This window comes from Marmota flaviventris, chromosome 12 (genome assembly GCF_047511675.1).
Source record: "Marmota flaviventris isolate mMarFla1 chromosome 12, mMarFla1.hap1, whole genome shotgun sequence".
Classification (NCBI taxonomy): Eukaryota; Metazoa; Chordata; class Mammalia; order Rodentia; family Sciuridae; genus Marmota; species Marmota flaviventris.
In genome coordinates this window covers 19,947,628-20,019,716 of record NC_092509.1, presented here as the reverse complement: position 1 = coordinate 20,019,716, position 72,089 = coordinate 19,947,628, and the positions used below count along the sequence as shown (strand labels likewise).

Sequence of the window (72,089 nt, the reverse complement as noted above, 5' to 3'; positions counted from 1 at the left end):
ACTTCGGAGATCCTGAAATTGTGTGTGTGGCTCTGCTCTCTGTGAGCTGGAAGCTGATAGGAACTTTCCAGAGAGTTGCCTAATAGAAATGCCAAGAAACCAGTATAGAACACAATTTGACTAATAAAGATCACTGAAACCACTTATAGATGTTAAAAAGATATCACCAGTGATAAAATGTCATTGTTTAACAAAGAAGATATGTTACACAAAAATTCTTCAACTGATAAGATTTCAATTTAATTTTAAAGTGTTCTGTGTCATTTTGACATAGTGAGATAGTGAGTTATATCATCATCATCATCATCATCATCATTTGAGAGACAAATAACAATACAAATACATCAATTACAGTTGATTAATGCCAGGCACTGTTATAATAGTTCTATATTTATGACTTATTTAATTATTTTGAGAAATTTAAGAGGTGGGCACCATACCTTGGGTAAATAAACTGAGGTACAGAGAGATTGAGAAGACTGATGATACAGGACTCTGAACCAATAAACTGGGAACCCTCTCCTTTCATCTCCATGGGAGGGCCATTCTCTACAAATATTAGAAGTAGGTCAGGAAGCTTATTGATTCACTCAGCCCACATGGCTGGCACAAAGCTGATAATTTTTCAAGAGAAAGTTCTATTCCATGTTAGGTTGTGCATGTGTGTGTTTGTGTTGTGCATTATTATTATTGTTTTCTTGGGGGAGGAAAAGAATACCAAGACATTTTAGTTCATTGAAAATATAAACAATATTAACAAATAACTGAATGCAACCTTTTTTCAATGTTAGAATTGAATGAAACACACTGCTGATTTGGGGAAAAAACCTTTAGCATTGTTTGCCCACCTGATTTTGCTCCAGAGATAAATATGCGGTGAAGATGCCTGGGCGAGAACTATGTAGAGAGCACTCAAATGGAAGCTTTATTCCAATGGGAATATAAATATTATGGAAGCCATACATCACCCAGGCCTTATTTGATCTGGGTGAGACTGGGGAATCTTCCGAGAGTGGGGATTTCCCTGGGTAATTATAAACTTATTATTCTAAGCCCTAAGAGTGAGGAACGACTTGAAAAGCTGAGGAACTCTGGTTTTTCAATTTAGAATAATGGTACCCAATCCAGAGAAAAGAGAAATGCTATTTCCTGTGGAGTTAAGAAGAAAGACATGCCTACACATACATTTACAACACAATGAAAAATAGCAGATAATTCTGAATTTACTCTTGCTCTAGATATGATACTTTACAAGAGAGGATTGATATCGATATGTTTATTTAAATATAAATGTCTTAAAAATAAGCATGATGTTTCTAGAAGGTATTTATTTGGGTGTAGTGAAAATATGAGAAAGAATTGATGCCACACTATAATCTGTATAAATTAATAAGAAAAAATTTACACCACATTATGATCTACCTAAATTAGTGAGATAGTGGCTGGCAGGTTGGGATTCTGTGATATGAATATAAAAGTCTGAGTCATGTGACATTTAAAGATCTAGTGAGGAGCTCCCCATCTTCTAAGCCATGAGGAGGCTTTGGCAGAGCCTCAGGTGTGAATCTTGCCAGTCATCTTTCCCAGGGGCTGCAGGCCCTACTCAGTCTGAATTAAGAGTGTGGATGCCTCCAGGTGTGCACAGGTACAAAGCAGTAATTCAGAAAAACCAAACCAGACTGAGTGACTTCCACAAGGGAAGTGCTGCAGAAACAGCCGAGTTGAGCCTTGATGTTTTTTCCTGTTAGAACAACTTCGCCATTGGGCTCAGTCCATCATCTGTAAACTTGCTTTTGCTAATTGTTCTTTTCTAAAGAGTAGTTTCCTGCTGGGAATGGTTCATGTAATTTCCACACAGTTTTGACAAGCAACTAACAAAATAAGTGACTAGTTTCATTTTAATGAAGAATTATGACTTGATAACTGCACAATCTCAAAAAATAACCTGAAAATTCAGAAAACAGTTCTGTTAAAAGAAAAACAACTTTACATACTTTATGTTGTGGAAGAAGGAAAAAATTCTTCACTTCAATTTGTTTGTACACAGAATTTAAACAGTCATAGTTGACATAATGCAACTTTCCAATCCTTCATAAAGGAAAAATTTGGCAAATGGTTTAATATTATTCAATGGGTTGTGATTTTTAGTTAGCTATTAACATTTAGTAATAAAGTTAATACATTTTTAATAAATACAATTCATAATTAGAAATATTTAATTATGAATTTGAAAGATTTTAAAAATTCACTTTTATGGATGTATAACTTGTGTTAGAATAGTTAACAAAAATTCATATATATATATATATATATATATATATATATATATATATATACCTATATCTATCTATCTATCTATATATATATATATATATATATATATATATATATATATACCATTTCACACAAAAATTTTGTTAGGTATACAAAATGTTTCTAAGAGCAGAATATGTAAGAAATGTTATGATCATATTACAAGCAATTTTCATCTAAATTCACAAACATTAAGATGACCGTAGCTCAAAGTTAGTCATTAAATAGAGGGAAAAAAAGAGTGAATGTTTGAACATTAAACAACATGATAAATCAGCTCAGTATATATTGCTGAAACTGTTGACTAGATATACCATTGTTTTGTAGTTCTGTGTATTCTCAGGGAAGTCCTCTTAAGTTTGATCTTCATTCTTTTCAAAGATTATCCACTGTGATTTTAGTTAATTTTTAATTTTTAAATTTCATTTGATCTTTTTAATTTTAAATTTAATCTCATAACAAGAAAATTTTCTGAGGATTCATACGGAAAACAAATGTGATATATATATTTAATGAAACAAAAGTTTATGAGCCCACCGGTTTTCCTACAAGAAATCATAATCTAGTCTAGGGAAATTGGCAACTCTACTATAAAATCCATTTGATGATAATTTGATGGTAGGAATTTTTGTTTTACTGATGTTTACCTTTCATTTTGAACATTTGAACCTAGTCATGGAATGATAACACCTGGCTTTAGAAGCTGTCTTCACACCGGTCAATCCTGTTGCTTAGGGCCTTTGGCTGAGATAGGGCTGTTTTCTGTAAGCAGACAACACAGTGAACAAGCCTGGTCCTACCATGTGGGTTTGGAGAGTACTGGAAATGAAAAATGAGGGACAGGACCAATGTTGCAACCTTAGACTTCCTCCTCTGGTCCAAACCAATAACAATAGCCAGACTTTCTTCTCAGGAATCTAATCTGTGTATCTCAGCCTGAAGGGATCAGGTGCTGTAGAGGAGGGTATGTGGAAATGAAAATGAATTCATTCCATCCTTCTCATAGCCACCCTTCACTCTGTGAGGTCCCACATCATGATGGCTTGCTGCCAACCTTAACCATTCCTGGTTCACCTTAAGAGCTGCTCTGTAAACCATCTTCTGCTCTAGAACCGTTAATGCTCCATCCATCTCCACTCTCCTTTCTCCGCCACCCTTGGGCGGCAGAAACAGGCCCTTGGATTAGACACTTCATTTTCTGTGAGGAAAGGATGACATAATTCTTACCTCATTCAATTATACTGATGATTCACTAACACAACATCAACACCAGAAGCTGCTGTCATGAACTCTTATTAATCCCAGGTGTATCACTGTGCATTTCACATGGGTTTTCTCCTTTTGTCCTCATGATACTCCATGAGGTAGCTAGTATTATCATTCTCATTTTAATTTGGCAGCTATAGACCAGATGGACTAAATAATGTGCCCTGCGTAGCACAACTGGTGAGTGATGGAACAGTCTCTGTCTGGGCAGCCTGATTTCAGATCTTGGGATATCGTTATTACTCTCCTGCAGACCCTCCTGGCAAAGCCCTGGCCAAGTTCTTGTAGCATAGAAGCTACTCAAAAAAATCCTTCTCATCCCATTTGCTTCAAACTAAAGATCACTGGCATTATTCAGGATGAGCAAGAGGCCTCTTCACCTGGTGTTGGGTCTGAGTGGAGGTTGGCTTGGGAGCACTTTTGGTATGTTTTAGAATATTCAAGACAAGAGTATCCATTTCCATTCCACCTTAGCCCACCATTTGTGGCAGACTGTGCTCACTCCAAAGAAAGGCATCAATCTGCTCTGATGTGGATATGAGAAGATGTGGATTTACTTCCACCTGCAAGCTTTGGGATCCTCTGGCCTCCAGAATATTCTCTCTTGCTGCCAGAGTGGTGCTTGACTATCTTCTGTTTCACTCATTTGTGTTCTTATCTTCTGTTTCACTCATTTGTGTTCTTGTTGTCTACAACCTTTGTTTTATGTCTCTGTAAAGATTTTGCTTCTCCCAAAGGGATTCCCAGGAAACTGTATTCCATCTTTCTCAGGATTAGCCAGACACTATCTTTAGGAAATTCTATTTGTTTGTTTTTTTTTAAATTGATGTCTGAATATTTTAGTTTGATAAGCAGTTTCAGAATGGAAAGAAAGAAAGAGAGAGAGAAAGAAAGATAAACTAGACTCTAGGCTCAGTATTTGCCAGTGCTTAGAGAATAAAGCTACTGATAGTTTTTCATTTCATTGATAGCCTATTAATTTTCTTAAGCATCATCCTGATGTACTCAATAACCGATAATGTAATTCTTAACCTCTTTCATTTTGTGAAATATTAATACTTAGTAGAGTTAAAAACATAAAACAAAAATACACATTTGGACTTTGGTATTCATCCTGAAGATACTGTCCAACCCAGGGCACTTTAAGATTTGAATCTCTGTCTCATCATTCATAAAATGAACATTCTCACAAGGGTAATTGTATGGGAAATGATTAGTTCCTATAAAAGTTATGAAAATGAAAACACTGTCACCAAACTGTTATACATTAGGTCCTTTCTTACTTTAGTTTTTAAAGAAAGTGGCTGTCTGGCCATTTCATTGTCATTGCAAATCTGTTCCTATATTTCTTCTGCTTCACATCTATGCTAAGCAGATGCTCAGCAAGTCCATGATGAACGGAACTAAGTGTTTTGCTTCAGTGGCATGTATTGACTGTTCAGCTGCACATGAGAAACCCAAGACTGCTCCAACTACAATGTCTCCTGAGGTATATGGTTAATTCAGTGTACACTGGATAGAAGAACAAGACTTATACAAGACTTCATTTTTATTATCCATAATTCTTTACAGCATTACATAAATTCATGGTGGCATCATGAATAAGACATGTGCAAGCTACATGTTCTGAAATGGAAGAGTGCAGGTCCCACTCATAATGATGATACAAAAACTCAGAGTTATTTTGGAATGTAATGCTTTAACACCATTCAGACAACATTGATGCAGATGTTGTTAGAATAGAAAAGGGGAAATTATCTTCCTTTCATTGTCAAGGCTGATGCTGAATTCCCAGGCTTTATTCCCATGTGTTTCTGTTTCAGCTAAATCATGTCAGTCACTATGAATATAACAGAAGGAAGACTGGACTTCCTGAAAGGAAGCTTATCTCAACTAAAGTGATCACATTGGCAATATAGAGCTGATCTTTCCAAATAAAGGGGGAAAATAAAGTTGTACATTTTTTAATGTTGTTTTTCCCCCTTTTATCTTCTATCACAAAAACCCAGAGTGGCATTAAAATCAGTCAGAGTTCCATGTACAGGGCACTATAAATAACCAGTCCTCAAACCCATATTTAGGATGCAAATAAAATCTCTACAGATACTATTTTAAATAGGAATGGCTTATAAAATTTGGTTGCATGCTGCAGAAAAAGCTTTCCTTTTGTGGGAAGGGGTTATTTCTGTTGTAGAAGTTCAAACACTTTCCCTATCATTTTCAAAACAGATTAAAATCCAATCTCCCTAATGGAAAGAAGTGATGTCCTGATTTGCAAATTCTGTCATCTCTGTATCTGGCTCCCAAAGTGCTATCATTCTCTTTTTTAAAATTCTGTTGTTGGACTCTTGTAAGCTCAGTGCAAAGTATGGAATTTCAAATGAACATGGTATTGGGGCCTGTTTACTGGGAGCATTTGTAAATTGTCTCAGTTGCTTATTTAAGTCAATAAGAGAAAAATCAAATAATTGGCATATTAGTGGTTTTTGAACAGTTGATATTAGACTCCTAATCTTAGGATGGAGACTCAGAGATGCCATATGCACAGCCAGTTGGAATGCCTTAATATAATTGGTTAAAGAAGATTCACCTCTTTTATCATATGAGATGTAGCATTTTTCATCATCTCTATTCCCTGTTGGCATGTATTTTATTAGATGGTTACTCTACTCTAGGCATTGTACTAGAATTTTCCATGACTTGTTTCTAACTCAATTTTATCCATTTTTTTTTACTTAAAGGAAATAGACTTAGAGATGTTACATGACAAAGTCAAGAGTGTGTGAGGACCCTCAGACTCAAGACTCAAGCGAAGACTGTCTTGGTCCCTTTTATAACAAAATACCTGAGACAGGATACCATGTAAAGAAAAAGAAGCTTATTTAGCTCGTGGTTCTGGAAGTCCGAGAGCATGGCATCCACCCCAGCTTCTGCTGAGGGCCTCAAGGTGGAAGATGTCACACAGTAGGAGTGTATATGGGGGGGAAAGGGAGAGAGGGAGGGATGGGAGAGAGAGAGAGAGATCAAATGTGAAAGGAAATAAGAGAGAGGAGAGACCAGGTTAGCTCTTTAACATCTGGCTGTAGTGAAACCTCTGAGAAATACACCAATTCCTTCCATGGGTGACACCCCCATTCCTTCCATGGTGACCCCATCATCTCTTAAAGGTCCCATCACCTCAATGCTGTTACATTAGGGACAAAGCGTCAAGCACATTAACCTTAGGGGGATATACTCTACCATAGCAAGGTCTAAATTTGAAGTCCTCTTATGTGACTTATATGATTCATGAAATTGTTTTTTTATGTTTTCTATTGCAGTGAGAGCTAATTCCCAGGGATGTTACAAAAAAAAAAAAAAAAAAAAAAAAAAGTAGGTATCCATGATCCAAATCTGAGTAACAACAATTAAAAAAAAAATTATTACCAGAACTTTTTTACAATAGAATTTCTTATAGCCCTAAAATATGCTAAAATTGTGAATTACCAAAGAGAGCCAGAATATAGATTGGTATTTCCCAAACTTGTTTTTCTCCCCTAGAGAGAACTCACTAAGAAAAATAACCTCAGAAGGACTCTCCCCCTAGAAGTTCTCCCCCTAGAATTTGGCAGTGCCCCTAAGAAGTACTGCAACACAGTCCAGTAAGTCACCCAATACCCAGCAGTAAACACCTGTAGCTTGTCTAACCAACAGCCATTAACTGATGCATCCATCCACTTTATTTTAAAACATTAACTAGAGGGACCCTTGTGTCAGGTCCTGTTTTAGACACTCAGGACCTGGAGATAAGCAACAAGGTCCTCAGTCTGAAGTGGCTCATTTCCTTTCTTGTCAGTTTGCAAGTCAGTGCTAAGGATAAGCACATGGCCAGAGCACCCCCACACATACCTGGAAGGATGGAGGCAAAGGAACCCCATCCCCATAGTCTGGCTGGGAAGAAATTCTGCACTGCAACCACAGTAGCACCTCTCCTTGGAGACTGAGGCAACTATTGCACGTTCAGCCATGCGCTCATTCCTGAGGGCACTGCCCAGGAACTGCTGAGAGCCATGAGCATGACAGAACAGACCTTCCAGAAACTTCCACACACACACATTCTCCCCTCAAGGTCAGGTACTGAAACACAGCCATAGCTCCCTTGTTTGTTCTGGTTCGTCTTTTTTTTTTTTTTTTGGTGGGGGGGGTGCTGCAGTTTAGAGTGGAAGCATCTTTCCTATTGAAATCCTCATTCAAATGAAGGGAAGTAAACTGCTTTCTACATGTGGCAGTTAGGGGCCAGCAACATTTAAATGTATGTGTGTACTTGGCACATGAGTCACTCTGGAATTCCTTCAAACTCTCTTCATTGCTGTAGGACTCTCCAAAACATGAAATGTTATGCCACCTCTCTTCTGAAAACCTATATAAACTGACTATTTGAGTATTACATCAAATAGAAGAAAAAATAAGTTTTGATGCCCTTTAGTTGAAGGGCTTAACAGACTAATATTGATGCCCTTTAGTTATTCCTCATTTCAGTTTCAATTCTGATTATACCTTAAAGGGAAAGCAAAACCAATATATAAAAAGTACATGTGATTAAATGAGATACCAAAGACTTAGTGGTGATTTTATAACAGGAGCTGATGTGTGGAAAATTCTTCCACACTGACTTTCTTAAGGCTTGTCTATGATTTAACTTTCAGTCACAGAATAAACAGTATCCTTTACATCTCTGCCCATTGACTGTTTTCTAAGTTATCTTAAAATAGACTATGGTGTATGTTCATGAATTCATTCATTAGTCAGTGTTGTTTATTTAAAATAAGGAAAGCTCTCTATCCAGAATTCCTTAATAGGGAGTAATGTGCTTATCTACCAAAATGTACAGCAGAAGGATTCCAAGAAGTCAGAGACCCATGTGCACCAAAAACAGGATTTGCTTGTTTATTGGGAAAACACTGGTGACCACCTCATATGCTGCCAGCCCAGCTTCCTGCTTCCACTCCTCTACATGTGCACATACACACACACACACACACAAGCACAGAGTCACACACATCGTCACACACATTCACTTCCACATTTATTTTGCATCACTTCCATGCAAACACTCACATGTAGACATGCATATACATACATGCAAGCACATGCACAGTCATATACGTACATATATATACAAACACTTTGGAGACATAAATCACACATATACAGATACATACGCATTTAGACTCAGACACACACTCTTACAGACACACATATGCAAATGAAAAACCATGCATGCAAATAGTCACAAATGCACATACATACATACAAAATGCACACATACATGCAAACACACTTTCACATTGACACACATGTATACACAGACTGCACACAGATACACAATATACCCACAAACACACACTTACATATACATACACATATACACCATTATACACACATAGGTCCTGATATACACACAAAGGCAAGCACACACACAGACATGAAGAGACACATGTACATAGACCCAGAGCCAGAAGTACACATGTACACAGACACACACACACATACACATGCATACATATTCAGAGAGAGAAAATACATGCACATACACATACACAAACACAATGGATAAACACATGCATACACAGAGACACACATAAACATGGAAGCACAGGTGGAACACACACAGCCTGACTTCTTTTGAGGGATGGGGAAGGGGAGAAAGCGACTTTTCCTCTATTTCCCATCCTGACTCTCCAATCCGTGCTTCCTGAAGTCTGTCCTAAGTAGGAATCAGCACCAGATGTGAACTCCAGTTCCTCTAAAGCAAGGTCTCCCATCTGTCATTTTCCAGCAGGAGAAAGATAAGCCTGCTGGGGAATGCGGAGCGAGGGGCTGGGGAACCAGGTAGCGGGCACTGGCTGGCCGCCCTGACCTCCACGTCCTCCTCACTCCAGCTCATGGTTTCTGATGCACAAAAACCTGCCTTAAGTTTGTTGTAAGTAAATAAAGGCAAAGGTGTGCTGGTAAGGCAAGCCCGTCACCTGTGACCCTGAAGCATGACCGCCGGAGGACTGTCAATCAGACCCGGCTCTGATTTCCATCTGCAGTTGCTCTATGTCCTTTACCTCCTGGAGCCTGAGTTTGTTTCCTCTCTCCCAGGACACTGATGGTGGTACCTGGTCCCAAGTCCCCATCATTTAATAGTTCAACACCCTTCCCCTGCCTGCAGGATCCAGCAGCGCTTCCTGTAAGCCTGAACACTACTGGCCCTCAAGCCCGCTTACTGGTAGAACTTCCAAGCCCTGCTTCCTGTTTCTTCTGTGACGCCATTTTGTCCCTTTTACTGAAACTATAGGTGTGTGTTTGTGTGTGTGTGTGTGTGTGTATTGGATCAGGAGGAGCTGCTTACCATATAAAAACCCGAAAGCACGTCATGTCTTCTAAAGTAAAGGACACTGACAGCAATTTTTTTTAAGAGTGGCAAAGAGTGCACATCTTTTCTGGCAGCCAACTCAAACCACAGTGACTTTTACTATATTCTTAAAATATCCTATTATTACATACAACTGTTGATGAACTTTCCTTTCTCCTCATCCCATTATTGTGTTCAGAAAGGAGCAGCTAGTTTAATGTGTTCTTAAACTGTATGTTAGGGTCCTAAGGGAATCTACCAAAATGTACAGCAGAGGTATCATTGTGGAGCCCTGGGGGTTTTCATCTGATTTTTAACAGGTTTTGAGACACCTCCAGAAAAGCACTATCTAAAGCCAAAGCTAGCCAGGACCAGGGCCAAGACATGCTGTCTCCAACAACCCTGGAGTCAATCCTCAGAAAACCTTTGAGAATGAATCCATCATAGGTGCCTGGGCCTCCACCCCTGCACAGAGTCATCAGGGCACAGAAAGTTGTGTTTCCCAAGAACTCTTTCAAATTCTACTGATCTTTATAGAAATGTCCAAACTGGAGGCAACTGAGAAATATTGCAATGGCCACTTCTGACCACCACACTGCTGGAATATCACCTTAAATATTCTATATTGTTCCCCACCCAGATCAACAGCCTATTCTCTAATTTTAAGTCAGAAGAAGTTGAACTTAATTATGCAGCCCAGGGGGAACCAGTAGAAAAATGGAAGCCATTTCACAGCCAGTGCATAACGTGAGCCAAAGCCTTGAACCAGCCACGCTGATCAACCCCAGCAAGAACTGTGACCACCAAGTAATGGAGGAGCAGGAGTGAAGAGAAGAGACCCAGCAGAGGAATTAAACCAAGCGTGTGTCCCTGTGGGTTCTCTACAGACTTCAGAAAGCCAGACACAGTATCCCCTGTGTGAACGACATGTTTTTTAAAAGTCATGACAACTCAAGACACGTGTATTTCTGTGTATGTAGCACGTTGTAGACAGCATATTAGAACATCTGTGGACTTCAGCTTGATCACCAGCAAACATCAGGCCAACATTGGGAGGGTTTGTGAGGTTAGCCTTCCTTGAAGCTCCCTATTAATTTACAAGACTATTTTTATAAATCTACACAGTTCAGATGTATTTGAATTGGCATAATTTTCCAATCATTAAATTATCTCTTTTAGGTTTTAAGATTTTGAATAGTTCCTCCTTGCCTGACTTCGGAGTTTCTGCATTCTGATCCAGAGGCTTCTCTGGTTTGGACCTTTTCTGATAGCCACTCTGCATTCTTTAAATTCTTTATCTAAGGTAAATTGAACTTTTCTAAGGCAGCTGTAGGTGAAATGTCATTTATGTCAAATTGCTCAGTCTAAATTCCATAACTCTTGTGCCATACGCTCTGCAATCTCTTCTTTCCCCCAAGCAACAGATGCTCATCCTCCTCCAACGCCTTCCTCTTTACCTCATGGCCAGGGTATTTACTCCAGGGCTTTGGACAAACCAGTCCAGACAGGGCCCAGGAGGACTGGTCTCAATTACAGGGAGCAGAGTTTGCACAGCAAGCCTAAGAAAAGGAATACTCACGAATCAGATTCCCTTTCTCAAGTTATTTTCTATTGGTTGGAGACAGAACACCATCATAGCAATAAAATCTAGCTATAAACACATAAAATAATACATTATATTCAAGTTATTTTATAGCTTACCAATAGCTATATAGCTTGTATAGGACATTTCACCCAACATTTCTATAACTGAAACTTTTAACTGAAGATAAATTCAGGATTGTTTCGACTAGATTACCTGTCTTAAAGATAAAATATTCAACTTGCACCTACACAGAAGTAATAAAATAAATTGCTTGACTTTGAGCCAAAATGTCTTCCAAGAGATTAGAGAAACCTAGTGAAAATATCCTTGGTGTAAAGGGGACTGACTAAGCTTTGTCAACCTGTATTTCAGACTCACTCTTGAAGTATTTTATCCCCAGGTGAGAACTGTAAAAATCTACATACAAAAAACTACAACTATCCAAATACAAAAAATATCTAAAAGTAAAAAAGGAAAAAGAAAAGACTATTTTGGATTGTTTTTATATGGAATATTGGATTAATGCAAAATTATGATCTGGATCCTAGAATGGCTAGAGAGATTTATAAAGTCATTGAAGACCACTGTGTGAGACATAATAAGCATATGCTTTTCAAAGTTTCTTCCTTAATCTACAACAACAGCAGCAAAATCACCTTTTCTTCTTGCCATGCATGTCGAGAATATTTTTTTTAATTATTTGTAGTAGGCACCACTTAGAGAAGAGATAATTAACATATGAAAGAGGCCCAACTCCACATTCTGTACCTTGCCAGTACAGTGGCCTAAAGGAGGTCACTAAACTTATCTGAGCTGCTATATCTTCTGTCTGCATAAATATCCCTGCTGTTCCTGGGAGCATCCATGAGATAAAGAGATTGAAAACATGAAGGGAAAATAAGGATAATAGAATGTTACACTTTATTCCTAAAAATCTCCATGTCCTATTTAGAGAAATGAAATCAATATTGGAAGAATGAACAGAAGTCTTTCCTTTGAGCTATTTAGTGCCATAGAATCTTTTCTTAGTTAGAACTGATGAGAACTCCCATGGATTACAGACAGGAGATAATTCTTAGTATTGGCTAAGAGCTCCATTGTGACCTGATTTCTCCTCCCATGACAATGGCAGGGTTTACCACCAGGACTCCTTCCTTTTCATCTAGACCTCTTTCTTCCAAGGATCATGGGCTGTGGCTTTTGCTTGAGCTTGCACGTTTGACCAGCTATCTAATCAGGGTAGCTCTCAGTATGACATCATCCCTTGATGAAGAGAAGAGAAGAGAAGAATATCCCAGAAACCAAATCAGATTAAACAAACACTGGGTAACATCCCTCCTCCTTAAACAAAAGCCACACAAAAGAAATGGTGTTGTTACCAAGACAAGTAACACCAGGCCCATTTGTCAGAAGAAAAAGTCAGATGCTACATGTGATTCCCACAACATGATTATTCTCCATTGAAATGTTATTTTTTTCTCTTTAAGTCTTAATGGCACAATTAAGGGTCTTATAATTTTTAACTTAAACAAAACAGTGTGTTTATTTTAATGGACCACAAATACATCAAGAAGCAAAGCTGCTTCTCAAAAAATAAAGATGCACAATGAATTTAAAAATAACATACCAGGAGCATGAGGATGCATGGGAGGAATTCACATAACTCCATATCAGAGGCAGAGATAATCTGATATATGCAGAGGAAAACAATGCTTCCCTTCCCCTTTTTAGGCAAACAAAATCTTCATACATATTTATTTAATTTTGTCAATTTACATTTTTCCTTATCAGACTCAAGTCCAAAGATCAGAGAGGGCAGTCTCCAAAACTGACAGCTAGGTGACCTGCAAGGATTCTTCAGGAAGGGAAGTCATCCTTAGATCCTTTAAATGGAATTCATAAAATACATGCAAATTTTTATAAAGTACCAAAGTTGCTGAAGACATCACAAAATTGCACAGCTGGTCATCTTCCCAAATATCATAAGCTAATATCATGCTTAGAATAAGATTCTGTAGCAATTTATCTGCATGTGTCAACTCATTCGTCATACTACTAAATATACCGCTGACTTATGTGCTTCCTTACTCTGCGTGCCTGTGTGTTCCATTGTGATCATTCAGAAAGGAAGCTGATTTACAAAGACATATTAGCATTCATATGTTACAGGATTCCAATGCATTGTTGGGGAAGGCTCCCAAAATTATCCATGAGGAAAATAAATTATATTTTTTTCATATATGTTGTAAAACTTTTATTTAACAAATCCCCCACAGTAGCATTTAAAATGATACATTTCAAAGGGAATCATTGCAGCATTTCATTGAAAATGAACTCTCGTGTTGACCCAGGATCTGCAGACAGCACGATCTCTACCAGGTCTATGGTTGAGTCAAATCAAAACATTGTTCTTTAGACAGGAATCCAGTGTCTTATGGTTATCTAGTTATATGATCTTTATCCTAAAATTGAAAGAAAAATAAATTTTTTGGCCCACGTAAGTTTATAGGAATAACTTGAGGATTTATGGTTATTTTAAGTGGGACTACTAAGTGCCAACATTTATGAAAAGTATAATGGTTTATAATGAAAATCTCCTGTCTTTTCAAAGATATAATTTATTAGACTCCATATGCTTAGTACTCAAAAAATTTTTTTTTAAAGTAATGTCATTTTGCTGAGAGAGAAACTAGGAAGGTTTAAAAAAAGTGTTGTTTCCGCTCAATCTGTCATGGGTTAATGAAGCAGGCACATACACAATACCAGCCACTCACCTGCACGTGGAGAACACAGACAGCCCCAGGAGCCCTGGAAGCTCTGAGCTGGAAGTTCCTATCCTCCTTGCCCAGAATTTGCAGTGACATCCCCACTCCCTACAATGCTTCAAACTGGTCTTACAGATTTGCATTTTCAAAAATTTGAAGGACCTGAACCTCAGCAGCAAAAATGGGGTTGCATTATGTAAGGCAGGGACTTGCAACCCTGGTACACAAGGACAGGGAATTTCTCATCACAGAAGCCTCACTGTGTAGAAGGCGTCCCAGCTGCCAGCAGCTTCCATGATAAGGTCTCAGATCCTTCGTGCAGGTCAAAATCAAAACTTTTTCTAACTTACACCAAATTGAATTTTCTTAAAGGTTGTTGTGTGTGAACAAGGAAAGACAGCAATAATCATGAGAATATCTGATGAATCTTATTATGTCCCTGGCACTGTCTGGAACGAACACACACGCACACTCACATGCACACGCGCGCCCCTTTATGGAATAAAGCAGGGCTCTTGTTGAAGTTGGAAATTTAAAGAGGAGAGGAGAATTCTAGTCAGTAAAAGCTGAGTTCCTGAACTTTGCGTGTTGTGAAAACTGTGGCTTCACCCACAGAAGAAAGAGAGACCCCGTGGACGCTGAAGAAGGCAGGTGCCTGTACTAGATAGATCCTTAGTCCCAGACCCCAGTCCTCAGGTGCTGACACTGCTTCCTGTCCTAAGGTTTGGTATCTTCCAATACAAACTCCTTAGCGCCGGTTTGTTTAACATCGTTTGAATGATTTCTTGCCTTTGCTACTGAAACCCCAGGCTAAACCCATAGGACAAAATGATTTCCCCACCTGAAAAGCTATGGCCAGGCATTACCAGAGCTATTCAGGATGTTCTCCTTTGAGAGTGGAACTCTGTGTAGAAGCTGTGGCTCTCACTCATTGTAATACTTTCTCCATCTTCCAGGGAGTTGCTGATGCTGGGAGTTCAAAATGCTGATTGGAGCTGCAACTTCTGAGGCTTACTTGTTCTGAGCAAGGCTTACTGGAGAATTCAGGGAGAACACCAGCATTGCAGAAAATTCTGTGTTAAACTAATAGCAGCCTCTGCCCTCCAAAGATAAAGAAGTTCTTATGCATACTTACATCATAATTGACTCCTATCAACCCTAAAAGTGCAAAATCACTGTTTTCCATCTGCTTATTCCTCCCACTGAGCGGTGCCCTGCTTGCTATCCTGTTGTTGCTCTTACAGTTTATACCATGATGGAGTCAAGTTTCCAAGATAACAGTCATTTTGATTGAACTTGGGGTCTCCTCAGTGCAAAGATTTTCCTTGAACTCACATAATGACATATCTAGATAATATAAATATAGGTAGATACAATTAATAATTCTTCTTAGTACATTGTCAACAAAGCTTCAAGTTCAATAATCTTATTATGTTCAGAAAATTGGAAGTAATAGAGACAGATCCAGTTAACTTTCTGTTAGGGCAGCCTTTTTATCACCATGAGATGAATTAATCCAGCATTTACCTTAAATACCTTTGACCATCTCTCTCTGACCTTCCATCAAGTCTCAAAACCTGTCCAGTTCCACCAGTCCACGAAGGTCCTTGCTACTTTCTACATTTAAATTTCAAATTATGAAGTACATATTGTTCAGGGATAATAATGGGCTATGAAATAGATTTATTCTGAAAACAAACACACTTGAAAACACTCTTCACTCCAAGAGAAGTGTTGGTACTAATCATGAAAAAGTATGTAAGCAATTACATAAAAAATATGCCTGATAAATTCTAGAATGTTTCTATACTGGTCCTTTGGGGACTAAAATATATTGTGTCCTGGTTCCATGTAAGAGTGAGTTGATCTAAGGATGGGTGTCTAATTCCCTGACCACCTGAAAAATTCCATTAATCTGTATCCTTTTTCTGAGCAGTGAAATCTGTTACCTTATGATATTTCTACAGGAGACATCCCCTAATTTCTGTGGGAAGCAATTACTTTTTATTTACAGAAACCTTGAGGTCAGTGGCAAACGGAGATGGTAAATAATTAAGTTCCCGAGGATTTAGCATCAAGGAGGTTGGATTACAGGGATCACACTGCAGGCTTTATCCTCATTCCTGTCTGGTGATAGGAGGGGACATTCAGAATGGGACACTATGTCAGAGTGTCCACAGTCGGTGTGTTGTTTTAGCTGGTGAGGAAGCTTGGCTGAAAGGTAGGACTATGCTTAATAACAAAATAGGTGTGCACTTCACTCAGGTCAGAAGTCTGTCCAAGGTGCATTTCCCCTCTGGCTTATTTGAGCTATTTTTTTTTTTCTTATGTGCTTCCTTGAAAACAGGATTCTTTAGAGACAGACTGAGGGCTTTTTCTTCTCAAAAGAAAACAGTGTGAAATGTGCTGGTGAAATTAAGGTACCAGAGAATAGAGGACAGGCAAGCTGCTTCCTCCTGTAAAACTCACGTTTGTGTGAGAATATGGAGAAACTGGAACTCTTATGTCCTGTGGAGTGTAAAATGGCATAGCCACTGTAGAAAGCACAATGGCAGTTCCTCGGAAAATTAAGCATAGGATTATGTTAAATGCAGAAACTCTACTTCTGGGTACATACACAAAAGAATTGAAAGCAGGGTCTTGAAGAGGTGCTGTACACCCAGGTTCACAGCAACGTTATTTACAATAGCCCAAGGGTGCAAGTGCCCCCCTGAAGGAGGCATGGATAAGCAAAATGTGGAACTACACATAAAGAAATATTACTCAATCTTCAAAAGAAAGGGAACAGAATAGTAAGTGAAAAACATTACAGTAAATAAAACAAACGTCTCACAAAAGACAAATGCTGTATGATTTCACTGAAATGAGTTATATAGGGTAGTTCAAAATCAGAGAAAATAGAATGGTGTTGCCAGGGGTTGGGTGGAGGGAGAAGCAAGGGTATATTGCTTAATAGGTACAGAGTTTCAGTTCTGCAAGATGAGAAAGGTGATGGGGTAGACGGTAGTGATGGTCGCTCCGCACCATAGATAAGTTTGACACCAGTGAGCAGTACAACTGAAATGGTTGATAGTAAATTTTTTGATATGCATACATTCAAGCAATAGAAATAAGATTTTTAAAAAGCTAACATCAAAAACTTAAAAGTACAACTGAACAAATAAATGAACCTCTAGTGGTGAGATACTCATAAGCTGAGGCATAAGACACAGTCTAGCAAAGTGTACTTCAGCAGGAAATCCTACTTCAGTGTTTATCTTCCAATAGAAAATGAATCTAGGTCCATAATTGAAACTTTCTCGCAAGCTAATCTATGGGGAGATGCGTTTATGTTGGCAGTCAGAAACATCCTGCATAAAGCTTAATTATAATTACTGATCCCCCACCTGACGTGTGTGCCACATCAAGATGTAGCACCTGCCACTTAGACAGATCTGAGTGGACCATTCCCATTGCTAATAATAATAACAATGCCTGATTATTTGAGTGCTGCTATGCAGCTCTCTTGGACAACCTCACTGTAGCAAATACTTGATAAAATTGTAAGGATAATAGTGTCCAAACAATTCATGTGAGTAGAAGTGATGGTCACTTTATAGAGGAGGAAGATCACCCATCCTGGAATACTGGGTAAGTCATTAACTTCTGGAGCTTTAGTATATGCTCACTGGAAACAGAAATAATAAGTGCTTTATATTCAACCATGAGCTCATAGTTCGCACCTTGGTGTCAATCTGTTGACTTCAAAAGCCACACCATTTAATTTGAGGGTAAAGTGCATAACATGGTATTAATTGGGCCATTTCAAAAATATATTGCCCGATTATTTAGCATTTCTTCCACTGTGAGGTGGGTGGGATCCAAGATTTTTCTCCTTGACCCTAGCTGAATGTGCAATTGCTTCAACTAACAGATTATGCTGGACATGACTCTGCAAGACATCTGAAGTTGGGTCCGTGTTTCAGTCAGCTTTTTCACTGCTGTGACTAAAATACCCCACAAGAGAAACTTAGAGAAGGAAAAGTTTACTTAGCTCACAGTAGCACAGGCCTCAGTCCATAGATGGCCAGCTCCATTTCCCATCAGGCCCAAAGTGAAGCAGCACATGGAGGAGAAAGGGCCTAGCAGAGGAAAGCTGCTCAGTTTGTGATGGGGTCAAGCAGCAGAGAGAGGAAGTAGGAAGAGGCTGCAGGGAAGATGCACCTCCTGGGGCTTCTACCCAGTGACTGACCACCTCCAGTCACACCCCACCTGCTGTCCACTCAGTCAGTTCATTCAAATTAGAAAGGACTGATCAGGTTACAGCTCTCACAATCTCACAGATCATTTTACTACTGAATATTACTGCATTTCGACAGGAGCTCTGGGGGGACACCTCATATCTAAACCACAGCAGTCAGAGAAGGTGGTACAGACTGTAGGGGACTTGCTTGAGGACAGAATGCAAGCGAGCTAACTGCATGTAATCAGCCCAGCAACCCTGACACTGGCATTCTGGAAGGTCACCACCACAGGTGCTCCAGTTGACAGACACAGCTAAGCTCTCAGCCATCATACAGCACCAAATGTTTGCCATATGACTGAGCCATCTTGAACACCAGCCCTGGCTGACATCTGACTGCAATTACATGAGAGATTCCCAATTAAGAACCATACACATGCGCCTTTCCCAAGTACCAGATCCATGAAATCATAAGAAAAAAATAGAACTGTTTTAAGTTATGAAATTGTGTGTGGGGGAGTGCGTTTAACATATTACACACTGTGTTATCCCATTTAGTCCAATATCACACAATACCATAAAACAAGGAGTTTATGAACAATAGGAATTTATTTCTCACAGTTCTTCAGACTGGCAGCCCAAGGTTCAGGTGCTGGCAGATGCTGGGTCTGGGGAAAGCTCACTTCCTATTTCACAGATGGCACCTACTCTGTTTCACCCACATGGCAGAAGGGGTGAAGCAGCTCCCTGTGGCCTCTTTTATAAGAAAAGTAACTCCATTCATGAGGGTTCCACCCTGGACTTAACCACCTCCCATAGTCCCCACTTCCTAAAACCACCACCTTAGTGGTAACATTTCAACATGTAAATTTTGGAGGGACACAGCATCCAGACCAGTGATCTTAGCAGTAGTGACCAGGATGCTGTAGCAGCAAAAACATGGAGAACACAGGTGTGCAGCCAACTCCTTCCTTAACTTCCATGACTCCCCATGCCACTGGTAATATCCCACTTCCTGGGATCTCTTAAAGAAACTTGGAGATTTGGAAGGAAAAAAAAAAAAAAAGCAAGTGAAGGTAACAGGTAGGAACTATGCCTAGAAAGTGTCAACATAACCCTGTTTTAATTCTGCAGGCACACGTCCTTGTGAGGCATCACTGTCAAAGTCATCTGCCGCAGGGTCGGGTTTTCCTTCTTGTCCCAGCCGTGACAGTTTGGGGCTACATCCTGAAAGTGGAATAACGTGAAGTCATTTAAATTGTCTGAGTGCATTAGCTGGCAGATGCTCAAGCCCCTACACAGATGTGCCTTTTACTACGTGACTAACACTGCATGGAAGTGAAGACACAAGTACCAAAAACCAGAGTAGTAGATTCTTTTGAAAGAGGCTCCCCATCCCCCCACCCCCAGCATGTTTGCAGAGCCAGAAAAGAAAACAAAGAGAACACTTCTATTCATTTGTAGCATGTGTGACCCTGTCACAGCAACAGAAAAGGCCTAGTTACCAGGGATTTCTTTCTCATAGAACATCCATGTGTATCATAGATATGTTATACCAAAATCCATATCAAAAAATATCTGTGTTTAATGTCTACAAGATTGAAGAGTATTTGCCTTCAGAAGCCTCTAATATTCTATGCATTAAAAGTAAATCTAATCAGGGCTGGGGTTATGGCTCAGCAGTACAGCACTCTCCTAGCACATGGGAGGTGCTGGGTTTGATCCTCAGCACGACATAAAAATAAGTAAATAAAATAAAGGTATTGTGTCCAACTACAACTAACAAAAAAAATTTAAGTAAATCTAATTATAGTGGTTTTTTTTAACTTCTTAATTTTATTTTCTTTAATTAACATATAATAATCGTACATATTTATGAGGGAGCATGTGATCTTTTAATACATGTATACAATGAGTACAGATCAAATCATGATAATATATCTATCATCTGAAGCATTGGTCATTTTGTGTTGAAACTATTCAAAATCTTCTAGCTGCTTTGAAATATAGAGTGTTTCAAGTGAACCTGTCCAATAGGATCAAGGGAAATGGTTGAAGCTTGCATAATAATAGGGGCCAGGGGGCCAGGGCTCATACTGGAAGCTCCTGATGTATCTTGGGCAGGTGGGGAGGAGATAGGAACATATGAGAGACCAGACACAATGGCGCATAGAAGTCAGGCTCCTGGGGTTGGGAGTCAATCACCTTAAGCTTGGATTCAGATTTGGGAAAGATTTATCTAACTTCTCTAAGCCGAGTTTTCCTTCACAGATAAAATGGGCAAAAGAACAGATAAGAGGAGAAGCTCTTTCAATCCCAAAGCAGTAGAATTTCTGTCTAACCAATGAGTCAAGATGATGTTGCGTTGTTTGGAGGACCACTGTGATGTGTGAGCTTGCAATTGCTTAAAATGTGGAACAAACAAAGAGTGCTGAAAGATTGATAAAATTAGAGTTGTATGTCCACTTCAAAACACAGGCAATGTGAGTGCAGATCAACATAGATTTTTTGAAGGTAACTGGACAAAATATATCAAAAGCCTCAAAAAGCACGTCCTATAATCCAGCATTTCTAATCTCTGCTTTCCTCCTATTAGCAATGGGAATACTTATTATAGACTGAGTACTCATTTATACAGTGGTTTATTATGTGGCCCTTGTAATTAAACAGATATTTATTCACTAATACAGAAAAATATATAATTTATTTTTAAAAGTTTTTCTTTAATTATCAATGGATCTTTATTTTATTTATTTATATATAGTGCTGAGAATCGAACCCAGTGCCTCCCACATGCTAGGCAAGCACTCTACTACTGAGCCACAACCCTAGCCCATGTAATGTAGTCTTTTGTTTTGTTTTGTTTTTAAAGAGAAAGAGAGAGAATTTTAATATTTATTTCTTTTTTAGTTTTTGGCTGACACAACATCTTTGTTTGTATGTGGTGCTGAGGATCGAACCCGGGACGCATGCATGCCAGGCGAGCACGCTACCGCTTGAGCCACATCCCCAGCCCCATGTAATGTATTCTTAAAGGAAATAAAGCTGATTGTCAAACAGTATGGTGGGCATTATTCTATCTTGATAGGCTAAAGTTATCTGCTGAAGTAAATACACAATACGTAGATGAAAACTTAGATGGCTATATGCAGTGAAATGTTAGCAAGTGCTCAGAGTTTCCACTAGTTCTATACATCATGTTGTCTATTAGAGAAAGGTCTGGTGCTCCTCCTTCCCCAGGCAGCCTCAAGTCCCAGGAGTTCCACCTGACCTGCCCTCAACCAGGTGCTCCTCTCCATGACCAGCTTGACATCTTGATATCAATTATCTTTAGCTTGTGTGATTGTAATTTGTATTATCTTCCCTTGGCTCATCTAAATTTTTAATTTTTTCTATACTGGACAAGAATTATCATGTAATGTTTTTAAAAACCGAGTTCTAAAATATCTTGCATTACCCAGAAACCTCCATCCATCCCTCCCCATCCCACACCCAACATACATTCAGAGTCATCAGTTTCAGGTTGAGGGGGCTTGGCAAAATGCCTCCAAGGAAATCTTACTATTTGCTATTAATTTGAGATCTGTCTGGTAGTTGGTTACCATCTGCTAAAATGATCTAAACAACACAGAATTAGAAACAATGAGGATCACCCAAAGGTGGAGAGAAATGAGAAAAAAAAAAGTCAAGAATTACAAGACATTTTCATTCCTACTAAATAAAAATATTTGGCTGAATTATATTTTTAAAAGGTGATTCCTGTACTTCTCTGAATTCCTTCATGCAAAATGGTCCCCATTTGTCTGTTATTGTTTATGGCTAGAAAGGTACTACTATATTTCTTTTGGCCCTCAACCACATAGGATACATGGTGTCTGTGATTACTGCCTGAAAAACGTATGTCTCTCTTGTTGGAAATGCAAACATAGTGATGAGACTAACAAGAAGATGGAGAGATGAAATAACCTTCAGAAACACATACCCTCAGGTTTTCACACAATACTAACTTCAGTCAATACATGATATATGCATGTGCATGTCCTTCCAAAAATCTAAACATGCACTGTCAAGACAATGAGAATAAATTCCTAGGATTTCCATTTACAGCTCTGTCTTTCAATAGCATCAGCTTTTCCCATCTGTAACAAACTACCTCAAAATTTAGTGTGGCTTAAAACAGAAAAGTTATATGATCTCACAGTTTCTATGGGTCAAGAATGCCCATAGATTGCAGGAATTCCCAGTGCAGCTCAGCTGGGAAAAGAGACAGACTCAGGATCTCTCCCGAGATTGAGCACAAGATGCTGGATGAGATCACAGTTCTCCAAAGGCTCGCCTGGGGCTGCTGGACTCACCAACTCACCGCAGACATCTCATGTGGCTCTGTCAGAGGCCTCCATTCTTGGGGCTGCTTGAGTGTCCTCCCAGTATGGCAGCTGACCTCCCCCAGAGTGAGTAATTCTGAGCCTGTAATAAAAGGAGAAATTATATGCTTCTAGGCAGGTCCAACACACACCTGTAAGCACTTTATCTCTTTCTACTCACTAGAAGGAGTCACAGAGCCCAGCCTACACACAAATGGAGGGAACTAGGCTCCATACTTTAAAGGAAAGATGACAGCAGAATGTGTGGCTATGTTCCCAACCATGTCTGAAACGTGAATATATGCCTCTTACTTCTCATTTAGGATTATGTTGAAGGGTAGTTTTCTTTTATTTAATTCAAGTGGGTATAGGTTTTCCCCAGAGGCCGGAAGAACTCAAGCATATTACACTGTCTGAACCACAGAGACTTTAAGAAAGTAAGCAAATTTCAGTCTGTTCTAAAACCCACTAAAACCAATAAAGTTGGGTGGTACAGCCAGAGCTTGGTCACAATTAAGTATATTATTCCTGCAGTAGGTTATCTCTGGCAGCCTGCACCCATCATCCCGGATGTCCACACTCCACTGAGAAACAGGTCACTGAGAGTTGAAGGTAGGGTAGAGAAGAAAGATGGACCCCTAAGAACCCCATGAGAAGACTAGGCCACTATATTCAAAAGCAAATTTTGTTCCTGTTATCCTCCTTTCTTCCTTTTTATCCTATTAGAGGACCAGGAGGATATAAATGCAGAATGAAGGGTTATGTAAAGGAGGCCTGCCAGTCCAGTAATAGATGCTCTTGAAAGAGAAGTCACAGAACACAATGAAAAACCCAGCCTTGCCTGTGTGAACTGGAGGACTCTGCACAGCCTGTCCTCTAGCCACCCACCCACAGACCCAGCGCTATTGCCAGTGGGGTTGCCTATGATCATGAAAGGTGGTGGGAGAAGATCGATGCTGTGGGGGATATTATTTTGATATCAGCACTAACCCTCGAATGAAGATGATTAGCCAGCAACATGGAAAGCAGCCCAGCACACTGGATTTTAAGTGCTTATGAAACCCTTTTCATTGTCGTCTAAAATATGAATAAAATGACTTTTTGTAGTGCTCTGCATCATCGTGGGCAGGAGAGGTCTATGCCTGTGTAATTCCTGAAGCAGGTATGATCACCCAACCGCCTCTGAAAATGATAAGCCAGTATCAGTCCCCTTTGTCAATGAAGAACTCAAGTCCCCAGGACTTCTGAAAAAGATGTAAGAATGCTGGTTCTTATATCTCTAAGTTTTAGATTTGGTGAGAAACAGGTTTTTTTTAAATTAATTTCTGCAAGTGAATTTATTATAACATGCAGCAGTACATTTCACTTGAGGAATCTGAATACATACTACAAGGTAGCACTTCAACTAGGTCAGAATTTGGAGAAAGATAACTTTCTTGAATTAGATCCCTCCTGTTGTAATGCTGTTCAGCCCTCCTAAAGTGATACAGGGTGTTGGTAGAGAATTATTGCAGAAATAAGAAGTGCTAGTATTAGAGAGGTATGTATGAACACAGTGGACACAGTACCAAAGGTTTAGAGGATTCTATGTGTATCCTAATAATCAGCTACATAATGGCCATGTGACTGCACAAGGAAATGACAGTGTTAACTGGCAGAACCATGGCCTACCATAGTCAAGTGTCCTGTAGGATCTAACTTCATGCCATTACCTCAATCTGCAGTTTCCCTGAGAAGAGGGACCAAATGTAACTTTGTTTTTATTAACAGCATTTACCAAGAGACCATGCATATCATAAATACTTACATGTTTACTGTCTTAAAAAATAGTTGCCTGCATTGAGAAGCTGCCCCAGAGTTGCTCATGTTCTCAGACTTCCCAAATTTCTGTGACTTTTGCTTATTTAAAAATTCTCAATGCATATTTCCTGATAAATCAATGTGAATGGCTTTTTCTTTCCTCCTGGGCTAAGAAAAAGTGATGATATTTTTCTACATGCTTCCAATTATCATTTACATCAACAAGTGAATCTTGTTGTTAAAAGTACATAATCACTGAGAAGGTCCAAACCATTGGCCTTTGTGACTTGGATTTGAACTCTAGTTATTTTTACAGTAAGAAAAAAAGTCAGATTCCTAGGATTTTTTTTTTTTTTAAGTCTGTTAGTTGTACATTTTTAACTAGGACTTTACTCAGCCGACCAGTGGGTGTGTTGCCAGCTCCAACCTGAGCCACAGATAGTTTAGAGTAGGAAATGCATGGTGTCCTTAGGAAGAGCATACATGTGACACCTGGAGATGAGAGGGCATCATTTCTGATGAGTGGTGTCCTGGTGGGAAGGTCACCCCAATTGAGGATAGTCAGCTGAAAGATAAGCTAAGGCCTAGAGGTGGAGGTGCATGCAGGAAGACACTTCTAGTGGCCAGGTTCAGAGAGTGGTAACCATGGCGGGGCTGCTTGAAGGCCAAAATCCCCCAGGTTTCCATTGGAACTTTGGGCCACAGCATTTCCTGCGGTGCCTCCCAATGCCATCATCAGTGTATTAAAGGCTTCCTTTCCCACAGACAAGAAGCTGTTCTAAGTGAGAGGATGATGAGCCTTAGGGAACTGATTCCTAACCACTCAGAGCTCACCCCTCTCTCCAAATAGGTGATTTTTGACATTCAACAAAACTGATAACAAAGACATAGCAGCTGGCTGCTGAGTGGTGCAATGAACCCCGCACCCCAAATTACATAGTAGTTGAGTCTCTGAGGTGGATCACATCCTCAGGGGCATGTCCAAGTTCACAGCTGTACTTATGCTCTTTAGAGCTATGACTTTCAACCCAGCCCTGCTAAAGAGTTACCCACTGGGAAACAAACCCCCGAACACATTACCGCTTTAGAGAATTTTTTTAAAATGTCTTTCACAGTAGTAATAGTAACAACTCTCTCCTAGGGCCATTCTTCACTTTCACTCCTCTATTGCTTCCACTTATTAGTATTTTCTCTCTGAGAATTTCAGTTTCTTATAAAGAGGGTGTTTGCTTAAGTTTGCTCCTCTTGGCTGCTGTTCCACTTTGGAAAGTTCTTCTAAAATTGATGAGACTTGCAAAGTGATTTTTAAATGCCCAAGACCCCTAGGATATCATTCAAAATTCTAAATTTGGAGCCCCATCTGGATGCTCATCAGCTTCTGAGGTGTAAGGGGTGTCAGCTAACAGGTGATTAGATTCAGTGCATGCCTGGAAAAGCCATAATTTAGTACTTTATTCCAATGCCCATTCCCAGAACTATGAGGAAGGCTTATGTACCCTGCTAGAAATAGTACTAAGAGATACTTAATAATGAACACTGATGAATCCTGTCGAAATGATATGTTTTTCTATGCATTTGTTGACATATTTGTGTTTACTCTGAAAAAGCAAAACAACTTTACATCAGTAAGTATTTAATTTACTCTTTGAGCAAAATAAGTTATGTAACTAGCTATAAAGAATGCAAAAGCAATTTGCAAAAATGAAATTGCTTTAAGGAGTAAATGTAGAGAATGATGCTATTAAGATTATCATCAAAATTCAATTAAATTTTGACTAGTTTTTAGTTATGAAAAGGGAACACATGCAGAAGAGAAATGCTAGCCAACTGTTAAATATTAATTAGTGGAAGCAATGTTTAGTGGTTTAGCCCTGAAAGTTGATAAAGCATTTCAAATAAACTTTTAGTGAAAGCGAATTTAAAAACTACCTGGATTTTCATTTAGCAAGTCTTGAGAATTCGGCCTCTTTCACATGTGAAAGTTAACGCATTTTTTTTTCTGTTGTGTGCTAAAAGTTCCCCCTCCCCTCCTTCTTCCCCCTTGTTGAAATCGTTACTTTCACCCATATATGGTTCCAAAAATATAAACCATCTTAGAGTGACTGTCAAAATTATTCACTTTTGGCCTAGAGCTAATTTTGGATTTTTCACTCCTAACGATATCTTCTGGGAAAATTTTAAGTGAACATAGGCTTGCAATGTACATGTTGAATCCATGGAGCATTCTCTAAAGGAAACTATATACATGAGGTTTTTCTGGAACATCTGTTTGTCAAAAAGCTGCTCATAGCTATTCAGAGACGCATTTTTCATCTGTGTGTAGGTACTAGAGAACTTTGAACACCCTTACTAATTTGGAAGCAAGGCAATATCTTTTGGATGACATCACCTTCCACTCCCCTGTACTGGGAACTCAGTGTCCTCTGAACTGAAAGTCTGGACTGAGTGCCAAAGGTTTTTTCACCTGGGAATGTGTTTCCTGTAAACCCAGTTAGCCATGGCATGTGTCACTGATGGATTCTGATAATGATTCAAACCTTTTCAGTTGTAACCTACAACATATTCCTTTGTTTTCTTAGGGCCATGGCCAATGACACCTAGAATAATTGTCACACCTACCATCCTGCCACTGTTCTCACTAGGTTGACCTGTCCTGAAATGGGGAATGACACTGTTTTTCCCTTCAGAATGGCCAATAAAAAGTACTCCAACCCTTGAGAGTAGGAAGGGTCATTGTTAGCTTAACATGTGGTGTCCAGGTGCATCACACAGCCAAAGCTCCTCACGTCAGTCCCTGGTTTACCACATAATCCCATGCTAAGGTTCTTAGGAACAGAAGCACTAGATGCTGAACCACAGCAGACCCTCTGCAGTAAAAAGGCAAACTGTCACTTGTCAAGCTCACTCTATTGACACAGTTTGATAAAGAAGAAGTACAAATAAAATGTGATGTTTTTGCTGTCCTATTACAGGATGGTAGGTGCCTATAGCTGCATGACAGGGAATTTCAGAATTGGTAAACAGTACTTGAAAAAAATAACCTAAAATACTTACAAGATGTTAATCCCCCCAATTTACATTGACAGATTTCTTTCATAAGTTTAAGAAAACACTTTTTTTCTGGGGTTCAAAAATTCATCCTATGCAGAAAACAGATGAGCAGATTAAGAACTACATGCATCCACATGCACAAATACAGACATACACAAACATAGGCACACATGTTACATATACGTATACAGACATACATGGGTAAACACACGTGCACACACACAGAAAAACTTGCATATATATAAAGAGAGCAAGAGATCTGTATATGTAGAGAGAGACATTGTAGAAAGATCTTCACTCCTTCTCTCTTCTTCCAATAATTCACATTACTACATAAATCTTATTTCCTCTGGCTTTACAAGTAGAAGCAAAACACTTTCTAAGACATCTCTTTGTTTAAAAATATATTTTAAAAAAGACTGAATGAAAGGTGATTTTTTTTCAGGTTCTTTTATTTTTCCTATTGCTGATCTCCTCACTGAGTAAACTTGGACAAAGACCACAGACAAGCCACTGGCTTGACACACCATGTGCAGCCTGCCCTTTTAGAGCAAGTCAACGCCAAAATAGACAGCAAAGGAAAACTAAATCCAGCTTGAACAATACTGGCCCTAAAATAGCAACAGGGTTTATGACCACAGCAGCAGGAATGGCTGCTAATCATTTGCCAAGATCTTTTATTTTGGTTTGTCACTATTGAGTGACACAGGGGACTTGAAGCCCCTGTGAAGCACACAAGTTCAGAACCCCAAATCAGAGATACCAATAATAGTACATGGAGCAGAAATGCCTTCCCTGGGAAAGCTAATGAGCCAATTGCTCTTGTGATCTTCAGGTGTCAGTAGGAGGTGATTCCTGAGTTTCTGTCGTATGTCAACTCCTACCAGGTCCTTTACGTTCATCTTCTCCTTCTCTCCTCACAAGGTTTCCATGAGGTCAGTTTTGGTGTTCTCCTCCTACAGAGGAGGAAACTGAGGTACAGAGACGCAGGCTGGTCCATGGTCACTCAGCCTGAGAGCTCTCTCTGCCAAGCCATGGAGCCATGAGTGAACTGGGCTGCAGGGAAACAGTTATGTTGGGGACCCATATCCAAAGACAATTGTGCAGCTCAAAATAGAGATCACAAGATCATTCTCAAACAGTACAGACTCAGGTGCTGCTAACAGGCCAAGGGGGAAGAGGTCTATCAGATAGGGGACAGCTGGAAAGAGGTAGCTGGGAGAGGCATGGTAGGGCTCTGGGGTGAGGAAAAGGCCTCAGTCGGCAAAGGCAGTGGGGGCACAGTCCTTGCAAGAAATACACAAAAGGGAAGAAGTGGAGCTGTGTCTAGGAACAGCTAGTCTGTTCCAGACTGGGAAGGATACACTGCAGTTTGTATTTACAGGTGATCTCAGAGTAATGGGGTTAAGGCTCTAGAAGGATTTGAGGATCAGAAGCTTACAGCAAAGATTCTAAAGTGAGAATCTAGACTGGGGAATTTTAAAATCTTAAAATGGGAAGTGAAAGTAGCCTGCAGTCATCAATCAATCTATGGTAGGAGGACTATTTCTGGGAGCAAAGAACAGACTGTCAGGGAGAAGGCCTAAAGGGGAAGGAGGAGCTAGAGACTATTACATGATTGAACTGTTGGTTTCTTTTGGGCAAAACTGGAAATGACCAGCACCAGTTGATACTCAGCCCATAAACTCTTGGTAAACCAAAGCAATGCAGGAGTAGACTTTGGATATTTCCTGTTATCCATGGGACCTATAGACCCAAATTGCTTCTGACTGCTAGGGAGGGACCAAGTCACTCTTGAATTGGTTGAAACCCTGGCATTGGTTCAAACACTTTTCAGTATCCCCAGGTTGTGCCTGATTGTCCATGGCCATGGACAAGGTTGCGGACTCATTTCCTGAGGATGGTATTTTTTTCAATAGCTGCAACCCCCTTCCTCAGGAATGTCAAGCTTTATAGAAAACAGGGCATCCCCATCATTTTTGGTAGATACATAGCAGCATAGTCTTCCATAATGTTTTTGTAACTGAGTCCAAAGTGGATGCCCAGTTATCAATAAGGGAGTCACAGGAACATAATACCATGATGCAAGGCTGATGGTTATGGTTGCCACTAATTTGACTATAGTCACACACTACTCATGAAGAATAAAACCCTGGGTTACAAGGACAGGAAAACAGCCGTGCCCATTTTATTCATTCTTTGTAACGGATGGCAAATATTTACTTAGCAATTACACAATGCATATCACCAGATTAGACACTTATGTAGAACTTGGAATCAAACTGAATGCAAATAAGATGCTAATTATTACAACTGGGTGGTGCCTTTATAGTTAGACTCTGATGAATTTTTAAGACACATTTGAGGGAGAAACATGGCCAGAATGTCATTCTCTACAAGGATTTTGAAAGAGAAATCATTAAGATCCATATGCTTCCATACAGGCATGGAGATTTCTAAAACTGGGCAAAAGAATGACTTGGATTTTGTCTAAGTTTCCCCATCAGCTGCAGGAAAGTCCCTCTTCTCTTGAATAGGATGTTGTTTCATTCTGACTCTAAGGGGAATGTCACACCTGATGAGTCACCAGAGTGGCTTTCCTCAGGTAAGATCTGGAGGATTCCTGAAATGCCTCTCTGTCTCCTGAGAATCTGTCCTAAACCACGTAAACCTCAAAGACAGCCTGGAATGACATTTAGGGAGTCCAATTAGATACCTGGATCCTCTTCTTCCCAAGCCCTCCAGGTGTGTCTTGCAAGCCCTGAATGCGGTCTTGCAGCTGATGTGACCAGGGGCACGCACAGTCTGGAATCTTTAGCAGCTGAGCTACTGCAATTTGCAAAAAAAGGTAGTACCAATGCAGTAGATAGCCATCCAATCCTAGAGTCATGTGGCAATGACTCATGCAGATGAATCATTTAAAATCAGACCAGTGAATCGATAGGGGATCAAGTTCTAAATTCAGGGAACATTATACACTGACCAAGCAAAGAATGCCAACTGAGTTTCATGATTCTAGGAAAAGAATCTTGGAATTTTTTATTAGAAGAAAACATAGAGATCATCTTATTCAGTACTATCATCTGTAGATGTTAAATGAAAGTCCAAGATCCAATAGTCTCTTAGATAAGGCAGGCAAACATTTAGGCCTTTGATTCTCAGCTGTGATGTTTTACCTTGCCACTTGAACATACTGCTCACTCTTTGGAAAACCACCACTGGTGTTAGCACTTTGGTGACATGAGTGAACTGTGAATTCCCAGTAGTTTTATGCAGCCAGACAAGCATTCTCCCTGCATTAAGAAAGCATTGGTTATAACATAAATAATATACAAGGCAACAGCCGTAGCCAAATCTGCTCACTGAGAGTCTCCTTTCTGGTATGAAAATGATGAGTGTATTTTCCCTAAGAACCTTTGGCAACAAGTACAAATAAAGCCACAAACACAGTGACAAACTGTGCTGGTTGGAGTCTAGCTGATGACATTTTTGTTATTGAAACAGGAAGTGAGTCAGCCTCAGCCACTCAGATCGTATATTTTATTCCGTTGTGTTGGCTCATTTGAAAAAAAATAACCCTGATCACAAGGCAACAATGTTTGTTTTCTAAATAACACATTTTCTTTGGAGAAAAATGTAAAACAAAGATTAATGTTTTAAGGTATTAATTGATGCTTTCTATGAAGTAGAAGCGAATCCCTCAATTAATAGATAACCATTAAAAAACTGCAAAATTTGTTTTCATAAGTATTAGAATAAAGTGAGTGGTTTTTGATAAAAATAACAGCTTAATGTTTTTAAAGGGCATATATTCTCATACTTGAATTGAGTTATAAAACTTTTATAACACTGGTATTAGTATTACTACTATTAACTGGAAGTTTACCTTTGCTTAGGTGAACATTTTAACCCATAAAAATATACTGTTTTTTTAAATTTATTGAATTTTTTTTTTTCATTCTGAACAGAAATACTCAGAAGTTTATTATCTTTGTCTAAGATTTTGCAACTCTACAGTCTAAATTGATAATCTTAAAAAATGTATTTCAGGACAAATGCCTCAAACATTTTAATTTCCATGCATAAAACTAACTTTATGCCTATTAAACACTGAAGATATAATTTTTTCAGATTATGAGCACATTGAGAATAATGCTTCCTCCAACAAAATGTGCTTAAAATACATAGAAAAGGATTCTTTACGTTCAATAATTAGACGTTGACTACCTCACCCTCCCAGACTTCAGATGATTCAAACAGAATGGCTTTAAGGTCTCTGTAGCCAGACTTGAGACATTTCTTGCCAGAGATATTTCTTGCCAATCATTGGCTTGTCTAGTGAGATGAATCTCCATTTGATGCACCATTTATTTTGCAAGTGGTTTTCTTGCTATTGGATGCTACTGTAAGAATTAAAACCTGGGGAGGTGGCAGTTGTGACCTCTTGTGCACACAGACCAGGGGGCTCAAGTCTGGGACTGGGTCAGAATCAAACCCAAACCCACAGCACACTCTCCCTGCTGCATGTTCTTCACTGTAAATGAACCCACCTCTTTACTCTGGAATCTGAAATCAGAACTGCATGGGCTAAATTATCTACAGTATGCTCAGACTATGGGTTGTTGTTTTTTTTTTTTTTTTTTTGCTTTTTTTCCCATCCTTAAATCTCCAAATGAATAGTTTCCATCTGTAATTGTTGGTTTTATATTTTTAAATAGTGAACCAAGACACATAATGTCTCATTATCTCTGAAATGATTCAAGCATTCACTGCTGCATGTAACTCTGTCGATAAAAGCACAATACAGTCATTTTACTTTGGGGGGAGGGGCAGTGGTTAAAGAAAGTTCCTTTTTTTTTTCTTCTTTTTTCTTTCCCTTCTGCCAATTCTACATTGCCAGTTATCTGCTGTTTCCACACTCCACATAGATCTAATTTAGGTATTAAAAGAAAAAAAAAAAAAGATACTCTAGACGTTATCCTGGATTGGCAGCTCCCAAAACACATGTGGCTTCAAGCCTTCATTGCAGATCTGAAGCAAATTATTTCTATAAATGTGTGAAAATTTGATTTTCCTAAAAAATGGCTTGTGATGCATATGAGCTAAAATCCATTCAGGAAAACCAGAGTGCCCGACATTTCTTCTCCATTATTTTCCTTTAAAAATGAAGAGTCCTTTATAATGTTGGGGTTTTTTTTGAAATGACAGATTTTATCCATTTGCTTTTTTAAAGTCCCATGTTTTCTTGTGCTCTATCATGTAATATTTTACCTTAAAGCTTTAAGAAAACAGTGATCTGTTCCACCATCTGATGAGGGCTTCTCAACTCCGGAGAGTGACTTGTGGCGTGACTTGTGATTTCTCACCACAGAAGTTGAAGTCATTGTGGTAGTGTGCTCATTTCATAGAGGGACAATAGCACCTTAACATTTTCACACTACCATGACAACATGTTATTTTAAAGGAGTACTTTTTTGGGGGGAGGGTCAGGTAGTTCTAGGACTTAACTCCTAATGAGATGCTGCATTTGAACAAGATAATATTTTAAAGTAGTGTTATAAATAGCACATCCACAGGAGAATTTTCTTTCAATTGCACAGCATCTAAGCACAGGTAATTCTAGCCAAATATTTGCTAGCTGTTCAGTACCGAAAATTAATCATTAAAAACACTCATGCTATGTGGCATGTTTTTATGAATTGTTAAACACAATAATACAACCTTTGTTGGAAAAGTATCTAAAGATATTAATTCAGGCTATAATTTGCCTTAAACCAGCTACAAACTCTAATATCCCTTAAACTAGATGGCCACAACAGCCAGGAGACCCTGGAGAGAGAGGAAGAGAGAGAGAGAGAGACAGCGAGAGAGAGAGAGAGAGAGAGAGAGAGTTAGTGCAAGCGTGCACACATGTGTACGTGAATAAATCTGTGTCTCCACTCTCAAGACTTTATCATATGGAGGGGGGAAACCCAAGCAAACAAAGAAATCAATGAGGACAATCTGTATTTGAGCCCAGGTAGGTAGAATGAGTGCTGGTTCAAAAGGAGGAGCTCTGTGGAAATGCAGTCATTGCAGTCCTGCTAGGAGCCCAGCTATGGGATCAGCAATCAGATCACTGTTTTCACTGGACCAAGAAGGCAACTGCTATTGAGAGGGACACTTCAGTACAATCCTATGGTGTGAAGCTGTTTCAGTGACAACACGTGGCCTGGTGTAGCTACCAATCAGAGATGAAAATGCAGAAAAAGAAAACAGAGCAAAAAGCAGTGCCCATTCTTCAAGAATGACTCTTTGCTCCCATGCCTCCCAGGCCATTGCTGCCACTTAGCACCAACAGGAGAAAAGCAAACCTACAGGGTCTTCCAGTGGAGTAAGGTGACATTTGCCACTGTGTTGTTGAAAAAGAGAATATATACTAGTACAGCTTCTATTATGAGTAAAGTCATACATTATCTCAATCCTCAAGCAATCCTATAGGTAAGAAATGTGTCTGAAGTCAGACAGCTAACCAGAGACTAGCTCCAAACCAAGTATGTATTATTTTGATGGCACCAAATGACACTAAGTTATTATCCTATGTTTGAACTTCACATGCAGAAGAATAAGTCATTAAGTGATGGATCCCAGGCCATATTGACCAGCTTCTGAGTTCTTTCACAATAAATAGGGGATGGCAGAATCAACCAGCCCATTCCTATAAAGCTCTTTCCAGGGAATGATGTCTATATCTCTCATCTCAATGAATTTTCCTTGGAGCCTATTAGACACGTCCTGGAAAGATGACGGAGACAGTTCCCTATCAGGTTAAACCTACAGGAACCCAAATTTCACCCTGGATTTGGGAATGCCAGTATGGATCTTTGGGATGGCCTGAGCTTTTTTGAGACATGGAGCTGAGAATGGCAAGGGTTTCCTTGTTTGTGTCCCGTGACATTGAGAGGAACAGGGTCATTCAGTAGAAGAGAAGAACCCAAGTACACACTTGAACAGTGTGTACAGAGTCCAGCTCCTGCTTGGTCCACACTCTGGAACTTTGGCACAAGAAACAAATCTTGGTGAATGTTCCAAGCAAAAGGTCCCAGCTGATCTGGAATCCTGGATCTTCCAGAAGAGACCCCAAGTACAATGGGCTGGTCTAGGCTTTTTTTTTTTTTTTTTTTTCCATATCAACAAAACTATAAAATGGAGCTGAGTTCTTTTACTGGCTATAGAATCAAAGCCCTCAAGAGCTTCAGGGATTTTTGAACTGGTCTGAAATGCCCTGGGCAGTGGTTGACCAAATCTTACATCAGCGCAAATACTCATACAACAGATGAAAACAGAGACTCTTCCCATGCACACACTTGCTATAGATTTAAAGGACTTATTTCTCCCAAGAAGTTAAGTGCATACCTTCATGACCTCCTGAAGGCAGATATTGGAGGTTGCCCATGAGCAAAAGTTATCTAATAGAGACTTGCAATCTGCACATGAAGACATCCTAAATGGATATGAAATTCATAAATATATTTTAAAATTAAGGGTAAAAGAGGAACTTTTATCACTTGATGATTATATCCTGTACACACTTCCTTCCAGATAACACTGTTTCACTTTTATCAAGCAGATTCCTCTTCTATTAAAAATACCATCTCCTCTAAGAGGCCACTCCTACCATCCTGTCTAAGCACTGCCCAAGGCCTCCTGCTGCTCATCATTCCAATCCTGTTCCCTCAGTGCAATTTTTCTTCAACCAAGATATTGGTTTACCTGTTCCTTATTGTTGCCCCAATGACAACCTGAGCTATGTATGAGGAGGGACTCTTTGTCACTATTGTTTCCCAAACACAAAATTCAATACTCAACATATAATAAAAATGTGCTTTTCTTGAAACACTTCAGATGATGTTGCATGAGAGGAGTGGATGTATTTACTGGTGAAAATGTGTTACCAGAGAGATGCTAGAGATTTCTGACTCATCTGAATGTGCTAATATTTCTTGGAAGTGAGAAAGTTGCAACGAAGGAGATAAGATCTTTTGAATTGAGCTCAATCAAACATCTATTCAGAAGGAGAATCTGGTTTTCAGAGAAAAGCTTCAAAGATATGTGGGCCTTGTACACAACTGATTCTTGAAAAGGTCCCCCTCTGCGTAAAGAAAGCTCATTTTGGATTCCTCCTAAAATACCAACTTGAAGTTTTCCTACTCCTTTCATTCTTCCTTTCACACTGTTTCATTCTCTCTTTTTTTTTAACCCCTTTTTGATCTTATCTTTTTCATTTTAGGCTTATCAGTCATTGTAAAACCTAGTGCCCAAAAAGAGAAAAAAAAATAGATGTCTATCATTTTCTCGATAATAAAAAAATATAATAATAAACATATATCTTATTGGATCATTTTGTGGGCTATTAAACTTATATTTTAAGTGAAATTCAATGACTATGGCTTAATCTAAAAGACCAATGGTATGATTTTTCTCCCCTTCTCTAGAGACCCCATTAAAATTAAAATATGCCATTGCAAGAAGGAATAAATAACAGGGATTAAATAGGGGGTCACTAACACATACCAGTTTTCTTTTTTTTTCTTTTTTTTTTTTTAGAGAAAGAGAGAGAAGAAAATTTTAATATTTATTTATTTTTTTTTAGTTTTCGGCAGACACAACATCTTTGTATGTGGTGCTGAGGATCGAACCCGGGCCGCACGCATGCCAGGCGAGCGCACTACCGCTTGAGCCACATCCCCAGCTCAACATATCAGTTTTCAATATGGCTCCAATAAATCTCATCCCATATCTATTTCCTCCCACATCCAGCAAAGCTCAGGCATTTATCTTCCAGCAAAACACTCTCTCCCAAAATGTTTCTTTATGAAGAAACTAGAAATAATATTTGAAACAATTCCTGACATTGGGAAAATATTTAGCCCATGGCCAGTTCTCTGCTCTCTTACCATAATGATTTGCCCCTTATTAAGTCCTGTATAGAATTCCTACCAAGAAGACATCTGTCTGGGAAAAACTTAGGGAAATTGTAGATACCCCAGTATCATCAGGTATGGGAGAGTCATAAATTTGGAAAATTAACTAGAAAAGTCAAGTGAACTATAAAAACAGAATCTTGAACCCAATGGAGCAATATCTTCAATATTCCAAGGGAAATTCACACCAAGAGGTTCATGTGAAGTGAAATTATTAATCAAGCATATGAGAAATTTAAAGAAAATGTAGACCGCTATAGACATAGAAAGGGGCCCTTGTGGAGGTTACTACAGGGTACACTCCAAAAGAACTCTAAGGAATGAACCTAGAAAAAAGGAAAAGTGAAATCAGGGAAGAGAGAGAGGACAGTCCAAGGTCAACTTTGGTGTATCATAATTAAGACAAGAGTGAAGGAAGTTTAAACTGGATATTTGTAGGCTAAAGGGTCTCCCTGTTTAATAGTTCACTTCAATTTCTTCACCATGTAATAAAAATAAAAACTTTTGGCATTTCTGAGTTGGCAAGTCATTTACCTGAGGATGTACATTGACTTGGGACCACAATTTACACACTGTCTTCCTAAGTGCAAAAATTTAGGATGTAAAATAAAACTGTGACTTATTTAGCACAAAAAAAAGACACCTGGTATTTAAATATCTACATGGGCACAGAGAAGCAAAATTATTATTCTATTAAAAAAATCAATTTTATCCCAACAGAGTAAAATTAGGCAAAAATTTCAACTTTCATTTTAAATTTATAGATGTATTTGGAATTTATGCCTGTAACCACTCATTGATTTATTCATCCAAGTACTTATTGAGCAGTTGAGATAGTCTAGGCATCACACTAAACATTGATCATGAGAAAAGCGTAAGTACATTGTCCTGTACAGGATGTACACCAGTAACTAAAGCTAGTGATGATAATAGCACAAGTATAGTTTATGTTTATACTATGGACATAGAACATAGGAAAAAAGTTAATTTTCTTATGTAAAGAACTATTATATTTTGCAGAACCTTAATACCCAAAGACCATTTATCCTATTTGCTCCTATAAAATGTAAATTGCTTGGAAAACTTTTTAGCAATTACTTTTTAAAAGATGTCATTTGTAGCTAATTTTTATTTAGAATCTGATAGATCAGATTGAGATATAAAAGTATTCACCAGCAAATATAATTGCCCTTAATTTAATTTTATAAGGGCAGATTTGAATCTTGCTTGCAATTGTGAATCTCCAATTCTTTAACTAAATGCATTTTTTTTTTGCTCTTGTTTTGTTTTTTTTGTGGTTTTTTTTTTTTTTTTTTTCTTGAACAATTTAATACTCAATGACAGGCTTTGGATGTATACCAAATGTGTCAATCATGAATCTCTGGCAATCTCCCCCGCCCCCCTTTTTTTTTGCCTTCTTATGAACTCTGGTTCTGAATCTTAATTTCTAGAAGCTGATTTTAGCATAGCAGGCAGCATCACTGCCTGCAGAAGCTTTTCTTAGTATGAGTGCCTGCTGTCACTTGCAAAGGAAAAAAGGACGTCTGAGGACTCCTGACTATTTCCTAGAACAAACAAGCTAAGACGGAAAATAAGCATCTACAAACAGCTGTAATGCAAGACAGTAAGATGCCTCTTGACAGGCCAAGTTCACAATGCAAGCACCAATTCACAAGAAGTTAATTGAGTTACATTTCTTTTTTTAAATTCTTTTTATTTTTTAAAAATATTTATTTTTTTTAGGTGTAGATGGACACAACACAATGCCTTTATTTTTATGATGTGGTGCTGAGGATCCAACCCAGGTCCCGCCTGTGCTAGGCGAGCATTCTACTGCTGAGCCACGATCCCAGCCCGGAGTTACATTTCTGACTCAGGCCATAAACTCTTTTCACCTTTCCATGCCCCATAGTAGGCACTGGGATGTGGAGATGGAAGTCAGCCTGTTAGCTAAGAATTTCACAGACTTTGGGGAAGACAAAAGCACAGTCATCAACAATGGTGTCAGGTTCTCCAGCCATGGGAGATCAGCCACAGGGTTCACAACTATGGCATAGGCAATGAGTGCAGAAAGGGAAGGGCAGAAAGTGCACAGAGTGAGGTGAACAGAGATGGGTACTGGGGAAGCACAAAACACATGCAATGGGTTAGGGAACAGGTGCATGGGGCTCTCAGGTAATTCAACAGCAGGCACACCATGGCTAAGTCAGGAAGGGCAAGAGAAAGCAGTAATATGCAGAAGTATGACAGCTCCAGGAGAGGGTCAGGCAGATGTTTGTGTCAAGGAAGCCTCTGCTCTTTGGACAACCAAGCCTGAGGGTACAGCAAAGCAAGAAAGGTGCATCTGCAAGCCTTTGGCTCATTATGGCCTCCTACATGCTGCCCAGACCAGACATGGTGACCTCATGTCCCTATCACCAAGTCCTGATGGCTTTCCTCAGAAGCAAGCCTGCAATCTTCCCTCAGTATTCCCACTACTACTATAAATGGTGTGTGGCCATGCCTGCAGGCTCTAGCTCAGTTAGCCCAGGTCAAATCCCATCTGTCCTATCCCTCCCAGCCTACACAACCATGATGGAAGCTCCCAGAGCACCCTCTTCTATCTCCCCAGAGGTGCCACCAGGTTCTGAGGTCCACAGCCAAGTGGCCTTAGACAAGTTAGCTCCCTGCTCTCCACTGTAGTTTTCCGATTTATAAAATGGAGATAAAGATAGCACTGACCTCAGAGGATTGTACTGTCCAACACCTACTAAATTTTGCCTTTCATTATTACTGCTTGGTGATTTTGAGCAAGTTAAATGACCTTCTGGGTCTCAGTTTTCTCATCACTTAACATAGAAGTGGCAGGGTAACCATTAGGTTAAATTAGATAATCTGTGTCAAACACTAGGTAAGCATAGTAACTAGGAAATGATATCCAAACTCTGTTTTGATTCAGTCTATTTGATAACAGTTGCTTAATATTTCTTGTCATTCTCCACATCCTTATCTTTAGTCCATAGGATCTTGCAACATGCAGTCCTATTACCATACTATTAACAATATATTATAGGGGTTAACTTATATATTTTGTATTGATTGTGGCTGACGAAAAACTAACCAAAGGAGATCCATGTCAAATCCCTGGAGCCGATGGATATGATTTGATCTGGAAGATAGCTCTTTGCAAATGTAATTCAATTAAGGGTCTTGAGATGTGCTCATCCTGCATTATCCAGGTGGGTCCTAAATCCAATCACTACTGTTCTGATTCAAGGAGAGGGAGATTTGACATTGACAGAAGAGGCAATGCAGTGTGATCACAGAGGAGTGATTAAAGTGATGCTGCCACAAGCAGCCAGAGGAGGCAAGGAATGGGTTCTTACCTTCAGTCTCCAGAGGTAATATGCTCTGTGCATGCTGTGGCCAGGACATCTGGTCTCCAGACTCTGAGAGAATAAATTTCAGTTGTTTAAAGCCTCTTATTTTGTGGCATTTGTTACAGCAGCCAAAAAGAAAATAATACACTATATACAAATATTAATTTTATATTTTGGCTCATTAGATGTTTCATATAAATATAACATAACTATACATTAACACAGAGTTTAAAGAAAGCTAAAAAAAAAAAAAAAAAAGAAAAGAAAAAAACAAACCACATGCTGTAAGAGTCAAGGATAGGAATCAAAGATATCCCAGACTCAATCTTAATTTTGACTCCATTAATTGTAAGGTGAGAGACTTCTTGAATATTCTTTTCTCTCTCTCTCTTTCACCTTCAATTCTGATCTGTAAAGCAGAGCAATCCATAGGAATAGGAGCAATACTTCAGCTAACATTGAAAAGTGCCTGGGGGGTGTTCAGGGGAGAAGACATTGTCAGCAGTAAACATTGTTATTGACCCATCTTATAGCATAGGAAACTGAGGCTAATAGATACCAGGTGACTTGTCCAAGCTCACACAGCTATTAGGTTTCAGAATTAGGAGCCAGATCTGATAACGTACAACTCCTATATTTCCTGTTCTAGCCTATGCCCCACCCAGTGTTTTACTAAAAACATTTTCAAATATGCAGAGAAGTTTAAAGGGTTTGCAATCATTCCCATTTATCACCCAGACTCTACAATTATCATTTTAGTGGATTTGCCTCATGGCATGTCTATCATGTATACAGACCACTACCCATCCACCCATCCATTCATTTGTCCCTCCTTCCCCCTTCTTCCTTCCTCTTCCAACTTTTCTCAGTTTCAAAGTGCATACCTTGGAATACTTCCCCTCTAACACTGCAGCTTGCACATCATTAACTGCAGTTTGATATTTGCTTATGGTTTCTCTGTCTATCTTGATGGGGCTGGATTTGCAGAAAGTTAAATGCACAGCATTAAGTATGCTAGTCAATTGGTTTAGACAAATGTAATTGGCTGTGTGACCTAAACCTCTATCCAGCTATGGAAATTGCCAGCCACTTGGGGAACTCCCTAATGCTCCTTCCAAGTCCCATTTCTAGTCATTCCCACCACAAGCAACTGGCATGCTAGTTATTTCACTAAACATCAGTTGTAAGTGTTCTAGAGCTGAAGCTATTTGAATTTTGCTGTGGATATATTTATTTATTTACTTGCTTATTTTTGGTAACAGGGATTGAACCCAGAGGTGCTTAACCACTGAACCACATCCCAGCCCTTTTTATGTTTATCATTTAGAGACAGTGTCTCCCTAAATTGCATAGGTCCTTGCTTAGTTACTCTGGCTGGTTTTGAACTTGTAAACCTCCTACCTCAGCCTCCTGAGCCCCTGGGATTACAAGAATGAGCCACTGAGCCTGAATGCTGCAGAAATTCTTGTAGACAAAGCTTCTTCCCTCAGTCTGCTTTCTGAGACCAACTCAAGGTGGATGCATGCTCTTTCTGTGGTGAGCAGCATCATATCCCATAATACCAAAACTCCCACTGATGGACTCCTGAGCAGGGTCCAGCTTTTGATGGGTATGGATAAAGTGGTATGAGACATCATGTACAAGTATCTTGGTAAACATAATCTTTCAGTTCTTTTGGTTAAATGTCTAGAAGAGTGAAGACCTGAGCCAGAGGATAGCTTTATATTTAGTCTTATTAAAATGGCCAGACCTTCACAAAGGGAAGGTTTTGTCTTCTCATTAATAAAGAGTACAGGAAAGTTTTTTTGTCACCCATGACACATCTTCATCAGCTCTTGGTGTTGTTAATCATCTTACTTTTTAGAAAAACCAGTGGATTTTACTTAATTTTTCCCTGATTATGAATAATGTGCACATTTTTTAAGGTGCTTACTAGCCATTTAAATTTTATAAAATATATGTTGAAATTCTTGGCTTATTTTTTGTTTTTTAACATTTTTTTTTATTTTTAATTTAATTTTTTAAAAATTTAGTATTGATGTGTATGGGTAATTTTTATATCCCAAATACTTCTTTAATTCTAGATGTACAATTTGAGAATATGTTCACCTAATATTACCTGTCTATACATTTTCTTAGTATTACATTTTGATGAAGTTTTAATTTATGATAAAATCATAAATAATTAGGATTTTTTTCCTTGAGGAGATTGCCTTCTATTTCCCATCCAAGAATCCTTTGCTTACATCCCAAATTATGGTATTCTTTCCCTAAGTTTTTCTTCAGGAAGTTATGGAGTTTTTTGTTGTTGTTTTGTTTTGGTGTTGTTGTTTTTCCATTTACTCTACAGTCTGTCTCTAATCAATTCTGAATATTATGTGAAGTAAGGCTGTTTCTTACTTCCTTCCTCCCTCCCTCCCTCACTCCTTTTCTTTCTTATTTCATTTTTCCTCCATATACACATATCAAAGAGTTCAAGCCTCATTTCTTGAAGACTTTCCTTTCCCTAATGGATTTATGGAACTTCACTTCCGATGAATGAAGAAAGTCTAAAATACAGTTGCTCCCAACCTGATAACAAGAAAATGCCAGGTAATCTACAAAATCCTAATTTTCTTTAGCTTATTTAAGAAAGGAGGCCAAAAGTCTCTGTGTATACCAAATCTCAAAGACAGCCAAGAAACTCTGAAAGGGTGCTACATGCTTTTTTGCCTTTGGCAAAGCAGAAGGCAGTCTCCATAGAAGAAAACACTAATATTGTAATAATTTACTGATGGGTACATGTGGGTACCAAGACGGTTTGGAATAAGTGGAATTTCATCCTCACATGCAAGTTCTTCTCCACAGGCCTCCACAAGGTGCTCATGAGAAAATCAGTAGGCAGAGTAGGAGACTGCACAAACCCCACCAGCATCACCAGGTCTGCTCTCAAAGGAAGCAAAAGCCCCTCAGTGCAGAGGGAGAGGCAGGATGTCCCCTTAAGCTCAAATTCTGTATGCCAGGAAGCCTTACTTTTCTCTTGACAAGGAAACTCCCTCCCACCTACAACCCCTTCTCCAACAAATGCAATTAAGTTTGGCTGTTCTGGGGGAAGAGGCAGATAAACTCAGAAAGACCCAGCCCCCAAAGCCCAAAGGTGCAGTGTAGGCCTAAAGTTAGAACTTGGAACATCCATACTGTCATTAGAAGCCAACCCCCTTCCCTGCCCCCACCAGGTCTCCAGGATAGCACAATGTGAGCAGGAATAGGAATACTGACAACAAAGGTAGGGACCCTAATGGTGGCCCAGGTAGCCCCCACAAGAGCTCTGTTAGGAAGTCAGTGGAGAAGTCTCTTCTTACTATTATATTTTTAGAGAAAGGCTTCTAGAGCAAAGACCTTAGACATGTATGAAATCTCCCCTAACAATGCCCCAGAACCATCACCATCATTGTACTTATACTTAGCACCCTGCATAAGTTGATTAAGTTAAAAACTATCCCTAAGAGCTGGGTGTGGTGGTACATACAGGTAATCCCAATGACTGTGGTGCCTGAGGCAAGAGGATCACACATTTAATGCCAGCTTCAGCAATTTAGGGAGACTTTGTCTTAAAGTTAAAAAATAAATAAAAATGACTGGATTGATATTGGCCAAAATATGTTGTTATATGTGTGCATGTGCAAATATGTAATGACAAATCCCACCATCATGTACAACTATAAGGCACCAATTAAAAAAATGTGAGGGGGGGGGGAAAGACTGGGAATGTTTGATTCCCAGTTTAAAAAAAAAAAAAAAAGTCAGTAAGGCATTTTTCTTTGTTAGTTATTCTCTGCACTGTTATTTCAAAGAATGAATCTTGACCTGAAATATAATGTAGTAATTTTTTTTCTAGTTTAAAAAAAAAAAATGGCTGTACAGAGGGATGACAACTTACACTGTTTGCACAGAACTACAAGAAACTAGCATAGCAAATAAACATTTTACACCTATATATCTCTCATGCAATTAATCAAAATATTTTCTTAAAATTATATTTTATACAACTAAATTAAACAAATGGAATGAAGGATTAATTAATCAATTTGCTCTTAGATAAACAACATAATGATGATGACACCAGAAACAAACAAAATTGACTTCTTGACCAACAGTGGGAGCATTCTCTACCAACATAAGTAGGAGGCATTACTGGAATTATCCTCAGAACAGACTTTTAAGGTTCCTCTTAAAAGCCCCTTTTGAATAATCTAGAAGAGGGAGATCAAAAGCACTCCAAACCAAGATACCATCCAATAATCTTTAGGGTTAAAATGCAAACTTAGTTTAAACAACAGATTGTAAACAACACAACTCCTGAGGTGTGGAAGCACAAGAAAGAAAGTGCAGGAGGAGGTGGAGGTGGGGGTACCAGGCAATTGCACAGGACTCAGGAGGCAGACCCCTCATGGCCCAGGAATGTGAAAAGGAGCCTGGGGGCATCACACAGAACAGATCCTGACCCCATGGAGACAGTGGCAGTGGTGCAGATGTGGGCAGGCTGCTGGACAGAAGAGGTGAGCAGATGAGGGTGAGCCAAAGAAAGGCTTGCCCCCAGTTGGAATTTATTACTTTCTCTCCAGGACAGGGGAGGGTGTGTGTGGCAGGAGCAAGAATCTTCAGTCTTTGGAAAAGAGAGGAAAAAATAGCTCTTGTGGAAATACTGGACAACTCTAGGCCTATCTTTGCCTCTAATTTGCTCTGTGACCTGCAAGCTGACTTCATTTTACTGTTTCATTTGTTTGGGGAAGGGATTATAAAGTAAACACCAAGAGCAAACTCAGAAACTGATAAATGTTGAATAAGTGAATATTGTTTTCAGTTTATCGACTACTATCTGCCACAGACCAGGTATTTTAATACATTCTCTTCTAATTATAACGAACTAAAAACAACAACAACAACAAAAAAACTATCATTTAAAAAAATTTTCCTATTTAAATAATGTGGCCAAAGCCTTACATGCCATATGGATAGCTAGAGTATAAAGTTCATCTTTTTTATTCCAGAACATATTTTCTCCTCTGAATGAATCTGGCTCCTGACTCTTTGTTGCTCTTTTGAGTAACTAGACATAACTAGCATCCTTCAGCTCTCATGTGTATTCTTTTTCACATACAAAACGAATGATATTTTCCCATCCAAGAGCTACCTGCTTAGTATTAGTGGAAATGCCTTTCTTTTAAGCTATGACCTCCTGTCTCCTCCCCCAACCATTACAGGGACTTTTGCCTATTTTGTAAATGTATATATACTGATATGTGGCCATGTAACAGGATATGAATAATGTGTGCCCAATGGCTAATGAGTGCAGCAGGAAGTCAAAGAATTCATTCTATTTGAAATTCAGTCTATGTGCCCCATTTTTACATTTTTAATTTTTTTTCTAAAAATTAGATTTTGATTGCATATGTATTACCTCCAATTAGGTACACTCTTATAAAAAATAAACTATACCATCTTCTAGGTGCCAGGAAGTATATGTAAAAGACAAGCACAATTTTACATTCTATAGGAATGTATACAAAGACACTCATTAAAACAATAACTCCTGTCCACAAACTGAGTTAGGACAATGTCACTATAATACCATAAAGGACTCCCAGAGAGCCTTGACTAACACACACCACAGACCCTCTTAAGGTTTCCCTGACTTGGTCAACATCTCTTCCCTTCACCTTTCATGAGTTCTACCTTGTCTGGTGTCATTCAAGATTTGACCTGATTCTTGCTTCCTTTGGTAATACAAGGGCCAAGGTTACCAGCTTGCTGCTAATGACAGAGAAAACCAGAGCCCAGAATAACAATTTACCAAAGGCTATCAGTGGCTGGTTACTGAGGGGTTGGCTCAACTTGTGGACTGTTTAAAGAAAAGCCATTTCCATTTCCCTTCTTGAACATGGACCAGGTACATGTCCCTTTGTTGCTAGGACACAGGTCATCTTCTTCACAGATCATACGTAGTAGGTACAATAAAATAATAATTTTACAAAACTTTGATTCACAAAGGTTCCTGACTAGAACCTTGTGTGCTCATAATCCTGCCATGAGTCTGCTCTAATCTTCTAAAATTAAATATAGAAAATCCTCTAAAATTATCATATATATTTTAAAATGTTTAAAAAATAGTGTCCACTAAACACTATTTTTTTAAATGAAAACTATAAAAGTAGTTGCAATTGTTTTTCATTTTGAATTTTTGAATTTCAATTTGAGTTGAAATTTCAATTTCATTTTGAAATGTCCATTCTTAATGTTTTGGAAATTGTTCTTGAAAATGAATATTAAATTTAAGGAGACAATATATATATTTTTAAAAAGACAGAAAGAAAGAAAAGAAAAAGAAACCACATTGAAAGCCTCAACCTTACCGAAATTATTTACACATTCATGGGAAACCCTCCTTGTTAAGCTTGGTGAGGAGGGTGCCTTCCACAAGATAAACAAACTTCTCCCAGTTAGAAGCAGAGGACAGTCTTTTCTTAGAATCTGAGTTATTCCACAAGTACCAAGAAAAACAACTTACTGATCCCTGGTTTTCAAACTTTAACTGGCAATAGAATATTGTGGGGAGCTTGTTAAAAATCCGTAGTTTGGGGGTGGGACCTTAAAAATTATACTTCTGACATATTTAGAGGCAAAATTTGGTTCACAGAATTTCAGTGTATGTGCCCCCATTCCCGCAGGCCAGGCAAGTACTATACCTCCGGGTACTCAGGGGTGTCCCCCAAGCTTGAGCATGAAAGCAGACAAAACAGGAACCCAGGGGATGCGGTACCACGGAACCCTCGCCCCAAGTCCCAGGGTAAGGGGGACTCCATGCGCCCAAGGTCCCATCTGCCCTGCCCTACCGTCCGACCCTTCACCACACCTGTAGGGCCCGGGCCCACTGTCCTGTGTGTCTCTCCCACGGGTCATGCTGAGGGATGGAGGGGACAGAGAGGGAAGAAGGGGGGCAGAGGAAGACTGGAGGGCCCCGAGAACACAAGGAACGCCACAGCCCTGAGTACCAAGGGGATCAGTGGGATGGAGAAGGACAGGGCGGCGGGAAGTAGGGGACCGGGCAGCTGGCCGAAAGCGGCGTGCCTGCAGGGGTACTTTGCCGGAACAGGGACTCGCGCGGTGGCGGGTCCTGATCGGGTGACCCGGACCTGACCAAGGTGGCGGGATCAGACCGTAGAACTCGGCCGGACGACCGAACTGGTGACGCTGGCCGGCCGGGTTCCTCGGCCCGGCCGCCCCAGCCCCGGTTGCGGGACTGCGGCGCTCGGCCGCACACCTCCCAGCGCCGACTCCTTCGGCGCGAGGCGGCCCGCGCCTTATATACCCTGCTAAAAATAGCCTGTGAGGCCCCTTTCCAATCAGAGCGGGCAGAGTTCGAATTGAGCCAATGGAGAGGGCTGTGTTGGAGAGGCTCGGTCACGCCAGGCGGGGCCGCTGTGTGTCACCACCCGCGATTGGTCCGAGCTGACATCATCTGCGCGCAGCCCCCGGGCCGGGAGCGGCGGGATTGGGTAGCGCGCGGGGCGGGCGCGGGGCTAGTCACGTGGGGGGAGGAGGAGTGGGGGGAGCCAGGCGGGGGAGGAGGGGGGTGGCTGGCAGCGGAGCTTTGAATAGGGAAGTTTTGCAGGGGTTACGTTTGCAGTCAGTCCGGTGTTTGCAAATATTGTGTGGGCTCCGCGCGCTGCGGGCTGCGGGAGGGTCCGGACCGGGCGTCTGATTGCCGTGCCATTGAGTTTGCATGAAACTTTCACCTGCGCTCGCGGGGAGAGTTTCGGCTCCGACTCCAGACCGCACACCTCCCTGTTTTCCCGACAGCGGGGACTGTCTTTTCCAAACCGACATGGATGTGCTCCCAATGTGCAGCATCTTCCAGGAACTCCAGATTGTGCACGAAACGGGCTACTTCTCGGCTCTGCCGTCCCTGGAGGAATATTGGCAACAGGTAAATAGAGATTTTCACGTGCCCGGTGCGCCGAGGAGGGAGTGCGCGGAGGCGCAGGCAAGATGGTGTGTGCTTGGAAGTGCATCTTTTTATGATTATTATTATTGTTAGTGTAATTTTTAAAAAATTAAAATAATTATCTTAAAATGTCCTTCTGCTGCCTCCGGTGTGGAAGGCGCTCTAAAAGGGCCTTGTCCAGCGTGGAGCAGAGTTGTCATTTGAGTAGAGCGGAGCCGCGATTCGTTGTTCCCTGTGTTTTTGCCGTTCCGGAGCTTCTGAACAGCATCCACCCGAGGGGAAACCCAAACTCCTCGGCCTGATCCCGGCCCGAGCCCTTGGCACAAGTTTGGGGCTTGTACCAGGTCCAAACTCCACAGCTGGACCTTGTCATATGAACGAACTTGTCTTGACGGCCAAGGGATTTTTTTTTTTTTTTTTTTTGGAAAGGGATTTTGTTTTTGTTTTGCTTTTTTAGTGTTTGTACATACAGTTTTTTAAATCTAAAATTTTGCCAGCGAAACGTAGACCAGGTTTTTCCCCCCTCCCTCTAGGCTATTTTCAGTTTCTTTTCCCTCTTTGGATTTCTTAACATTTGCCTAGGTCTGCCTTATTTTTCTTACCTGCTTCTCTTGTTTACCAGGGGAAGAGGGGGGTGCTGTTTGCACACCAGTGACTTGTCAGTCATATGACAATGAGCCCGTCCTAGTTGCTTCAAGTCTTAGTTTGGGAAGAGCCTCGGTTTCCGGCATTTTGGTGGATGGGAAATTTGGGCATGGGAAATTGAAGAAACTTAATATTTTCCCGTTCTGATTCTTAGGATTGCTTGAGGGATGAGAGCCTCTAACACTTGACCCATTGTTTTTAAAAAGATAGAAAGAGGGTTTGGTGTTGCCTCTCTGCCCTGCTGTGCTGTTTGTTTTTTGTCACGAAGTGAATTAGCAGATCAAATGTATTCTGTGGATTTCAAAGCCTAGAAAGCTTTGAAGAAGGATGAAATGCAAAGCTTTGCACCCTTCTCATGCCTGCTTAATTGTTCCCGATCCTCTCCTGCCTCCTTTTCCCTGGTCCCCCTCCCCCCTTTTTCCTCCTCAAAGAAGCTGCTCCCTAGGACGTGATTGAAATTGATCTAAGTAGTTTCCTTCGGGCATTTGGGATTTGGGCAACAAGCCAGACTTGGCTCCTGGTGGCCTTCAGAGGCTTTTAAACTCTCAGAGAGCTTCGTTCAGGTCTCTGGTGCTCATCAGCATAATGGAGATTTTAAATTGGCTAGATTATTAAAGTTTAACAAGATCTCAATAAATGTGTTTTCCTTTTTCTTTGGAACAACAATAAAATGTATCGCCGCCTCTCTTCAGAAAACCATAGTATGCATTGCAACTCAGACATCTAATTTTAGGGGGAAAGAGAAAGAGAAAACAATGCCCCCCCCCCCCCCACTCCCGGCTTGCTCATGCTTGCTGCATGAAGAGTCTGCGGGGAGGGGGAAGAATGTGCCTATATCATGACAGGAGGCATATCACTAAGTAAGCTAGAGCCTTTGAGTAGCCTGTGCTCAGGATGGCCTGTGTCCCCAAAATGATTTGTTGTAAAGAGCAGTTTGGTGTCAAAATTTAAATCTGTAGACTTGCCAGTAGCACAGACAACCTTATATGGCCATGCAGGCAACCTAGTGAAAATCAGGGCAGACATAATTTAATCCTAAAATGTTTCCTACCATTTTTCTTTTCCAGTGGCTAGAAAGTTTGAAATGGTGGGGAGAGGGGATGCTGATCTCGGCAGTTGTAGCTTCTTGAAAGGTTGGTTGTGGGGCTGGGGAGGGGCACCCTGTCCATGACACACTGCATGTATATTTGAACCGGGCCCTTATTTGGCTGCTGGTCAGAATTTCAAAAGGAAGTCTCCTTTGGCATTGCGTGAAAGAAATAGGAGTGATGACTCATACAGTTGTACTCTTGGCCAGTAGATAAAGTTCTTGTTCATTGTGGGACTCCCAGCAGGGCCGTGGAGTAATTTCCCCCTTGCATCCTTTACAATAGCAGATGGCCATTCTGGAATTATTCCTCCACTCCTGTTGCTGAAGTCTCTTGTTTCCCTCTGACCACTGTAGAAGTAATTAAAGTTTTGTGGCATACATGGCCCTGCATTTGGGAATGGCATTCTTTGAAAACATACTAGGTCTCTGCTACACAGGAAATGGGTGGTTTCTCTGCAACTCCATTGAAGTCCCTGAATGCAAACGGCTAGTTGCTGTCTCCTCTCTTGAGTGTGGTCCTGTGTTGTCAGTTGTGTCCCTAAGGGGGTCCATCAGAACACCCTGTGTGCTGTGCAGTCTTTTCTGTCTTGTGTGGATACTTGTGTGGCGTGTGAAAGGTGGATGGCTGGGGCTTTCCTTAGCACACATGGTTCTTGAGAATGTCAGAGAATCTGGTTAAACCTGTTGGGGGGGTATGTGTGGCTGATTTTCTTTGTGTGGTTTACTGGGAGACTCATTAGAAATGTCAACACTTGTAACTATAACAACAAAACAGGCTTAGTGATCATCACTCCTGTGGCCGTTGGTCTAGCATTGGGGAAGCCTAGAGAGGTTTCACCCTCTGCATTTCCTTCTGATTGTTACCATTCCTAGAAATGAATTTCCTCTAACTTTCATAAGGTCACAGATTCTGATTACAGAAGGTGTTCTGCTCATAGTGAGTGACACTGCCACAGTTTACCTGTCCTTTGTTCTTGCATGTTTTGCAAATGTGCTTTTGGTTCCAGTCTTGGTAGTCTTATCAATCACGTGCCTTCTTTCCGTTCATTTTGCACAGACCTGCCTGGAGTTGGAACGCTACCTCCAGAGTGAGCCCTGCTATGTTTCAGCCTCAGAAATCAAATTTGACAGCCAGGAAGATCTGTGGACCAAAATCATTCTGGCTCGGGAGAAAAAGGAGGAATCAGAACTGAAGATTTCTTCTAGCCCCCCAGAGGACACTCTGATCAGCCCGAGCTTCAGTTACAACTTAGAGACCAACAGCCTCAACTCAGATGTCAGCAGCGAATCATCTGACAGCTCAGAGGAACTTTCACCCACTACCAAGTTCACCTCTGACCCCATCAGCGAAGTCTTGGTCAATTCAGGAAATCTGAGCTCCTCTGTAACATCCACACCTCCTTCTTCTCCAGAACTGAGCAGGGAACCTTCTCAACTATGGGGTTGTGTGCCTGGAGAGGTACCTTCACCAGGGAAGGTGCGCAGTGGGACTTCGGGGAAGCCGGGTGACAAGGGTAGTGGCGACGCCTCTCCAGACGGCAGGAGGAGGGTACATCGATGCCACTTTAACGGCTGCAGAAAAGTTTACACCAAAAGCTCCCACTTGAAAGCACACCAGCGTACTCACACAGGTCAGTCCCCTCATGGGACCTGGGAGGTCGGCCGCTGCGGGGCGCCACTGAATTGCACCAGCCCTGGGAGGGAGCCAAGGCTCATCAAACAAATTCTCACTTCCTAAATTCTGTTCACCAAAGACTTGGTTCTCTTTGGAGTTCAGAGTAGAATCTTACAGGATGGACAATGGAATCAAATGAATGGTTAATACTTTCAGATTAAGCAAAGCAAGAGGCTAGATGGTATTTTCCATGGACACCCAAACCTCCACCCACTCAGAAATCCAGTTGGTCAAGATCCATGGTGCTCATTGTACCAGTGTACATGTTATGTTGGGTTGCTCCTCATTCTTTGAAATGAAATTCCAGGAACAGGACAGAGGGTCCCTGGGCAACGTGGAGTGAATTAGTATTGGTGGTGAGAGTGTGAGTGAGAGTGTGTTCTGGAAGCATCAGTATTGATCAGTGGTGTTTACTGAGAATATCTTTGTGTCATACAGCCTTTGTTTTCTGATACCCCTTAGCTCAGCAGTGACTTCTTAATGAAACCCCACAACTTAGATGAAAGGTCTACAAATACCTTGAGGATGTTTAGGATCACTGGTGAAGAGTCACAGACAGTTTTGAGCTGGGAATGTTCAAGTGCTATGAATTCTTATCTTACCAACAGGAGAGCAAATTGCTGGGAGATGAAATCAGGGTCTTGAAAATCAGGCTTAGTGACAGAGCTAAGAAGGGGACATGGGGAATCTGTCCCAGATTTTTACTTTAGCTTTCCTCTTTTATTTTTTTATTCTCAGCACTTTTATTGAACTCATATTTATAATTTGACCAGGCAATGAAGTCAACTTGGTCATTTGATTGCCATTTAGAAAGTGATTCTGAAGCCTTGGAATGAGATTTTCCAGAAACTCATGACTTCAAGTGTTGTAGACTATAGAAGGTCCCAGAGGAAACTACAGAGACTCATTCCTTGGGGAAGTGAGTAAGGAACAAAATAATGCTGGAGGGAAACAGTTTCCATGGAGAAAGCAATAAAACTCTGCCCTGCACAAGGCTGTGGGACCAGTGGGCTGACACTTCACCTCCCAAGTATTTCGCCAGCCTGAGTAATTGTCATTGTTATATGTTGACTTGGATTTTGCTAGCATGGCCTTGGCCAAACCTGGGTCCCTGAAACAACAGTTAGAAGCCTGAGGCTAGGTCAGGAGAAAAATTCTGCTTGTTCCCTTTTGAGCTCCAGGTATGGTCCCTAATTGAGGGCCCTGGGACTCTGAGCTTTCCTCCCGCCACCACATGTGTTGTCGAATGCCCCTCCCCTCAGCGTGTCAGTGAAGTCATGGCGCGCTTGTCATGTGCTCTCTTCCCAGGAGAAAAGCCTTACAGATGCTCATGGGAAGGGTGTGAGTGGCGTTTTGCAAGAAGTGATGAGTTAACCAGACACTTCCGAAAGCACACCGGTGCCAAGCCTTTTAAATGCTCTCACTGTGACAGGTACGTGCATGAGGGCTTCCCTGGAAAAGAAACCTAGGGCTTTGTGAGTGCCATGACCAGAGCAGGGTGGGTGTTCCTAGACCTCTGAAGGAAGCCCACAGTTTCCTGCCATTGGTTGACATTTCTTTTTAAGCCTAAGGCTCTTTAGAAAGCCCCTGGTCTGTGAACAGTCCATGTTAGGAAGCACTGTACTAGATGTACGTGAGCACAGAGTGACTTCATGTGTTCTTAAGAATTGGCCTGCAACAGTTTTCAACTTTAAAGAATTAGAAATGAGGTTAGTTCAGATTTTCCAAAGAACACCTGATTGGAGACCTTCTTAGTTTGCCTTCCCAAAAGTTAGGGTTTCCTGTCCCTGAACTTGGAGGCCATTCCACCTTTCCCTCCAGAGGGGTCAGGTTGGGGGTAGTACAGGAGAATGAGTGAGACCTTTGGTGTATAACACAGCCAGGGAGGAAACCTAACTTTTTTGCTTCTGATTTACCCTGCAGGTGTTTCTCCAGGTCTGACCACCTGGCCCTGCACATGAAGAGGCACCTCTGAGGGAGCAGAGGGGTGATTCCTGTAGGCTAAAAGGCTTCCAGGCTGAGAGAAGGCCGTGGAAGGAGGGATGCGTGTTCCAGCCAAAGCATGCCATTTTGCACCTATCCAGTTGCCTCCAGGGCCTCTCTTTTGAAGGTCTTTTGAGGGCTAAAAAAGTCATGTAAGAAGCAGCATAGCACCCATGGTGCATGGTGTTTGGGTGACCCTGGACTCGCCACTGGTACCTAACCTTCTGAGAGGCTCCCGAGCCTTTGCTGTGAGCATGCGCACTGAGAATGTTAATGGTTGGGTTGACTGTATGTTGAGGATCTATTACTGACTGTGTGATGAGGCAGACTTTTTTCCCCTTGTGGTAGCAAAACTGCAAGAGATGGAAACAAAAAGTTGTTTGAATGTTTTGTGTGTAAGGAGTATACCATGAGATGAGACGACCACCAATCATTTCCTGGGGGGTGTCTGCACCTTAGAAAAAAAACAAAAAACAAAGAAAAAAAACAACACAAAAAAAACAAAAAACAACAAAAAAAAAAAAAAAAAAAAAAGGAAGAAGAAGGAGGAAAAACTTGGAGGGTGGGAGTGGGAACTCAGGACCCCAGAGCAGAGGGTGGTATGAGCAGGGGGAGCCCTGTCCCCCTTCCTGTGTGAGAGGAACTTATGGTGTCTGGTGCAGCTATTAAATGTGCAATGTGTCAAGTAGCTTGTTTTACTTGCTACAACAGAGCTCATTTGTAACCCATTGTATAAGCTGTATTTACAAATATAACGCAATGATGATTTTTTTCCTTATAATACAAAAAGTCATGCATGGTCTGGGGAACTATATGCTTTTCCATTTTTAAATCCGGACTGCAATCTCAATTTCAAATAACAAGCAGCTCAGATACAATTTGTCTAGTACAGTGATCCCTAGCTACCTGGGCCTGGCAAGACATGATTTTCCCCTTTCTATTTTGTAACACTCCCCTTCCAAAAAGGTGTTGTGCAGCTGAGGATTATTTTTTAAATGATTCTGAATTTGAATTAACTTTTTGGAGAATTTTATGATGCCCTTTGAAGAAACTGGACATGTGTCAATTGTCTAAAGGCTGGGGCTGGAAATTGCTGGTCTAATGTTACATTAGGCTGAGAATCTACAATTTTTCTTAGATGGGTGGATAGAACCACTAAAGCTTGGAAACTTTTCCCATGCAGCTGTGTTTCTCTTATTTATGCCTTGAGGACTCATTCTGGTTTTCTAGCTGTTAATGCACTGTTGACCTTCATAATGGTGCCTTATGCAAGTGACCCCTTATGTAGGGGTCTCATACAGGGGTGTGGGTGACGCATGCTTTATTACGGCTCTTTCTTCACCTGGCAGTGTACTGTATCAATGTATAATAGGGAAAAAAGAAAAAAAATAATAAACCTCTTTTAAGGTCCTCCTTCACAAAGACAAATAGATGCGAACTCTCTTGACATGTCAGTATTCGTTCAATATTTTAGACAACTTGACCGTCAGTGTTAAAATGGAAAAAAAAAAAAAAACTTAAAAACTCATGCTAATTGAAAAATCTGACCAATTCTGCCACCTCAAGACTTTCACATAGACCTTGCACAACAATTGTATAGATTACACACCGGCTGTATTTAATATGTAATGTTTTCACACATATTAAAGATACAGAAGTATAAAAAATGTCAATGTATTTGCTTAAAAGGCACAAGTTTCACATATCTATCTAGCTATCTGTTGGTAATGCAGAAAGTATGCTACTTTTTTTTAAAAAAAGTGGGCAGAATTCTTGTGTATGTATATCTGTGTGTATAGTATGTGTATGTGTGTGTATATATATATATATATATATATATATTATATATATATATAGATAATATATAAATATTTTTTTTAAGGAGAAACTAGAATGTTTAGCTAGAAAATTCTACAGCCTGTGAAGAAATATTTCAAAATGGCCATAAAGGAGGTAAAAATGAAAACTATAACCTAACTTTTATAGAGGCTTTATCTTTAATTTAAAGATTTGCTGAAGACTCTCTTGGCATTGAATCTATTCCAAACTGCTGACTTTGCTTGCCACTGTCAGCGAGGCTGGAATTGAACACCTTTGGCCATTCACAAGAGGCAAGAACAGAATACCAGCACACCATTTGGACTCAGACACACCAAGGTTTTGATTTGAATTTCAGCCTTATTAGAAGATCTAACCTAAGAGTAAGCTAATCACAGGGATTCTTTTTTAGAACACTTTTTATGCAGATGAAACTATTTTTTCCAGCATGTGGATTCTCCCATTTTCTCCAAGGAGTAATTTCCCCGAATTGGCATACCACAGCACTGACAGCTGATGTTTCTTCCAGCTGCTAGCCTGTGGGTGTGGATCTTTTCTTTTTGTGTACACACACACACACACACACAGGAGTCCGGCTGGGCTGGTATTTTGTTTTCTTCCTGGAAATGAGCAGTACTTAAAGCTCATATAACTGGTTTTTTATCTGGGCTGATGAATACATTTACCTAAAAACTTCTTTAATTTTGCTTAGGGGGGAAATGCACTTTTCATTTGGCAGTTCAAAATCTAAGCATTTGATTTGCTGGGTTTTGGAAAATTCCTTTTTTGGCCCTGCTGTGTGCTTAGCCATAACAATTCCATTAAGCAAGAAGGTAAACAAAAGACAAAAAGAAACTTGCACTGGCTTGTCTCACTTATGAAACACCATCAGAGTTGTTTGACAGGGTGGGGCTGGGTGTCATATATGTCAATGCCTGTAATTTTCATAATAAGCAAGTACATAAAGAAGTACATTCTGTTCAGGTGATAACTGAGCCTCAATCAAGCAGAAACTTTTTGCTTGAAATTTAAAAAATTTCTATTAGTGAAATTTCTTTTTGTTGTTTTATGTTTTTTTTTTTTTTTTTTTTTTGGAAGCACCCTGTTATCTAAAGAATCTTTGTAAGATTTTTGTAAAATTTTGTTTTACAAGATTTTATTTGAAATTGTTTTTTGCAAGATTGTTATATTTCTGTATGAATGTATTTTTTATTGGAATAACATAAAAGAATTCTTATCAGCATCTGAGTCTGGTTTTTTTCGGGGTGGGAGGGAGGGGGTTGTTGAAGTGAATTCCTGCCGCATTGCTCACCCTGGCTTCCTCTGGGGAAACTCCATTGTGCAATTCTGAGAGCCATTTGCCTACCTCGGTGCCTTCCCACTGTCCCAGGAGCTGGGGGGAGGTAGCTGGTAATGCTCCTTGAAATGCACTGAATGCTCCTCCCCAAATTCTGATCAGAATAGCCCTGGGCTCTGGGATGGAATAGGAAGACACTTGCTGCATTTCATCTTCCTGTCATACAATCTAGGGGACTGTATAGCAGAAGCATTGTCTGCTCAGTGACAAATTCTAGTGGCTCTCTTTCTACATGTTCCTGCTCCATCCAGTAGTCCTGTGCAGGTAGCAGTTAGAACTAGATTCCTCCTTCTGGGGGCCCATCCTGGCCACATATCTGGCAGAGGTGTGTCTAGAAAGGGTAAAGGTGCTGGGGTTTGACAGAGGGATGCCAAGCCAGAAAGCTTGCTTCAGCCCACTCTTCCTCCCATCGCCCTTTGCTGGTTGTCTTTGTAAAGTTGGATAGAAAGTAAAAAATCACCTCGTTGCCGTGATTTTGTATTTTATTTATAAAAGACCTATAGGAGGCATTAAATGTAGTTTGTTTGAAAATAAAATAGGCAGTTCTTTGTCTTTTAGAGCAATATTTTTTGTGAGTAGCTTTAGATGTCAGTCTCAGTTTTGCTTTACTGAATGAATCACGGCAAATTGATCTATCTAGGAGTCCATTTTCAGATTACATTAAGCCAATCAGTAGTGATAGGGTAAATCGATGTTTCCCTGGGAACAAGCTTCTTCATGTTGTTCTTAGCTCCATAGTAAGGATGGTCTCCATTTTGGTAGTACAATCGTTCACTGCTCTCCTTTGTAATAGATTTTCATCTTGCTAAACATGTGAGGTGTATGGGAGTTGCTGTTCATTCTATAATTAGGGAGGGGAAATTTTAATCCACCAGATTAGGAATTTTAGAAAATTCTTTTTTTCTATAACCATAGTAAAAATATCAGCCGTTTGAAAAGAGTTGCATCTGGGCAGGGCACAGGGAACAGATGACATTTTTGTCAGAACTCATGGGTGTGTTTCATTCCAAAGCATATGTCGAGATGACTAACAGTTGGATTGCCCTGACTCTACAGTCTAAATAAAGTCTTGATAATGCATTCCCAGTTACTATTAAGACTTGACCGCTTTGTCATGCAAAGTCTATGCTGAACAGCTCAGTTATGTTCAAATAAGGCTCTGAAGAATCAGCTGCAAACTTAGGATATTTATAGAAGTATAAAAAATTTCAGTCTGCTTAACAAATTTTTGAAAACCTAGCTACAAGGAAAGAAATATTCCTGCTATAATAAGCTGTATGCTTCTAGAACATTTTGCCGAGGTATGCTGGGCCTCAGTTTGCTTATTGCTAAAATAGTATGGGCTAGGTCACATGTATCTAGCATCTTCTATAGCACTGCAATTCTGTGGTCTGTGAGTATAGGGTGGACTTCAAATTACATGGTCATGTCTTCAGACTGCTTGGCTCAGATGTAGAAAATTTTTTTGTGTGTGCTATAGGAGAAGGTATTGTTAAAGAAATTTACTCTAAAAATGGAAAATAGAACCTTCTCCAACTGCCCTTTTACCTTTTAAGTTATTCAGGCATTTGATGCTTTATAGTATGAATTTTTTAAAATTAAATTTCTTTCAAAAGTGTCATTTTAGCCATAAGCAGATCCAAAGTCTTATGAGTTTCCTCAACTCACCAATCCCATTCCATATTCAAGTTGTGGGATATGCTCAGAAAACAATGGAGGCAAGTGAAGTTCATAAAGATAGTAATATCTACTACCTACTTTTTAGGCCTCAGTCGGGAATTGGGAGGCTCACCCCTCCCCCCATATATTTTCACATATACATGTGGATACGTGGTACTCCAGATAGTTGGTGTTAGAGCCATTTCCCAGATGAGGAAAATTGAGACTTCAGGAGATCCTGCCACTTTGCTGAGGCCACTCAGCTGGGAAGCAGCAGTCTCTGTTCTAGTCCAGTTCGTGAATACCAAAGATCCTGTTTTTAACCATCACCCTACATTGTTTTCTGCCTTGCCCAACTTCTCAGGAAAGGCTTTGTTCAATCTGTAGTATTTACCTTAAAATCATGGTACTCTCATGAAATGGAGACGAGATTTTTTACAATTCAGAAACACTCAAGTTATAAACCACGTTATAATCCTAAGAAAACAAAAGTAACTATTCTGAATTGCTTTCAAGATATGAGACAGATGGCACATATTTATTTTTAATGTTTAAGAATATAGAGAAGCAATTGGGGATGTGACATCCTGCATTAATTGGCAGGAATCACCTAATGTACATAGTTGAGATACAAAGAGAGGAAAATTGGGCCCATGCCTCACACAAATGAGGCAATACAACAAAGTGTATTTAACTAGATTTATTTTATGGCAAGGTCTTTCTGTTTCACTCTAAGTAATTTTAATGAGAATTCTCCAAACGTCTGTGAATGAGAAGAGACAAAGAGAAGAGCAAATCTGGGTCCCACATGTCCTGGAAGAAGCCATGCTGGGCTGATCAGTCACTGAAGAATCTTCCATTAAAGACACATTTAACCAGAATGCCCATTGTCCATGGGAGGCCTTCCAAATTTTGGTTCTAAGCTTTGCACTTACTTCCCCTGACAAAAATCTCTGTCAGGAAAAAAAAAAAAGTTGTCACATGATCTCTGGAATTGTTCCTTAAATTAAGAGCTCCTGATTCAAAGCAGACATGAACAATTAACTTTTTTTCTTTTAAAGCTCCAATGTGTAAATAATGGACAATTTTAATTATGGCACATGCCACCATTTTCCTAAGATTTGTCCCTTGTTGATGACAAAGCATATTTATAAGTGACTTGCATGTATCACCTCAGCATCGCTCTGTTCCCTTAGATTTCTTAAGTTTCACATTACCACATTTCATTTGAGTTGTGCAAGATAGTTAATGACATACACTGACATTATCAATTAACTCACTCTGAAACCAGGCAGCATTACCCAAGTGTCATTTTTCTGTTTGTGTTGGTAAGGAGATGTGAAAATAGGATAGTAAGATGGCAATAAAATGCAGCATTGCGAATCTTCCCTAGCAGACAGGAATTTTAAGAATCTCTCCCTATCATCTCCACCTTCCTTCCTACAATTTAAAGTCCTCAGCAAAATAGGGTTTTTGTTCAGAAGCTCAACAAGTAGAGCAAGCTGGCTCAATGTGTGTATGTATAGTTTTAATTTAAAAAACTAATTCCTTCTAGTAAAATTGCCTTTTGGGCAAAACTTCTTTTCTTATTTTTATTTTTTTAATTATTTTAATTATTAGCACTGTACTAATGGAATTCACTGTGATATGTCTGCACATCTTGTTGAGGGTCACAGCCAGTCGGGTTGAGGCATGGCATTCTGCCAGAAGGGAGTGGTTGAGAGGTGATGCCAGCGAGCCATTGAGATGATGATGGTTATGTTAAGCTATGTATTTAGTTGTATATGGACCCCTGCTGTCTGGCAATAGGGTGGCTCTGGGAATAGGGTGGTTCCTGCTCCCTTGGGCACCCACTACTCTGGGAGCCGGGGGAGAGCAGGGAGAGTTCCCGGGGAGTGTGCGTGGAGTGCTGGTGGAGTTCAGGCAATAAAGTTTCCTGTTTGAACATACAAGTGCTTTGTGGCGGCTCAGTGATTTGTGCCCAGCCAGACTGCAACATCCTATACTGTGTGCTGATCATGCCCATCCACCCTCCTTTCCTCTATGTACCCCTCTCTTCCCCTCCCCCACAGCACTCTTCCTAGTCCCTGGAGTCCCTTTTCATTTCTTTCTGCTCTCCCTCCTCTCCCTGTCTTTAGAGAGCCCCCCCTCATCTGCTCTGTACTTCCACCAGGTTGGCTTGTTGGTTTCCACAAATGAGTGAACTCATATGTTATTTGTTTTTCTGTTTCTGGCCCATTTCACTCAATATTATGTTCACAAGTCCCATGGGTGTCGCTGGATTAAGGGATTTCATTCTTTGGTGATAGCTGAGTAATATTCCATTGTGTAAAAACATCACATTTTCTTTTCCTTTTATGTGATGAAAGGCCTCTGGGTTGATTCCATATTTTAGCTATTATTAAACAAGAATGCTTCAATGAACATGGGGTACAAGTGTTGTTTTGGTGTAAAGATGTCAGAAGACAATACACAACTAATCAACAAATACATGAAAAAATTCAAATACATGTTGGGTATATACCTAGTAGCAGCATGGCTTGGATGATATGGTAGTTCTATTTCTGGGTTTTTTTTTTGAGGAATTTCTGTGATGTTTTTCATAAAGGCTGTCCTACTTCCCTTTCCCACCAACAGTGCACAACAGCTCTCTTTTCTCTTATTCTTGCCAGCATCGGTTGCTTTTTGTCTTTTTGAAGATAGCCATTCTAACTGGGATGAGAGGAAATTGTCTTCTGACAGTTGTCTGTTTAGTTGTTTAGCTCTTTTTTTTTTTTTTTTTTGGTACTGGGGATTGAACTCAGGGGCACTCAACCACTGAGCCACATCTCCAGCCCTATTTTGTATTTTATTTAGAGACAGGGTCTCACTGAGTTGCTTAGTATCTCACTTTTGCTGAGGCTAGCTTTGAACTTGCGATCCTCGTGTCTCAGCCTCCCAAGCTGCTGGGATTATAGGTGTGCACCACCATGCCCAGGTGTCTGTTTAGTTCTTTAGGCCATTGGTCGGTTGGTCTCTCTCTCTCTCTCTCTCTCTCATAGGATCTGGATGTCAATTCCTTGTCAGATGTATCATATGCAAATATCTTCTCCCATTCTGTAGGTTGTCTCTTTATCCTGTTGATCATTTTCTTTGCTAGCCAGAAGTTTCTTGATTCAATGTAATTTCCTTTGTCTATTTTTACTTTAGTTGTCTATGTTTTGGGGATCCAATCTAAAAATATTGTTGCCTATGCCAATGTCTTAAAGTGTTTCTCCTGTGTTTTCTTGTAGTCATTTCATAGCTTCAGTTGTATCATCTAGGTCATTCATACATTTTGAGTTTATTTTTTTGTAGGTGAAAGAGAGGCATCTAATTTCAGTCTTCTGCATAGACACAGCCAATTCTGCTAGCACCATTATTGAAGAGACTATCTTTTTTTCTACCTCATGTCTTAGAATCTACCAAAATAAACTGACTGCATGAGTGTGCATTAATTTCTGGAATCTTTTTTTTTTTCTCCCGTGGTTTGTATGTCTATTTTGTTATCAGGAACATGCTGTTTTATTAACTGCAGCTTGATAGTATATTTTGAAGACAGGTACAGTGATGTCTCCAGCCTCGTTTGGGTGTTTTTTTTTGTTTTGTTTTGCTTTGTTTTTACCAGGATCATTTGACTATTCTGGGCTTTTTGTGGTTCCATATGAATTTTAAGATTTTTTTTTTAATTTCTGTGAAGAAAGTGACTGGGATTTTGATGGGATTTGCATTGAATTTATAGACTCTTTTGGGTAATAATAGCTGCCTTAACAATATTGATACTTCTAATGTCTCTCCATTTTTTTGTGTTCTTTATCATTTCTTTCATCAGCCTTTTACAATTTTTGTTGCAGAGATCTTTCACTTTTCCTGTTAGGTTTATTCCTAAGTATTTTATTTCTTTACATTGTGTAGCTATTATTATTGGGATTCTTTTGTCATTTTTTTCCAGAAAGTTCATTATACTTTTGTCTAGAAATGCTACTGTATTTTTTTTGTATGTATATTTTGTATCCTCATACTTTACTAATTTTTTTTTTTTAAGTTCTAACAACTTTTGATGGAGTATTTAGGTTTTTCCTATGTGTAGAATCATGTCATCCACAAACAGGGATAATTTAACTTTATCCTTCCCAGTTTGGATGCTCTTTATTTCTTTCACCTGCCACACTGCTCTTACCAAGACCTCCAGGACTGTATTAAACACGGATGGTGAAAGTGGGCTTTCTCACATTGAAAAACCAGCCTCTATCTCAGAGCAAAGCTGTCCAAGGAAGGGACATGGCCTTTGTCCTTGGAAAAACCCACAGAGCACTCCTAGGCACATTCCCACCCTGCTAAGTTGTTTATCTACAGGAGAGATCTGCTGCGCCAGGTGTCCCTGACTCAGTCAGGCTAGGTGGGGATCCATAGCAGCCCCCTAGCAGCCACCAATCAGCATGAGACAGGGAAATACCTGGGATGCCAGATAACCCTCCCAGTAGTTTATGGTAGTTGATAACCTGTTGGGAAACCATGTAGTTCAGCACGTGCACCCCTCTTGGCTTAAACCAATCAGTTCAAACGAATACCCCTTTTGTACTGACCAATCACCCCTTCCTAACTTGTTCCCACCAGTGAATGTGCTAATCATGTTTTAGAGTTGTTGTTTGATTTTCCCGTGGTGTGAGGTGATTTGTTATTCTGTATGTGAAGTCCCTGCCCTTTTCAAAGAATGTATATAAGCTCTGCTCAAGCTGTTCTCGGGGCTCTTTGCTCTTTACCTCTTTGAGGTAGGCTTGGAGCCCCAGCATGCTGGACCCCCAATAAACCCTTTGCTGTTGCATGAGACAGTCTCTTGGTGGTCTTTTCCTCCGACGTTCGCCTGACCTTTACAACATCATTCCCTACTTTGGAAGAAATGCTTTCAATTTTTTTCTACATTCAATGATATTGACCATGGGCTTTTCGTATATTGCTTTTATTATTTCAAGGTATGTTCCTTCTATACATAATTGGTTAAGAGTTTTTGTCATGAAAGGATGCAAAGTCTTACTAAATGCTTTTGCTGCATCTATTGAGATGATCTCATAGTTTTTGTCCTTCGTTCTGTTGGTGCAGTGTATCACATTGATTGATATGTATATGTGGAACCATCCATGCATGCTTGGGATAAATGCCACTTGATCATTTTGTTCATGTAAATCAGAGAACATTCCTGTGAGCTACAGATGTAAAATGCCAACTATAATGATCCAAATTTAAGTATCTGTGTGCTGAGATGCCCTGACAGACGATAAAAACGAAGAGACAGAAGCTACATGAGTATTGGTAGGAAAAGAGGTCATCAGAAAGTCCACGTTTCTGAAGTTGTTCCTGCAGTTTTTTCTTAGATGCCATAAGAGGTACACTAATTATGTGAAACCTTTTCTGTGGGGAGCAGTGCAGACAGATAGGCCCCCACGTCATGCTGGGTCTCCTGGGCTTCCTCATGGTGTAGTGGAATTCTTTCCTTGAGGTTCAAGAAAAGCAAGAGAAGAAAGCTACAGAAATAGGTCTAATCACATTCTCCATCTTATTAGAAAGGTTTGTGAGGTTTAAGAGGGACAAGCTTAAGAGGGACAGGCCTGCCCAGTGCTGCTGAATCACAATTAATCAGTCACGTAGGACTTCTAAGCCTCCTGAACTTAGACAGTCACGAATACCCCTCTTCAGGATGCCTGCATCTTCTGGACCAGCTAGGATGGCACCTGGAAGTCAGATGCTGCCCACGCAGCCCATGACCCCTTCTTTAAGCTGAGATGTCCCTTTGAAACTTCTAACAGTAACAAGCAACGAGTTACTGTTTCATAAGGAATTTCTGAGTCAGGTTTGCAAAGAGTGGGCAGTTGCCTTATCATGTTTTGGGCAATCAAACATGAGTCTTGCCACGTAAAACCTACAAGTGAAGATGTCACTAATTTCTGGCTTTTGTAATTGTTGCTTAAAACCTTTTCTTATCTCTAAAATTTCCTGGTACAGTGGGAAGCCATTTAGGAATATTGGAGACTTAGACCTAAAATATATAGACAACCTGATTTAAAGCCCAGAAAATGATCAGAAATGACTAGCTGATCATGATTATTATGGTGCAGTGGATATTTATTTTTTAAAAGAAAAAAATTATTATTCTCATTCTTCCCATTGGATTTATTTAAAATTTTTTTTCTTAAAATTAGCAGTCAGAATTGTGCACTCACATTTACTTTCTGTAGCATAATCTTCAGTGAAGAATATGCATATACAATTCTACTGCTTTTGAAATGATCCATAAAGTAGTTTCCTCTTGCATTATTTGCTGTGCTACTGAAATCTTGCAGGAAGGAAGTTTTGCAAGTCTTTAAGTAAAACACTTTCCTATCAGAAGCCATGAACAAGCTGACCAATGGCAGAACGGAATTGACCAACGGACTTTACTGAACCAGAAGTCCCAGTTGTTACTACTGTTTTCATAAATGGCTATAAATCCTGAGATTGGTCAATTTTTCTGAATTAGGGATCTTAAGTCACCACTAAGCAGATGTCTCATTGGGTCCTCTGGCATTATTACATTAATTATTAAATTTTTTCCCAACAAAGTGACTAGTTGTATCAAGTACTACAAACAACATAAAGTATTTTTCTATGTTCTAGAGGCCAATTTAATATGGTATAGTTTCTATTCAATCAAAATTAGTATGTTTATCCTCAGATATATTTGGTTTATTTATTTTGTTCTGTTTTAATACACTGAGATTTTGGTTTACTTCTTTGTTTATTTTTGCCCATATTTTTCCTATGTACAGAATTTCTAGAAACACATATCCTGTGTTTGCATTATCCTTAGGAAAAATAAAATACCATATATTTGCAGAGGGTTTGTTGTTGTTGCATGTGTGTTGTTATTTGCTAGCTTGCAAGATAGTCTCACTGCCTGATTTTTTTGTTTGTTTTTCCACCTAAAAATGTTCTGCTTGCATCTGATGCAGACCATCCCCGTATGAGTGACAAAATCTGATGTGTACCTAATGATGTCCCTCATCTGATGCTTGTGCACGGGTCAGGCAGCCATGATTATTCTCCCTTTACAGGGAGAACCTGAGATACAATTAACCTACACTGTCAGTGTGAGACAGAACCAGAGATAGAACCCAACCCACCTCCTTCCAATGCCATGATATACTATGTTTAGCCATTTTATAAACCTCTCAACTTAGATGCTATAGAAATGTCAGGGTCTCTTATACAAAATGCGTGCCCAAATCACATCTGTCTTCTATTATCTTCCGGCCAGATTTCTTCTCACTTACCTACCACTGAATTCCATGGGAACCAGTGATAGATGATCCTAGAGCCAAGTACTTTTTATTATTCACTTACTCGGCAATCTGGGGGTCTGTGTAGGTGGAAGCACCACACGGGAGTCCTTCCACCTTTTCTGGCAAGCAGGCTCTAGAGGAGCATAAGGCTGAGTCTGACGTGTCATCTTCTCTTCAAGCCTTAGCTTTTTTTTTTTTAGTTGTAGATGGGCACTGTTAGTGTTCGCCACCAAGTCGCTGCCACCGACCTAACAGGCACAATACCTTTATTTTATTTATTTTTATGTGGTGCTGAGGATTGAACCCAGTGCTTCACACATGCTAGGCAAGTGCTCTACCACTGAGCTACAATTCCAGCCCCATCAAGCCTTAGCTTTTATCCTGACCTCGCTCACAGGCTCCAGGCCAGGAGTGGCCAGCCCTTCTCCAAGCTTTTCACCTTTGCTTCTTATTTGCATCTCATTTGCTAGTTAGCATGGGATAACTTTCTGCTTCCGCTTATCATTTGCAATGCATGGCTGGAGAACTGGTCTTTTTGAAACCAAGGCTGTGTGTGGCCCTGGCCCATGTATCACAGTGTCTGTAAGAGTAGATGTTCAACAACTGCCTTCTCGTTTTGATAGCAATGATGATAGATGGTACATCCAGGGCTCCTTCACCGTCACCCTCTCAGCTCCTGACTTATGTGTGATTCAATCAGATAAGAAGTCACCAGGCTATTCACCCTGGCCACGGATCACATCTTCCCTGCTCAGGAATTATGTCTGTGAAAACAAGTGATAGGAGAATGTCTTTACCTCTGGAAAAGTATTCAATTTTCTACTGTCAAATACCCAGAACGGTCCTGGACAAGGTTCAAAGAAAATTTGTTTTCATCTCTAATCCGTGGTGGTTGAAGCCTGGTGAATGTCTGCTCACCTTTCTTGAGGTGTCATGACATTTTAGAAGTGGATAGAAAGCCCTGACAGTGCCAGCTCAGGGGTACCCTTCCAAGGCTTCTGCATGTGTTCTGGGCTTCTTCACCTGTTTGCCTCCCTTCCAGCAGTCTGAATTTGTTGGGTGTAATGAATTGTGTGTGTATAATTGACCATCTATGATTCCTCAGCACCTAGAAGTTCTTGCTCAGTGAATGAATGAAAGAATCTACTTCTATCACTGTTTCACTGTGATCTCCAACAGCATGGATAGATTCATCAAATCCAAAGAGGATGGCTAAATAAAATCCAGCAACTCATTTGGTCCAAAATATTGAACGTCTTCTGATAAATGATCTTATTCTCTTCCATTCTTCCTTTCCCCTTTGATGGAAAAGTTATAGAAAAGAAGAAGTAGGTGAAGATCAGGAGAAAATGATCAGGGAAATCCACAAATCTGTCAATGTGATTCTGTGCATTATCACTTTAACAAGAACTCTCTCCATCTGGGCAGCACTGCCTGCAGAAGCTCTCCCTGTTTCAACTTTACATTAATTAAAAAGACTTATACCCCAAATCTACAAAGGCACTCAGTGCTCCAGGAAGAGTGGTCTGCCTGTGAAGGGAGTTACTCAGGGAAATGAAAGTGAAACCTTCTTAAAGCCTGCTCTGTGCTTGTCATTAAAATTTAAATCATCAAGAGTTTTGATGCATTACTGCTACACCAAATGCAACCCCTTTTTAATTCCAGATATAATGCTTTTGCTCAGGAAAAATGAATTGGGGGTTCCCAGATGACTAGTTATAATCCCCAAACTAGTCTACAATCCCCAAACCTCCTTTTTCTCAAAATGTTGCTGTTCCCTGCTTACCACCTGCAAGCCCCTTGATGTTTATCTTACTACATTAAAACAGGGCAGTGATATTTTTTTTCTTCAAGGTCAGCTGGATGATTAAGCTGTCACTGCTGATCATGTATTTCTTTTATGCAAGACATTGCAAAGTGCAGGCAGTCTTTTTTCACTACAAGGTAACAGATGCATCCAGTGTGTGAGATGGAAAAGTGGAGCTGAGTCCCTTCCCAGTGCATCTGCATACCCATGGGTAGATTTCAAGCTCTCTCAATCTGCTTCTCCTTTCTGTACAGGGCTTTCCTCATGGGGAGGTTGCAAGTATTAAGTGGGAAAACTCATGTTCCCATGCCTGACACTGTTCTTGATCACTATGACAGCCAGAGGAAATGTGACTTTCCTCCACTTTTACCCCAGCGACTAACTTAGAAGCAGCAGCTAACTTCGTTGGGTAGGGGCTTTCTCATGTGCTGCTCTCCCTTTAGCACTCCATCCCCATTCTGTCACCTTTCAGGACCAAGGGACATATCCATTTGGGAGATGTCAACCCAGATTAGATATGCTGAGGTCTGTGGGCTTACGCTATAGCCCCCTGTTCACCTCTAGCTCTGGGACTTGGGTCAAGACATTCTACCTTTTTGAGTTAGAGATCCTCATTCCCCCAAATTCCTCAGACTCTAGAGTGAATGCCAAGGGAAGCCTTTGATTGGTAGAATTGTGATTAAACATTACAATATGGCTGCTTTTGAATCTTCCCCTGCTTCAAAGTTCTCACTTTTAAAAATGGATTTGATCATAGCACATGTGATGGATGATTGATGGAATGAGAAAAGAAGAATAAAGAGCTTAGCCTAGAACCTGGTATTGAAATAATTGATGTATATCATATTTCAATGGGATTCCAATTATTGTTGTAATTTCTTCTTGGGAAAACAGGAAAAATAAGTAGATACTGTCAGATCAGGCGAGGCAGGTGGTGGCCAAAGGAGGCAGATTTAAAAGGGCCACTGAACAGGCTTTATTGAGATATCACTCCTGGGCGGAACTCGATCAGACCCACAGAGGGGACAGGGGAAGGGTCTGAGGAGAAACCGCTTGAAGCTCGACTGGACTGGACTTTTATAGGGCTTACAGCAGGAAGGGAGGGGCTCAGGACAGGAAAAGGTGTTCTTAGAGTCCCTTGCCCCCTTGGAGTTGGTCAGGGGAGTTGGCTGAACTCCAGGATTGGCGAGGGGGGGGTCCTGTTGATTGACAGGAGTTAGTCAGGATATCTGGCTGATTGACAGGCATTTCCGCCGGCATCTGATTGATGTTCTTTTCCGGCACGGGCTGCTTTGTTCTAAGTTGCCACTAAGTCACCACCAAGTCGCCACCACCGACCTAACAGATACCTTCTAGAACTGTTACGAAAGTCCAGAGGAGCCATAGATAGCAAACTGTCCTGGGTAAGCTGGAGGCAGCACTTGTTGAAGTTGCTGGTGTTCTCAGTGCAGCATGAGACCTTAACTGTCACTAGACTGTGACCGTGCTTCACCATCCTTGATCCTGGCTCTCTCCCTCCAAGCAAGCAACCCTGAAAAATACAGACATATGAACGTTGCTGCACTTGCCCTTGAAAACCTCTGTTTGCTTCTAGTCTCCCAGGAGATCATGGCTGTAGTTTCTTTTTCTGTATATGCATGTCGTGAAGATTCATATTTTACCTCATGACCTGTCATAGTTGTTATGATTAGCCCACCACTGAGAATTCCTCCTGTAGAGTGGGACAGGTATTGCCTGCAGAGAACTTAGCCAAAATAATGACATGACCAAGCATTAGTTGAGTTTGGTGGTGGACACTTTATCTTGGAATAATCACGTGGGTCCTTGTTTAGATGACTCAGGAGTATAGTATCTGTTGTTTACACTCTGTGCTGCTATTTGGAAGATTAGTGTTTGTTGATGGAGTAGACTTGGGATGAAAAATGACCTCAGGGCCCCAGGGCAACAGAAGAGCCACCAGAGGTCTCCATCCCCTTCCCATGACAAATAACAATAGCAAAATTGACAGTCACAAAACAAACATGGAAATAATTGTTAACGTGAACAGATCACTGTCTTTGCACACCACACAGGCCAGTTGTTACTGTAGCGGAATTTCCATTTTGTGTCCAGTCTGTCCTTTCTGCTAGCCTGAGGCCACAGCCAGGGATGCCCACAGTTCAGGATGCCTTTGCCTAAAAAGGAAGATAAAGGACACACCTTCTGGAACAGCTCAACCCCAGCAGACAGTATTTTGCTTCCACTTGAAATTTTGAGCGCTGATGGCCTAAAGGCAGGACCCTGAGGTGTTCAGATATAGCATCTAACTCCTGTAGAACTTAGTCTCCTTTCAGTCCTCGGATCAGTGTCCATACTGAGACTTTCTTTTCACTGCCTATTGCTTCCCATGCATCTGAAATATGAATGCTGTTGAACCTTCTGCCACCAGACTGTAGTGCTGGTATTGAGAAACCAGCCTCTACCTCAGAGCAAAGCCTGTCCAAGGAAGGGGGCGTGATCCTTGGCCTTGGAAAGACCCACAGAGCACTCCTAGGCACATACCCACCCTGCTGAGATGTTTATCTACAAATAACAGGAGAGATCTGTGGAGCTAGGTGTCCCTGACTCAGTCAGGCTAGGTGAGGACCCATAGCAACCCCCTAGCAACCACCAATCAGTATGAGACAAGGAAAATACCTGGGATGCCAGATGACCCTCCCAGTAGTTTATAGTAGTTGATAACATGTTGGGAAACCATGTAGTTGAGCATGTACACCCCTCGTGGCTTAAACCAATCAGTTCAAATGAATCCCCCTCTGGTACTAACCAATCACCCTTACCCAACTTGTTCCGGCCAGTGAATGTGCTAATCAATGTTAAGAGTTGTTGTTTGATTTTCCCACGGTGTGTGATGATTTGCTAAGAGATGCTATGATGTATATGAAGTCCCTGCCTTCCCCAGAGAGTATATAAAACTGCTGCAAATTCTGGGCAGGGGCCTCTCAGTGTCACCAGTTGCTGTGTGCGTGCGGAGGACCAAGCTAGCTTTCAATAAACACCTCTTTGCTACTTACATTCATCTTGGTCTCTGGTGGTCTTTTGGGGGTCCCAAATTTGAGCATAACATTGTCAGGGCTGATGCGAGAACCCACAAAGAGTCTTCTGGCTCTTTGTCCTGTTAAGTTTCCTACTGAATCACTTTCAGCACAGTTTCTGTGACCTTGAAAACCTCAGGGAAGTCATATCTGGGGAATGAAGCATGGATTGCTACAGCATAAACACTCACCCTTCTGTCCAGGATTTTCAATTTTCATCCTTACTTTACTTTTGTACCTTTATTTCCCCTCCTACCAGTTCCCTAAATCAAAGAGCCCTTACCTTATATTTTATGTGACTCTCAAAAGTCAGCTGCCATGGCTTCTCAAATAATGATTACATATGATCCATCCTGCTGTTTACATGTCACTCAAACCAAGGAATCTTTTGTTCAGCAACTAGATGTTTGCTTGATCATAAGCCATTAGTGATATTCAATAAAGGAATAGGTGCTCAAATTTTATGAGTGTGTTTAAGTTTCTTTCCACACCCAGAAGCTAAGCTCAAGGATGACCTTTCCATATTCTCATATGCTATGGGAGGGACCCTCATCTTCACGTATTGGAATGTAAGCAGAAGAAATAGTTATTTGCTGTTTTTTTTTGTTGTTGTTGTTGTTTGTTTGTTTTTACACTTTCCTGGATATCTTTAAACCTCTTTGCTCAAGCAACCTTGTGGATTTCTCATTCTGTAGTCAGAGCTAGATTTTAAGCTTTTGGCAGCCAGAAACCATGTCTAAGAGCCTTTCCAGGTCTATGCTTGCCATAGCACTGAGGAGAGTCATCAGATTCAGCCTGAGGAGGTCAATCACTTGGCCTGGAAATTATTAATAGCATTTCAGTTATGGAAATGTTGCTTTCCACCTCACACTTGAGAGGCACTAAGCCATACGATTTTTATTTCTGGATAGGACCACAGGCTTCTTATTTTTGGTTATGCTATCCCTCCTCCTGTATCACAATAGCCAAGCACCATCATGATGGTGAGCCCTGCAGAGAGACCTCCACAAGATGCTTGAGTTCATCTCAGGAGCAAAGGAAAACAGGAACAGAGGGCCTTAGGGTGGCCTCAGCAAATATTCTCATTTGGTTAAACAAAGCCTCCAAAGTGCCTGTGGAAGTTCTGTCTTTTCGTCCCCAACCAGCAAATCTGAGGAGTCACTTCTAAATTTGACAAATTTATCAAAGTTTATTGAGTTCGTACTGCTCAGTTTCTAATAAAGATAATAAAAAGAGGGTGGAGGACATGTTAGGAGGAACTTGGAAGGTTGAAGGCTTAAAAGAAACCAAATCTGAGTAACTTCAAGTAAACAACTCCCAAATCAACTTGTTTTCTGCAGGCAGCAAGGAAGATTCACTTCCTGAAATTCCTAAGCCTTGGCCACTCTATTGCAATGTTCATTTCTATGTATTGAATAGTGTCTCATTTTATTCTTCCCCAAATCCTGTGAGGGCAAGAATTAGTGACCCCATTTCAGATTGGAAGTACCTTTGACTCAAACATGCAAATGTCCTGAAACTAGAATCCAGGCTACATCCAGGTCTTTATTTGACTAACATGTCCCTGACCCTTCAGGACTGCAGGATGGTTGGGTC

At 40.3% G+C, this 72,089-nt stretch overlaps 2 protein-coding genes across 2 annotated transcripts; one reads left to right on the top strand and one right to left on the bottom strand.

Annotated features, from left to right (window-relative positions):
* Positions 1-19,120: 19,120 nt before the first annotated feature.
* On the bottom strand, positions 19,121-47,565 carry LOC114106181 (uncharacterized). The gene is made up of 6 exons (XM_027953016.2): positions 47,537-47,565; positions 47,175-47,416; positions 40,074-40,136; positions 30,922-31,038; positions 22,894-22,997; positions 19,121-19,757 (listed from the first exon to the last, which is right to left on the bottom strand). The coding sequence occupies exons 1-6, from the start codon at positions 47,563-47,565 to the stop codon at positions 19,653-19,655; spliced, it is 660 nt and encodes a 219-aa protein (XP_027808817.2). The 3' UTR covers positions 19,121-19,652.
* Positions 47,566-47,715: 150 nt separating this feature from the next.
* On the top strand, positions 47,716-56,505 carry Klf6 (KLF transcription factor 6). The gene is made up of 4 exons (XM_027953010.2): positions 47,716-48,033; positions 50,844-51,417; positions 52,770-52,893; positions 53,385-56,505. The coding sequence occupies exons 1-4, from the start codon at positions 47,830-47,832 to the stop codon at positions 53,434-53,436; spliced, it is 954 nt and encodes a 317-aa protein (XP_027808811.1). The 5' UTR covers positions 47,716-47,829; the 3' UTR covers positions 53,437-56,505.
* Positions 56,506-72,089: the final 15,584 nt, after the last annotated feature.

Bases quoted from the DNA above. Each gene is read 5' to 3' on its own strand.
- LOC114106181 (XM_027953016.2), bottom strand. From the start codon at position 47,565: ATGATGTCAGCTCGGACCAATCGCGGGTG. The intron at 47,417-47,536 runs GTGACACACAGC...TATTTTTAGCAG, and splicing joins GCTCGGACCAATCGCGGGTG to GGTATATAAGGCGCGGGCCG. The intron at 19,758-22,893 runs GTGAGTTGGTGA...TTCCACTTTCAG, and splicing joins AGCCACATGAGATGTCTGCG to GATGTAGCCCCAAACTGTCA.
- Klf6 (XM_027953010.2), top strand. From the start codon at position 47,830: ATGAAACTTTCACCTGCGCTCGCGGGGAGAGTTTCGGCTCCGACTCCA. The intron at 48,034-50,843 runs GTAAATAGAGAT...CATTTTGCACAG, and splicing joins TGGAGGAATATTGGCAACAG to ACCTGCCTGGAGTTGGAACG. The intron at 52,894-53,384 runs GTACGTGCATGA...TTTACCCTGCAG, and splicing joins AAATGCTCTCACTGTGACAG to GTGTTTCTCCAGGTCTGACC.